This window comes from Trachypithecus francoisi, unplaced genomic scaffold (genome assembly GCF_009764315.1).
Source record: "Trachypithecus francoisi isolate TF-2019V2 unplaced genomic scaffold, Tfra_2.0 Lachesis_group8, whole genome shotgun sequence".
NCBI lineage: Eukaryota > Metazoa > Chordata > Mammalia > Primates > Cercopithecidae > Trachypithecus > Trachypithecus francoisi.
In genome coordinates, this window is record NW_022681473.1 from 10,561,990 (window position 1) to 10,623,421 (window position 61,432).

Here is a 61,432-nt window from a genome sequence, read left to right on the forward strand (position 1 = left end):
CTGGAACCACAAGCACCCCACCATATCCGGCTAATTTATTTGTTTATTTTTGGTAGACATGGGATCTCCCTATGTTGCCCAGACTGTTTTCTTTGTTTGTTTGAGACAGAATTTCTCTCTTATTGCCCAGGCTGAATGCAATAGTGTGATATCAGCTTACTGTAACCACTGCCTCCCGGGTTCAGGAGATTCTCCTGCCTCAGCCTCTGGAGTAGCTGGGATTACAGGTGCCTGCCACCACGATTGGCTAATTTTTTGTATTTTTAGTACAGACGAGATTTCACCATGTTGGCCAGGCTGGTCTGCAACTCCTGACCTCAGGTGATCCACCTGCCTCGGCCTCCCAAAGTGTTGGGATTACAGGTATGAGCCACCGCTCCTGGTCTCCAGACTGGTCTTGGTCTCCTGGTCTCCAGACTGGGCTCAAGAGATCCTCCCAGTTAGACTGCTGTGCTGTTGCCTGAAATACCAATAATGAAGTAGCTGACAAGGTCTTAAGCTTTCAGTTGAGGACCTAATATTCAACTTTATAAGACCCTATCAAGTGGGGTTGGCTATTTTCTTTTTACAAATGAAGATGTCAAATCATTACCCCATTTTACACGCACGCAAAATAAGGTATGGAAATTCAAATGATGCCCAGGGATGTAATATTTCAACTTGTCCCTTCTGAGTTGCTTAAATACTGATCCTGCACATAGATGATAGAAGGCTGAACTGTGTCCCAGTACAGTCACAGTGAACGATATTTCCTCAGCTGTTTATCCCACAGGACTGCGAGTCTCTGGAGGATAGGAATGTGTCTTATGCAGCATTACGGCCTATCATGGTACCTGGCATGTAACAAATGCCCTATTTTTGGAAAGCTTTGGAACCTGAGTCATGGTGGATGTCATTGCAGGACACAATTTTGCTATTTTTATGTTTCATAAACCACTTGAGTATCTTGAATATTTATGACTTTGTTTAGCTTTTCCAGAATGAATATGCTGATTACTAATTTTGATCACTCACCACACAATCATCATTCACAAACACACAGCTCACTTAGCCTAGAACAACTCTGTGGGTCTTTAAATCATTTTGCAGATGATGAAATGGGTTCAGAGAGGTTAAGTAACTCACGCAAGGTCGCATAGCTAGTGAACATCAGAGCCAAAACTCAGAGTCAGGTGAGTCTGACCCCAAAGCCAGGGGTCTTAACCACTGAAATATGTCTACATGTCACCTACTTCTGGAAAACCTCAAGGAAAGAACCTCTGATCATAGCACATGACTCAATTCAGAGTGAGATGGCTGAAGGCAGGCTGTAATCAGCATCGTCAATATTTGGCACTTTCAGTGTCCACTGTTTTTATGACCCTGGATATTTGAGAAGGAAATAACAAAACATGTTTCTCATTTACAGTGGTTGCTTTCTAAGTTGGGACTAATCCTTAAGTCCACCTATAATTTGTACTGTTTTATTCCAAATGTCAAAAGCTGCTACAAGATATGGGGAAGGCTGATGTGCTAACATTGACCTTGATACCTTGATGATGTAATATTGAGACATATATCAGTATTTGCTGTTCACTTCCTGAGAAGTTGGATTTCAGTGAGTGTCTGGGAAGCCCTTAAAGTAAACTAGAGTATTTTGTTCAATAGTAAAAGTTACGTATTTAATATTAAAGGAACCAGAAAGTGAGTGAGCAGTGTTAGATGTAACATATATCTTCTTCATCCATTAAGTCAATGGATATTTCAGTCTCTATTATCTGCCAGCAGTATTTAGGGACTGGGGATATACTAGTGAACAAAATAGACAAAAATTCCTACCTGTTTGGAACTTACATTCTAGTGGGAAGAGACAAACACAATGAAAGGTAAAACATAAGTCAGATAGTAGTATGAAGTCTTTTTTTTTTTTGAGATGGAGTCTTACTCTTTCTCCCAGGCTGTAGTGCAGTGGTGCTATCTCCACTCAATGCAACCTCTCCTGCCTCAGCCTCCTGAGTAGCTGGGATTACAGGCGTCTGCCACCATGCCTAGCTAATTTTTTGTATTTTTAGAAGAGATGAGGTTTCACAATGTTAGCGTGGCTGGTCTCAAACTCCTGACCTCAGGTAATCCACCCGCCTTGGCCTCCCAAAGTGCTGGGATTACAGGCGTGAGCCACCGCGCCTGGCCAAGTAGTATGAAGTCTTTTGGAGAAAAGTAATTCAGGGAAAAGGAGCAGAGAATGGTGGGATGTGTGTGCAATTTTTTTTTTTTTTTTTTTAAGATGGAGTTTTGCTCTTGTTGCCCAGGCTGGAGTGCAATGGTACCGTCTCGGCTCACTGCAACCTCCACCTCCTGGGTTCAAGCAATTCTCCTGCTCAGCCTCTGGAGTAACTGGGATTACAGGCATGCGCCACTCCGCCTGGCTAATTTTGTATTTTTAGTAGAGATGCGGTTTCTCCATGTTGGTCAGGCTAGTCTCGAACGCCCACGACCTCAAGTGATCCACCCGCCTCGGCCTTCCAAAATGCTGGGATTAGAGGCCTGTGTGTGCAATTTTAAATTCTCACACGGTGTGCTGCAATTGTGACAAGACATTGATTTTTGGCCCCTCCTTTCTTTCTGGGCATGTCACATCCTGTAGGTCCTGCCTTCTGCACATCCAGTGTGAAACTTCAGTAAACACTTGCCCTGATATTCACTTCTTGTCTCTTGCTGGCCCAAGTTGGCCTAGATCTAACTTAGATTACATTTAAAGCATGGAAGAGGGTATATTCAACAATGTTGAGAGTTTGGGGAGAATTAGAAGTGGCAGGAGAAAGGATATCAAACAGGACCTCTTTAGGTAGAATCATCTTGACCTCTTCACCTTTGGCCTAATCACTCTGCAAACAGAAAGTAGCTCAATGGGCTTGGCAGGGTCTAGAAGTAGCAGGAAGGAGGTTCTGGGTAGGTTACAATGATTAAGGCAGAGACAGAAATAAGAAAGTGGAATAATTTGTTGGCTGTATGAAGCAATGGTGATGTTAAGAGGTGGCGGTTGGGGGTCGGGGTTGAGGGATAGATGCTTTAGCTTTCTGTAAGCTCCACCAGCAATTTATCTCCAAGACAACCACTTTTACTTCCAACAAATCCAGAGACCAATATTCTTCAATTGTGGCAAACGACATTTTCTCAATTACATGTTAAGTGTGAATAACAGTATTTTCAGAGTATCTTCTTTTGTATCAATCTACCCACACAGTTTAAGGAAAAGTGTGCTTGGAAAGGCAGTTTCAAAACAAGCTCCTGTAACCTGAGGTTTACAAAAGATGGTCATGGCTTAGGCTGGATAAAGCCAGTAGAAGAGGTCTCACCAGACTTTATTTTTTTAAGACAGTCTCGTTCTGTCACCCAGGTTGGAGTGCAGTGGCGCGATCTCGGCGCACAGCAACCTCCGCCTCCTGGGTTCAAGTGGTTCTTGATCCTCGTGCCTTAGCCTTAGTAGCCGGGATTACAAGCTTGCACCACCAAGCCTAGCTGATTTTTGTATACTTTGTAGAGACGAGGTTTCACCACGAACTAGCCCAGGTTGGTCTCGAACTCCAGAGCCCAAGCAATCCTCCCACCTCGACCTCCCAAAGTGCGGGGATTACAGGCGTGAGGCACCGCGCCCGACCGGACTTCTCACATTAACTATCAGAGCGGTGATGGTGCGCATCTGCCATGGCCAGGGAGAGGAACATAGGGAGATGACAATAAAGGTGGTAATGAAGTCACGGCCACCTGCTCTTATGAAGTCAAAATCATTAAAGACCCAGTGACGTTCATGCCATCCAGGATTGAGACCTCTATTCTGCCCATCTGTGGTCACGGGCCTAGTTAAACACCGAAGCCGTCACCCACACTGGGGGTTCCAGGAAAAAGCCTCGGCCTGGGGCCTGGTCTGCACGCTAGGCGCGGGCTGCGGCTCGCCGGAGGAGTCGAGCCAGCCCGCCCCTTCTCGCATGGCCTGCTGGGAGTTGTAGTTCAGTCGTCGGAGAACCGCGCCAAGTCCCGCCCCAGATGAGTGCGCAGTATGGGGACCGCCGGCCAGGACCCAGTGAGCGCCGGACTACGATTCCCAAAGGAGCGTAGCAGCCGACGCCCCGCCAAAAGGTAGCCGGCGGCTCGCTTCGCGCACACACGCGGCGGGCGGTGGCGGGATTCTGCCGCGTGCGCTTTCCCGCCCCGGCTCGCCTAGCCTCGTCCTGCGTTCGTCACGCCTCTGGCTGTCCGTTGGGCCACGCCGACCGCCCTACGCTCGCTCCGTCGCGGCTCCGCGCGCCCCACCTTCTCGCTAGTTTTTTCTAGAGCACAGGCTCCGCCCGTTTCCCGCTTCCAGGGCCCGGTTCTTTCCCGCCCCCACCGGTCTTTCTCCTCTGCACCCCTACTGCTTCTGCTTTGAAGGCGGAGGCTCCATGTTGTCCCCTCAGCGAGTGGCAGCAGCTGCCTCGAGAGGAGCAGGTGAGGCGCCGATTTTCCCCGGATCGCCCGGCGGTCACCCCCTCCGCCCTCCCAGCTGTAGCTCTGAGAAGAACCCCCGCCCGCGCCGCCGCCCTTCCTCGTCCCGGGGCTCGGACCGCGCGTCCCTCGCCGGGGTCCCTTGGCTTCCCAATTTGTTGCCGGGGGCTCCTCTTCGGGCCCGGCTGGTCAAGCGAGGGCGGCGCCTTCCTTAGCTTTCGGCTGGGGGCGGCCGCCGTCAGGGCTCGGGCCGGGGCGCCTCCTGAGGCTTTTCCAGCTCCTCTGGGCTGCAGCTGCCCCTGGGCGGCCCGAGGGCCGGTGGTCCCCGTGGGCGGTGTCCGGAGCTTTCGGCTCCGCAGAGCCCCGCCCTGGGCAGAGCTGGGCGCCCCGGGGCGCTGCCCCTCCGTGCCTGGGCACTCAGCGCCCTCTCGGGTCGGGAAGTCGGGGCCCGGATGGAGCAGGAAGGTGGATGCTGGTTTATTTGGCCTTTCTGGAAGTGCAGGAAGGCTGCGAAGTGTCTTGGAAGCTTTATGTTTAGCCTAACGAGCTTGAGGCACTCACCACAAGTATTAGGAAAGTTGGTTTTCAACCCACACTTAACGCTGTAAAGAATTGGCCTAAATTGGTTTTTAGTAAGTTAGTGCATTTGGCACGGTACGTTGTTCTTTTTCTTTCCTGAATACATGAAATGTAGTGAAAGTATTAAGTAAAAACCAAATAAGGAGTCACCGTGTATTCATGGATCTGATTTAGTCTGTCATTTTACTTGGCTTTATTCTAGTGTAATGTGTGTGCTGTTGAAATGACCGTTTCACTTGCGAAATCGAAGGGCAAAAAGGAAAAGAACAGTGAAGAATTTTTAAATAAGTCTCAGTTCTCAAATTCAAATACGAGGCAATGCAACGTTTTGTGAAAGTCTTAGAATTACGGACCAAAAATGTACGATTTCACATGTTGGCTTACTTTTGGAGATTTAAGAAGCATAACCTACGGAGTACTAATCCCTGTAAAGAATTTAGCATTGCAACATAGGTACTGAAATTCAAATTAGTGCTTTTTTTTTTCCCGGTTCCCACAGAGATTAGCTTGTACTCCAGAAATTCCTGTTGCCACTTTAACACCTGGGAACAATTTGTTGAGAAGGATCTCAGTATTGCAGTAGTCCAGCACATTATTTTATTTTATTATTGTTTTTTGAGACAGAGTTTCGCTCTTGTCACCCAGGCTGGAGTGCAATGGCGCGATCTCGGCCGACTGCAGCCTCTACTTCCTGGGTTCAAGCAATTCTCCTGCCTCAGCCTCCTGAGTAGCTGGGATTACAGGCGTCCTCCACCGTGCTCGGCTATGTTTTTTTTTTTTTTTTTGAGACGGAGTTTCGTTTTTGCTACCTAGGCTAGAGTGCAGTGGCACAGTCTTGGCTCACTGCACCCTTCGCCTCCTGGGTTCAAGCGATTCTCCTGCGTCAGCCTCCGCAGTAGTGGGATTATAGACATCCGGCACCAGGCCCGGCTAATTTTTTGTATTTTTAATAGAGACGGGGTTTCACCATGTTGGCCAGGCTGGTCTTGAACTCCTGACCTCAGGTGATCCACCCGCCTCGGCCTCCCAAAGTGCTGGGATTACAGGCGTGAGCCACTGTGCCCAGCCCATTATTTCGTTAGCTACAGTTTACTACCTCATTGTAGTAGAATTCATGAAAGAGGATAGATGTGGTGATGTGTACTAGCTTAATTTTCTTTTTCTTTTTCTTTTTTTTGGTTAGACGGAGTTTTGCTCTTTTGCCTAGGCTGGAGTGCAATGGCGCGATCTCTGCCCACTGTAACCTCCGCCTCCCAGGTTCAAGCGATTCTCCTGCCTCAGCCTCCCAGGTAGCTGGGATTACAGGCGCCCACCATCGTGCCCGGGTAATTTTTGTATTTTTAGTGGGGTGGGGGGGGGTTTCACCATGTTGGCCAGGCTGGTCTTGAACTCCTGACCTCAGGTGATCCGTCCAGCTCGGCCTCCCAAAGTGCTGGGATTGCAGGTATGAGCCACCGCGCCTGGCCCAGTTGCGTGGTATTTCGACTGTTAGAACACGTTAGATATATTTCACAGTTGAATTATGTTAACAGATTAGAAGATAGGCTTTCCTGGTATAGTAGGTGCTAATTAGGAAATCCTTACTTGGGCGGGAGCTGTGGCTTACTCCTGTAATCCCAGCATTTTGGGAGCTGAGGCAGGTGAATAACCTGAGGTCAGGAGTTCAAGACCAGCCTGGCCAACATGATGAGACCGGCCCTCCTCCCCCCTCCCCCCAGCGAAAAAGTTGAAAAAGAGTTAGCCAAGGTGGTGTTGCAGGCCTGTAGTTCTGGCTACTCAGGAGGCTGAGGTGAGAGGATGGAGTGAGCCTAGGAAGTTGGCTGCAGTGAGCTTTCTTTTTTGTTTTTTGTTTTGTTTTTTTTGCGGTGAGCCTTGTTCTTGCCACTGCTCTCCAGCCTAGGCAACAGACTGAGACCTTGTCTCAAAAAAAAAAAAAAAAGGAACACAGCTAATTAAAACCTTTGGTGGCATTCTTATGCTTAGGAAAGAGATACAAAATCGTTGTTGAGCTCATTCTATTAGAAAGATTGTTTTTCCTCCACTTGTTGTATAGCCTGGCATCATTTTCAGATTCAGCCCTCTCCTTGGATTTTCTGAATCTTCAGTACCGTTTAGTTATAGATAATTTTTGTAAATGTATGAAGCATTACACAATCCTTAGTCAACAAAAAAAAATATGGTTTTGTTCAGCCTTCGGTGCTAAGGCGAAAAGATTTTCTACAACAGACAAATATAAAATTTGCCCAGTATTCTGGTTAATTGGATTTAAATAGTACTTTCACCGAAACAGCCTTAAGCATATTGCAGTGTATCTACTGGTGCAATCACTGCCTTAAGACAAAACGGTGTGTAGAAGCTCCCACCCCTCCACCACCCAGAAGGAGCCACACCCAGCAGTTCTGGAGTTGGCTAAGGTGTTAGTATACTTATCTTGCCTGTGATGATGTTTTCTCTGGCTTTGTCTGTTGGTTAGAAACCTTAAAGACTGGCAGCAAGAACAAGGCATGAAAATGGTATGCCTCTGTTTTGGGTGTGTTGCTTTTGCCCTTTAGAGAATATGATATTTTATAAGGAGACTAGAAAAATCAGATCATAACTTTACCCTGAGTCATACATGAATCTATTCAGCAAAGTGTTTCTGTGACTGGTTACTTTGTTTTCAGAACTCTTTGAATGGTAAGGATGAGTGCCAAGACTGGCTCTACTCAGTGGTTCTTAACCTACGGTAATATTGCCTCTTCCTGCCCCTGGAGCATTTGGCAATGGCTGGAGACATTTTTTGGGTGTTAGAACCTGTTGTGGGGAATGTTACTGATATCTAGTAGGTAGAGTCAAGGTATGCTGCTCAATAGCCTGTAGTGCGTAGGATAGCCCCCCACAACAGTTGTGCAGCCCCGGAGTCAATATGTCGGTAGTGCCGAGGTTGAGAAACCCTAGTCTACACTGTCAGTTTTTTGTTTGTTTGTTTTTTTTTTTTGAGACAGAGTCTCGCTCTGTCACTCAGGCTGGAGTGCAATGGTACGATCTCGGCTCACTGCAACCTCCGTCTCCCAAGTTCAAGCGATTCTCCTGTTTCAACCTCCCGAGTAGCTGGGACTACAGTCATGCACCACCACTCCTGGCCAATTTTTTTGTATTTTTAGTAGAGACAGGGTCCACCATATTGGTCAGGCTGGTCTCAAACTCCTGGCCGCAAATGATCCATCTGCCTTGGCCTCCAAAGTGGTGGGTTTACAGGCGTGAGACACTGCACCCAGCCCACTTCTCAGGAATCCTAAACTCTTGGGAGGCTGAGGTGGGAGAATCACTTGAACCTGGGAGATGGAGGTTGCAGTGAGCAGGGATGATGCCACTGCTCACCAGCCTGGGCAACAGAGCAAGAATCTGTCTCCAAAAAAAAAAAAAAAAAACAAAAAACTTTCTAATTATTATACAAAGATTTTCAACATTTTCTACATACTTGAATTGATGACTGATAGAATATTATCATGAACTATTTACAGCAATGGAGTAGTGCCCATTATCTGAGGGGAATACATTGTAAGGCCCCCAGTGGATGCCTGAAACTGCTGATGGCACTGAGCCCTGTATATACTATGTTGATGGATGAGAAGGCTACTAAGTAACTAATGGGCATGGTAGTGTATAAAGTGTGGACATTTTGGAAAAAGGAATGATTCATGTCCCAGGCAGGATAGCACAAGATTTCATCATGGTACTTAGAACTGCATTGCAATCTTAAGACTTATAAATTGTTTATTTCTGGAATTTTAAACATAGGTTGTAAAGTCACATAAATACATATGAATGACAGATGTGACTCTGATCCAGCTGCAGCTTTGTGTCTGTGCAAAAATACCGCATGTTATCCATATTCATGCAATGTAATATAGCATTAACTGTTGTTGCAGTGTGCAGAATTAGACCTTGGAAAATAATTGCTTTTCTAAAGGGACAAGGCATGTAAGGTTGCCACTTACAGCTATTTTTAGTACCCTCCCGGCAGACTAGATCTCCAGAGTTTAAGATTTCTGACAAGTGGACTGGGCACGGTGGCTCACATCTATAATCCCAGCACTTTGAGAGTCTGAGGTGGGCAGATTACCTGATCCCACAGTGCATGATCCATCCCCTTCAGCCTCCCAAAGTGCTGGGATTACAGGCATGAGCCACCGCACCCGGCTAGCACTTGACTCATTTTACTGATGAAACTGAAAACTAGACATGTCCAGGATCACACAGGTTGTTAGTGGTAGAGCTAGAACAGGAACTTTTGTTTTGAGTCCTAAATTCATTTATTTCCACAGGTTAATTCTGAGAGTAAGCAGGTGAATCTATCCCTTAGGCAGTTGTACATTTAGACTAAATGCAGGTTAGAGATCTGTGAAGTTGTATCATCCAAATAAAGGGTAGGCCGGGCACAGTGGCTCACGCCTGTAATCCAGCACTTTGGGAGGCTGAGGCGGGTGGATCACCTGAGGTCAGGAGTTCGAGGCCAGCCTGGCCAAGGTGGTGAAACGCCACCTCTACTAAAAATAAATCAGGTATGGTGGCGGGTGCCTGTAATCCCAGCTACTCAGGAGGCTGAGGCAGGAGAATCGCTTGAACCCAGGAGGCAGAGGTTGCAGTGAGATGATATTGGGAGGCTGAGGTGGGAGGATTGCCTGAGCCCCGTAGGACCAGGCTGCAGTGAACCATGATTGCACCACTACTCCTTTAGCCTGTGCAACAGAGTGAGACCCAGCCTTAAAAAAGGTGTAATATATAAGCAGTTCCGTTTAACTTGCATTATTGGTGGTGTGTACAGCTCAAAATAATTCTTCCTTTTTTTTTTTTTTTGAGACGGAGTCTTACTCTGTTGCCCAGGCTGGAGTGCAGTGGCCGGATCTCAGCTCACTGCAAGCTCCGCCTCCCGGGTTCACGCTATTCTCCTGCCTCAGCCTCCGGAGTAGCTGGGACTACAGGTGTCCGCCACCTCGCCCGGCTAGTTTTTTTGTATTTTTTAGTAGAGACGGGGTTTCACCATGTTAGCCAGGATGGGCTCGATCTCCTGACCTCGTGATCTGCCCATCTCGGCCTCCCAAAGTGCTGGGATTACAGGCTTGAGCCACCGCGCCCGGCGATTCTTCCTTATATAGGCCCAAATCCAAGGAGCACTGTCAGTGAACAACATCTTTTTTTTTTTTTTTTTTTTTGAGACAGGGTCTTGCTCTGTTCCCCTGATTGGAGTGCAGTGGTTGACTCACTGCAACCTCTGCCTCCCAGATTCAAGTGATACCAAGTAGCTGGGATTACAGGCGCTTTACCCCATGCCTGGTTATTTTTTGTATTTTTAGTAGAGATGGAGTTTCTCCCTGTTGCCCAGGCTGGCCTCGAACTCCTGTTCTCAGGTGATCCGCCTGTCTTGGCCTCCCAAAAGTGCTAGGATTATAGGCGGGACTTCCCATGCCTGGCCAACAAGATCTTTTTAATCTGGTGGATGTTGATAATCATGCTTTTATTACTGGTTTGAAGAGAAATGCAGAATCACCCCAGCGTTTCCAACTGAACAGAGCCTGGTTCCCTTCCTTTATTCTTGGGTACTGTACTACAGGGAGAGGAAGAGATGAGTGAGGGCTTTTCCCCCACCAGCTGTCCTCAGTAGTCTTCAGCTTCTCTTGAAGTGCAGTTCACCGTACACAACTGTATACATTCTTCTTTTTTTTTTTTTTGAGATGGAGTCTCAGTCTTTCACCCAGACTGGAGTACAATGGTATAATCTCGGCTCACCGCAACCTCCGCCTCCTGGGGTTCAAGCGATTTTCTTGCCTCAGCCTTCTGAGTAGCTGGGATTACAGGCATGTGCCACCACACCCAGCTAATTTTGTATTTTTAGTAGAGACGGGGTTTCTCCATGTTGGTCAGGGTGGTCTCGAGCTCCTGACCTCAGGTGATCTGCCCGCCTCAGCCTTCCAGTGTTGGGATTTACAGGCGTGAGCCACCGTGCCCGGCCTCAACTGTATACATTCTTATCATTGGATTATCCCATCTTGTAACCACATAATTTTTACCTTCCGTGTCTACTGCTCTACCAATGCCACTTGCATACTTTGGGTTGTAACCTTCAACTGCATCATGGTACATGTCATTCATTCATTTTACAGTAGTTTGTTGGCCGGGAGCAGTGGCTCACGCCTGTAATCCCAGCACTTGTGGGAGGCTGAGGCAGGCGGATCGCAAGGTCAGGAGTTTTAGACCAGCCTGGCCAATATGGCGAAACCCTGTCTCTACTAAAAATACAAAAATTAGCCGAGCGTGGAGGCGCATGCCTGTGGTCCTAGCTGCTCAGGAGGCTGAGGCAGAGGAGTCGCTTGAACCCGGGAGGCGGAGGTTGTGGTAACCTGAGATTGCACCACTGCACTCCGGCCTGGGCAACAGCGAGACTCCGTTTCAAAAAAAAAAAAAATACAATAGTTTATTGTATGTGCTGTGTGTCATTACATTCACATTGCTCAGTACACTTTTTTTTTTTTTTTTTGAGACAGTTTCGCTCTGTCGCCCAGGCTGGAGTGCAGTGGCACAATCTTGGCTCACAGCAACCTCTGCCTCCTGGGTTCAAGCTATTCTCCTGCCTCAGCCTCCCGAGTAGCTGGGATTACAGGTGCCTACCACCACGCCCAGCTAATTTTTTATATTTTTGGTAGAGACAGGGTTTCACCGTGTTGTCCAGGGTGGTCTTGAACTCCTGACCTCAAGTGACCCGCCTGCCTCGGCCTCCCAAAGTGCTGGGATTACAGGTGTGAGCCACCGTGGCTGGCCTTGCTCAGTAAACTTTTAGTAGTGACATAGATAAAGCAAAACTGGTATGATGAACTTAATTGTAAAGTCCTAGAAGACTGTTGTGTCGGCTACTAGGCTTGGCTGTATTTGGCAGAGCCTCCAAATAAGTGATTTAAGCAAGGTAGGCATTTATTTTTCTTTCACATAGAAGTGAACCAGTATGGCAGTTCTGCTACTTGAAATCTGACCTCTCTTGTTTCTCCAGCATTCCTAGGGTGTTGCCCTCGTATGCCTGGCGCAAGGTGATTCACTCCCACTTTTACATCCAGCCAGCAAGCGGGGAAAACGCCTGATCTGGAAGTTGTGTGCGTCTGTCATTTCCAATCACTTCCCATTGGTCAGAATTTAGTCACCTGGTCATATCCTAGCTATAAATTTGGGTTGGAAATATCTTTCTTCTGGGTAGTTGTATGCCCAGCTAAAAATCTATTATATAGCAGGAGGGAGAAATTAATATTGGGGGAACAACCAGACATCTCTGTCACAATTGAGACTTTGTTTTGTCTTTCTTTGAGTGCTACACAGTACTTAACACTGTGGCTTTATCCCTGAAGTCTGAGTAAATTCTTCTCATTAGTTCTTTTGTATGAAAGACTGAAGGTCTTTGGATCTTGGATTTACCTGCTGCTGGGACAATAACCCCAAGAGATTATTCCCAGAAATGTTTCCTTTGTAATCCAGGCAATAACAGGATAGAAAAGTATTAGTATACATTGATTACAATGATAGCATGACATTTAACCTATATTTATAACTTGTTTCCTAATAGTCTGCAAAAACTTAAAAAGGAGGAAGAAGCCAGGCACAGTGGCTATCATTGACATCCACGGTGGCCTATCATCCCAGCATTCTGGGAGGCTGAGGTGAGAGGATCACTAGTGCCCAGGAGTTTGAGACTAATGTGGGCCACATGAGACCCCCGTCTCTACAAAAAAATTTAAAAAATTAGCCAGTGATGGTGGCATACACCTATAGTCCCAGCTACTTTGGTGGCTGAGGTGGGAGAATCGCTTGAACCCAGGAGTTTGAGACTGCAGTAGGGCAGGATTGTACCACTGCATTCCAGCCTGGGTGCCGGAGCAAGATATTGTCTCAAAAAAAAAAAAAAAAGTGCGAAGAACCCTTTTGTTGCTATCTGATACTATAAATGTAAAAAGTGAGCAGCAATTCCAGTGGCTTAAAGGGGAGAGAGTCTTGCAGTCAAACTGTTTTGTCTTCTTTGCCTGCCATGATCATGTAGCCCTCAGTGCTGGTTAGACAAAGTCATTTTGGAACCATCTTTGTGATTTTGGCCATGTCTGCCTGTCAGTACTAAGCTTTACTTAATATGTCTCCTTAGGTCTACTTTAAATTCACTTCTTGGCTGGGTAAGGTGTCACTGTGATTTTGGCCATGTCTGCCTGTCAGTACTAAGCTTTACTTAATATGTCTCCTCAAATCTACTTTAGATTGGCTTTTTGACTGAGTATGGTGTAGCTGTAATCCCAGCACTTTGGGAGGTTGAGACAGGTGGATCATTTGAGCTCAGAAGTTCAAGATGGTCCTGGGCAACATGGTGAAACCCCATCTCTCCAAAAATAACAAAAATTAGCTGGGTATGGTGATGATTGCCTGTAGTCCCAGCTACTTGGGAGGCTGAGGTGGGAGGATGACTTGAACCGGAGACGCGGAGGGTGCAATGAGCCGAGATCATGCCACTGCGCTCCATCCTGGGTGATAGAGCCAGACCTTGTCTTAAATAAATAAACAGACTTGTTAAATTTAGCATCCTTCTAAAGAATAATTTATTAAAATACAGATTTGTTGTTTTAAAGTATACATTAAAATGCATAATTATTAAAATTACTATGTCCTTTTAACTACCTAAAAACATCTTTAATACCAGTGACACATACTCACACTTAGGGAAATAGTTCTTTATTCATTCCTTAAGCCCCACTGGTAGTTTTTTGTAAACTTCCTGTAAGTCTACAGCTACTAAGTGGCTCTGAATTTCTTTCTTTCTTTCTTTTTTTTTTTTTTTTGAAATGGAGTCTCGCTCTGAAATCTAGGCTGGAGTGCAGTGGCATGATCTTGGCTCACTGCAACCTCCAGCATGCAGGTTCAGGCAGTTCTCCTGCTTCAGCCTCTGGAGTAGCTGGGATTACAGGCACCCACCACCACGCCTGGCTAATTTTTAGTAGAGACAGAGTTTCACCATTGTTGGACCAGATTGGTCTTGAATTCTTGACCTCAGGTGACCTACCCGCCTTGGCCCCCAAAGTGCTGGGATTACAGGCGTGAGCCACCACGCATGGCCTGAATGAATTTCTTTTTTGCTTTCTTTTCTTTTCTTTTCTTTTCTTTTTTTTTTTTGAGACGGAGTCTCACTCTCCCAGGCTGGAGTGCAGTGGTGCAATCTCGGCTCACCACAACCTCCACCTCCTGGGTTCAAAGGATTCTCCTGCCTCAGCCTCCTAAGTAGCTGGGATTACAAGCGTGCACCACCACGCCTGGCTAATTTTGTATTTTTAGTAGAGACGAGGTTTCTCCATGTTGGTCAGGCTGGTCTGGAACTCACGACCTCAGGTGATCTGCCCGCCTCAGCCTCCCAAAGTGCTGGGATTGCACAGGTGAGCCACCACGTCTGGCCCCTTGCCTTCCTTTCCCTTCCCTTCCCTGTCCTCTCCTCTTCCCTTCGCTCTTCCCTTCTCAAGACAGTCTCTCGCTATATTGGCCAAGTTGGTCTTGAACTTCTGGCCTCAAGCAGTCCTCCCATCTCAGGTTCTCTAAGTGCTAGGATTACAGGCGTGGACGCTGTGGCTGACCTGAATTTCAAATTAATTATCTTTGTGCTTTCGTAGGGAAACTCTGGTAAGGAAAGTATAATACTAGTTAGTGCTTATTTTTGAACTACAGAATTAATTACTTCTAAAACTTTTTGAGTTATTACTAGTGATATGCAAAACACAACCACCTAAAGATCTTTTTGAGCTTATTTCTAGGAACTGTTGGGCAATATGCTGAACCTTCATAAGCCTTCATTTCCTTCTTTTTTTTTTTGTTTTTGAGACCTCTCTGTCACCTAGGCTGGAGTGCAGTGGCGCGATCACGGCTCACTGCAGCTTCTGCCTCCCAGTTCAAGCAATTCTCCTCCCTCAGCCTCTTGAGTAGCTGGGACCACAGACGTGTGTCACCATGCCTGGCTAATTTTTATTTTTTAATTTTTTTTGTATTTTTAGTAGAGACAGGGCTTTACGATGTTGGCCAGGCTGGTTTTGAACTCCAGACCTCAAGTGATCAGCCTGCCTTGGCCTCCCAAAGTGCTGGGATTGTAAGTGTGAGCCACTGAGCCTGGCCATTTCCTTCTTTTTAAAATGGAGCAATATTATTTACATCAGAGTTGTTCTGAGGATTAAATATATAGAAAGCTTAGCAGTGGTAAACACACTATTATTGATAGACATTGTTTTATTTCCACTTTTGGACTGTTTTGAGTAAACCTGATAGGAACTTTCTGTTTTTGAGATAGAGTCTTGCAATATTGTCCAGGTTGGTCTTGAACTCCTGGGCCCAAGTAATCCTCCTGCCTCAGCTCTCCAAGTAGCTGGGATTACACATGCGATCCACCACGCCCAGCTCAACATTCTTGTATATGTGTTTTTTGGTGGACGTAGGCATTCATTTCTCTTAGGTGTATAACTTGGTGTATTCCTTGGAGTAGAATTGCTGGATCACAGATACATTTAATTTTTGTGGATACTGCCAAACAGTTTTTTGAAGTGGCCTTAGTATTTTGTGCTCCTATCAGAATGTGTGAGAATTCCAGTTGCTTCATACCCTGTCCCACAGTTGATATTGTCAGTCTTTTAAATTTTAGCCATTCTGATGGGCAGGTAGTGGTATCTTATTGTGGTTTTAATTTACATTTCCCTGTTAAGTTATGATATGGAAGTACCTTTTAATAGGATTTGTATATCTTTTCCTTGCAAAGTGCCTGTTATTTTTTCTTATGGATTGCTATGTTGATGCTGGATGTGGGTCCTTTGGAAATAGATATTATGAATATTCTTCCCTAGCCTGTGACTTGCATTTTTACTTATTGAAGTCTTTAAATGAACACAATTTTTAATTTTAATGAAGTCTGTGTTGTCATTTTCTTTTATGGCTAGTACTTTTTTTCTTTGAGACAGGGTGTTATCTGTTGAGTGCATTGGTATGATCTCAGCTCACTGCAACCTCTGCGTCCCAGGTTCAAGTTATTTTCATGCCTCTGCCTCCCGAGTAGCTAGGACTTACAGGTGTGTGCCACCACACCTGGGTGATTTTTGTATTTGTTGGTAGAGATGGGGGTTTCGTCATGTTGGCCAGGCTGATCTTGAACTCCTGACCTCAAGTGATCCACCCACCTCGACTTCCCAAAGTGCTGAGATTACAGGGGCGAACCACCGTGCCCTGCCCTTTTATGGTTAGTACTTTTGTGTCTGTTTTTTATTTCTTTTCGTTTTGTCACCCAGGTTGGAGTACAGTGGTGTGATCATAGCTCATTGCAACCTCAAACCCCTGGGCTCAAGCAGTCTTCCTGCCTCAGCCTCTGAATAGCTAGGACTACAGGTGTACACCACACCTGGCTAATTTTTTAAATTTCATAGCGCTGGGTTTCACTGTTTCCCAGGCTAGTCTCAAACTCCTGGCCTCAAGTAATCTTTCTGCTTTGGTTTCCCAAAGTGCTGTGATTATAGGCATGAGCCACTGAGCCTGACCCTGTCCCCTGTTTAAGAAGTTTTTGTTTTCCCCATATTCAAAAACATGTTTTAAATATTTGACACTAATTTTTTTTTCTCTACATGAACATAGGTGATGCCATGGAGAGCAGCAAGCCTGGTCCAGTGCAGGTTGTTTTGGTTCAGAAAGATCAACATTCCTTTGAGCTAGATGAGAAAGCCTTGGCCAGCATCCTCTTGCAGGACCACATCCGAGATCTTGATGTGGTGGTGGTTTCAGTGGCTGGTGCCTTCCGAAAGGGCAAGTCCTTCATTCTGGATTTTATGCTACGATACTTATATTCTCAGGTAAGATAGAATTATTTTATTTCAAGTAAAAAGTGAGACTTTTAATGTCCAGAAAAGCAAAATAAGCTCATAGATTATCCTTGGTGCAGAAAATTTTTAATTTAAGATTTAATGGAGATTTCTTACTTCTGTAGAAGGAAAGTGGCCATTCAAATTGGTTGGGTGACCCAGAAGAACCGTTAACAGGATTTTCATGGAGAGGGGGATCTGATCCGGAAACCACTGGGATTCAGATCTGGAGTGAAGTTTTCACTGTGGAGAAGCCAGGTGGGAAGAAGGTAAGGATGAAAATGACCTTACAGATTAACAACAGCAGCAACAACAAAATATGAACTTCAGCATGTACTGTGTTAACCCAGTTAAAACCTTTTATCAAAGAATTTAAAATGGGTAAAGTAAGAAAAGTTAAAAAGTCCCTGTTTTGTCCTGAAATTTTAGTCTATTGTGGATAAATAGGATTTTCTGACACAGATATGAGAAGTTGTAGCTCTGATATCTAGCTGTAGTCTCCTTGGTCTGCTGATTGCTTTATTTTAATTTTCTTTTCTGGAAAAACATTTTTACTAAAAGCTTTACAGACTTTCTCCTTTGCACCTAGCAGTACTTTATGTAGTATTGCTTAGGGCCATGTAGCATTTTAAGATGCAATTTAAAAATATTAATCTGTTGTTGACTCTGTTAATTCCTATTTCAACATGTGCTTCCTTGAATAATTCAGGATACAACTTATTGTGTATGACAACTTTCCTTCACACACTATTTTTGTGGGTGTGTGTATATCTGACTTGGGGAGAATTTAAAAAACACATAGTGGCCGGGCGCGGTGGCTCAAGCCTGTAATCCCAGCACTTTGGGAGGCCGAGACGGGCGGATCACGAGGTCAGGAGATCGAGACCATCCTGGCTAACATGGTGAAACCCCGTCTCTACTAAAAATACAAAAAACTAGCCGGGCGACATGGCGGGCGCCTGTAGTCCCAGCTGCTTGGGAGGCTGAGGCAGGAGAATGGCGTAAACCAGGAGGCGGAGCTTGCAGTGAGCTGAGACCCGGCCACTGCACTCCAGCCTGGGCGGCAGAGCGAGACTCCGTCTCAAAAAAAAAAAAAAAAAAAAAAACACATAGCATTTTAATTTGTTTGAAACAGACCTTCTGCCTGTTACATTTTGTGCTCTTAACCAATTAAAGAAGCCAATGGCGGCCGGGTGCGGTGGCTCACATGCCTGTAATCCCAGCACTTTGGGAGGCCAAGGTGGGCAGATCACAAGGTTAGGAGTTTGAGACCAGCCTGGCCATCATAGTGAAACCCTGTCTCTACTAAAAATACAAAAAATTAGCTGGGTGGGTGGGCGCCTTTTCAATAAAAGGAAGGAAGATGTGAAAACAACTTTTTATTAAAGCGAATGATTTAAAATTAATACATATTGATTGTTTTTAAGATTCTTAAATAAAATGCATGAATATAGTTTAAAAGGTCAAATACTACTGTAAGGCTTCTAACAGAAAGCAACTGTCATGTGTGTTATTCTCCTCTCTGCCCAGTTTTCACTTCTCAGAGGCTGATGCTCTTATGTGTTACCACGTCTGTTCTTTATTTCCTTACTCCTGTATGGGTGGCACAGACCTGGCCGTTGTTGTTCTGGGAGTTGAGCAGGGAAATGGCATTGGGGATCTCACTGTTCAGAAGGTGGGCATTCACTACCCCCCAGCTGTCAGTAGGGCTTCTTACCCACAGTCTCATCCATGCCTTATAAGCTATGGGCATAGAGCCTCTCCACAGATTTCTTTGTAAGGATCGGGAGGGGTAAGTCATGTGTTTCTTTTTTTTCTTATTTTTTTTTTTTTTGAGACGGAGTCTCGCTCTGTCGCCCAGGCTGGAGTACAGTGGCCCGATCTCAGCTCACTGCAAGCTCCGCCTCCCGGGTTTATGCCATTCTCCTGCCTCAGCCTCCCGAGTAGCTGGGACTACAGGCGCCCGCTACCTCGCCTGGCTAGCTTTTTGTATTTTTTAGTAGAGACGGGGGTTTCACCGTGTTAGCCAGGATGGTCTCGATCTCCTGACCTCGTGATCCGCCCGTCTCAGCCTCCCAAAGTGCTGGGATTACAGGCTTGAGCCACCGCGCCCGGCCAGTCATGTGTTTCTTATACAGACTTTCATCCATCACTTCTGTTTTTAGCCCAGTCCTATAAACATGCCCTCATGCCTGTTTGTGCTTTTTTTTTTTTTTTTGAGACGTAGTCCCACTCTGTTGCTCAGGCTGGAGTGCAGTGGCACCATATTGGTCACTACAATCGCTGCCTCCCAGGTTCAAGCAATTCTCCTGCCTCAGCCTCCTGAGTAGCTGGGACTACAGGCGCACACCATCATGCCTGGCTAATTTTTGTATTTTTAGTAGAGACAGAGTTTCACAATGTTGGCCAGGCTGGTCTGGAACTCCTGACCTTGTGATCTGCCTGTGTCGGCCTACCAAAGTGCTGGGATTATAGGGGTGAGCCACCACGCCAGGTCACCTTTGATATTTTGAAGCGCTGGTCTGTTGGTAGTGAATTCTTTTAGCTTTCGTACATCTGAAAAATCTTTATTTTGCCTTTGTTTTGGAAAACATTTACTCTTAGTGTAGAGTTCTAGGCCAAAGTATTTATCTCAGTACTTCAAAGGTATTCCCCCTTTGCCTTTTCGCTAACATTGTTTCTTTTCTTTTTTGTGTTTTGAGAGGGAATCTTGCTCTGTTGCCCAGGCTAGAGTGCAGTGGTGGGATCTTGGCTCACTGCAACTTCCGCCTCCCAGATTCAAGCAATTCTTCTGTCTCAGCCTTCCGAGTAGCTGGGACTACAGGCGTGCACCACCACGCCTGGCTAATTTTTGTATTTTTAGTAGAGATAGGGTTTCACCATATTGGTCAGGCTGATCTTGAACTCCTGACCCCAGGTTATTTACCTGCCTGTGCTTCCCAAAGTGCTGGGATTACAAGCATGAGCCACTGTACCCAGCCTGCTGACATTGTTTCTGACAAGAAATACAGTTATTCTTATTTTTGTTCTTTTGTACCTAATATGACTTTTTTGTCTGGTTGCTTTTTTTCTTTAAATTAAAAAAAGTTTTTTTTCCTTGGGTACATAGGTATATATATTTATGGGGTATGTCTGGTTGCTTTTAAGATTTTATCACTGTTTTTGAGCAAATTATGATGTGTTTTGATGTAGTTCATGTTTTTTGTATATGGGTTTTATTGAGCTGCTTGAATCTGCAGATTTATAATTTTTATCAAATTTGGACATTTTAAGGTTATTACGTCTTCAAATTTTTTTGGTCTCTTATTCCCTTTGGAGACTGCTATTACATGTGCCTCTTGCTGCTTGAAGTTGTTCCACAGCTGACTGACGCTTTGTTCATTTAAATTCTTCAGGCTGGGCGTGGTGGCTCACGCCTGTAATCCCAGCACTTTGGGAGGCCGAGGAGGGCAGATCACAAGGTCAGGAGATTGAGACCATCCTGGCTAACACGGTGAAACCCCGTCTCTACTAAAAGTTCAAAAAATTAGCTGGGCAGGGTGGCGGGCGCCTGTAGTCCCAGCTACTCGGGAGGCTGAAGCAGGAGAATGGCATGAACCCAAGAGGCAGAGCTTGCAGTGAGCTGAGATCACGCCACTGAACTCCAGCCTGGGCAACAGTGCAAGACTCTGTCTCAAAAAAAAAAAAAAATAAATAAAATAAAATTCTTTGGCCAGGCGCGGTGGCACACATCTATAATCCCACACTTTGGGAGACCGAGGTGGGTGGATCACCTGAGGTCAGAGGTTTGACACCAGCCTGACCAACTGAAAACCCGTCTCTACTAAATACAAAAAATTAGCTGGGTATGGTGGGTCATGCCTGTAATCCCAGCTACTTGGGAGGCTGAGGCAGGAGAATCGCTTGAACCCTGGAGGTGGAGGTTGCAGTGAGCCAAGATCACGCCATTGTACTCCCACCCGGGCAACAAGAGCTAAACTCCATGTGAAAAAAAAAAAAAGGCCAGGCACGGTGGCTCATGCCTGTATTCCCAGCACTTTGGGAAGCTGAGGTGGGCAGATCACCTCAGGTCAGGAGTTTGAGACCAGCCTGGCCAACATAGTGAAACCCTGTCTCTACTAAAAATACAAACATTAGCTGGGCGTGGTGGTGCCCACCTGTAATCACAGCTACTTGGGAGGCTAAGGCAGGAGAATTGCTGGAACCTGGGTGGCGGAGATTGCAGTGAGCCAAGATTGTGGCACTGCACACTTAGCCTGGGCAACAGAGCGAGACTCCATCCCAAAAAAAAAAAAAAGAAAGAAAACAGAGTTTTCTTGTTTTTTTTTGTTTTGAGATGGAGTCTCGCTCTGTTGCCCAGGCTGGGAGTGCAATGGCGTGATCTCGGCTCACTGCAACCTCTGCCTGCCAGGTTCTCATGTCTCAGCTTCCCGAGTAGCTGGGATTACAGGTGTGCACCACCCTGCCCGGCTAATATTTGTATTTTTAGTGGAGATGGCATTTTACCAAGTTAACCAGGCTGGTCTCAAACTCCTGACCTCAGGTGATCCTTCCCCCTTGGCCTCCCAAAGTGTTGGGATTACAGGCATGAGCCACCGTGCCTGGCCTTTTTCTCTGTTTTCTTGTGGAGCATTTCTAGGTCTTCAAGTTCACTAATCTTTTAGAACCTGCTATTAATCAGGTCCAGTGTATTTTTCATTTCAGACATTGTAATTTTCATCTCTAGCAGTTAAATTTAGGACTTTTTAGTATTTTTTTTTCGTTTACATGATTCAGTTTCTGCATCCACTTTTAGTATCTTTTATGTCACCACTTTTTGAATATATGAAGTAAAGTTATACAGAGTACTGTTTTTTTTTTTTTTTTTTTTTTTTGAGACAGAGTCTTGCTCTCTAACCCAGGCTGGAGTGCAGTAGTGCCATCTCGGCTCGCTGCAACCTCTGCCTTCCGGGTTCAAGCGATTCTCCTGCCTCAGCCTCCCGAGTAGCTGGGAGTACAGGCATGTGCCATCATACCCGGCTATTTTTTGTATTTTTAGTAGAGATGGGTTTCACCATGTTAGCCAGGCTAGTCTTGAACTCCTGGCCATAGGCAATCCACCTACCTCAGCCTCCCAAAGTGCTGGGATTACAGGTGTGAGCCACCATGCCCAGTCCTGAATATTGTTTTAAAGTTGTTTTTGGCCAGGCCAGCTACAAAAATTAGCTGGGCGTGGTGGTGGGCTTCTGTAGTCCCAGCTACTCGAGAGGCTGAGGAAAGAGAATTGCTTGAACCCGGGAGGCAGAGGTTGTGGTGAGCTGATAATCGCTCCACTGCACTTCAGTCTGGGCGACAGAGCAAGACTGTCTCAAAAAAAAAAAGTTGTTTTCTGTTAATTTTAATATCTGTGTTCTGAGTCAGTTTTGATTGATTTTTCCCTTCATTTGGGTTATATTTTTCTGCTTCTTGTATGTCTGCAAGTTTTTGATAGGATGTAGGCTTGTGGATTTTCCCTTGTTGGGTGCTGGTTATTTTTGCATTCCTATAAAATATCTAGCTGTATTCTGAGAGGTAGTTAAGTAATTTGGAAACTTGTTTTTTTCTGTTCTTGCTGTTTAGATTTGTTAAATGGAACCAGAGAGTGTTGGTAGTTATTCCTCATTACTGAGGCAAGACTCTGAGTACTTTTCCTAATTCCGCTTGAATTATGAGGTTTTTGTAGTCTGGCTGGAGGGAACAGGCATTATTCCTGAACTTGTGTGAGCACTGGAGATGGTTCACTCTCAGTCTTCAGTGGCTCCCTGTTCAGCCTCAGGCAGTTTTCCTTATACACATGCACTGATCAGTAGTTAGCTGAACACTTGTTGGGGAACCCTGTGCAGATCCCTGGGGTTCTTTATCTCTGTAACTTTTTCCTCTTAGGTACTTTGTGAATTCTAGTAGCTTTGGTCTCCCTGACTCTCCTGCTTTGTCTCTTCAACTCAGGGTTGTCTGGTTCTGCTTCGGTTCCCCCTCCCTGTGCCTTGACCAGTGAGCTGGGGCAATCCTGGACCTTACCTCATCTGTTTCTCTTCCTTCGGGGATCATTATTCTTCACTACTTAATGTCCAGTGCCTGGTAGATTGTTGTTTCATAAGTTTTGTCTGTTCCGTTTTGTCTTCAGGTGGGAGGGTACATTCTGTCTCTCTTACTCCGTTTTGACTGGAAGTGGAAGGTCCAACCTTTTCATTTTAGAGATGCTGTGCTAAAAAGACCCAGTGAAGTTGAGCTAGTTACTGTTAGTATTGGCATTCTAAGGTTCTATGACTTTAAATTCAGTGTTAGTTTTTTGTCTCATGCCTTCTTTCTACATTTTTTGTAACGTGTGGTAGATGTTAATAATTTTTTTTTTGGAGACAGGGTCTTGCTCTGTCACCCAGGCTGGAGTGCAGTGGTGGGATCTCTGTTCACTGCAACCTCCACCTCCCAGGTTCAAGTGATTCTCATGCCTCAGTCTCCTGAGTTGTTGGGACTACAGGTGCGCTCCACCACACCTGGCTGATTTTTGTATTTTTGTAGAGATGGGGTCTCACCATGTTGGCTAGGCTGGTCTCGAACTCCTGACCTCAGGCAATATGCCTGCTTTGGCCTCCCAAAATGCTGAGATAACAGGTGTGAGCCACGGTGCCCAGCCTTATAATTTGTTTTTTTTTTTTTTTGAGACGGAGTCTCGCTCTGTCGCCCAGGCTGGAGTGCAGTGGCGGGATCTCAGCTCACTGCAAGCTCCGCCTCCCGGGTTTACACCATTCTCCTGCCTCAGCCTCCCGAGTAGCTGGGACTACAGGCGCCCGCCACCTCGCCCGGCTAGTTTTTTGTATTTTTTAGTAGAGGCGGGGTTTCACCGTGTTAGCCAGGATGGTCTCGATCTCCTGACCTCGTGATCCGCCCGTCTCGGCCTCCCAAAGTGCTGGGATTACAGGCTTGAGCCACCGCGCCCGGCCCAGATTTCCTAAACTATTAAGAAGAATTGCCGGGCGCGGTGGCTCAAGCCTGTAATCCCAGCACTTTAGGAGGCCGAGACGGGCGGATCACGAGGTCACGAGATCGAGACCATCCTGGCTAACACGGTGAAACCCCGTCTCTACTAAAAAATACAAAAAACTAGCCGGGCGAGGTGGCGGGCGCCTGTAGTCCCAGCTACTCGGGAGGCTGAGGCAGGAGAATGGCGTAAACCCGGGAGGCGGAGCTTGCAGTGAGCTGAGATCCCGTCACTGCACTCCAGCCTGGGCGACAGAGCGAGACTCCGTCTCAAAAAAAAAAAAAATAGTTTAGGAAATCTGTGTAATATTAGTAGTGAGGAAGCTTTGTTTTTAGTTACATGACTTTTATAGCTCTTACATTTTTTTATCCTGTTGAATTATCACTTTTGTAAAGCTCCATGCTTTTCATTGTCATCTGGGTTTCCTGCCTTAAAAAAATTAGTGGCTGGGCACAGTGGCTCATGCCTGTAATCCCAGCACTTAGGGAGGCCGAGGCATGCCGATCATGAGGTCAGGAGTTGGAGACCAGCCTGGCCAACTTGGTGAAACCCCATCTCTACTAAAAATACAAAAATTTAGCCGGGTGTGGTGGTGTGCGCCTGTAATCCCAGCTACTCAGGAGGCTGAGGCAGGAGAATCTCTTGAACCTGGGAGATGGAGGTTGCAGTGAGCCAAGGTCGCGCCATTGCACTCCAGCCTAGGTGACAAGAGTAAAACCCTGTCTCAAAAAAACCCCCCCCAAAAAAATAGACTGGGTGCAGTGGCTCACGCCTGTAATCCGAGCACTTTGGGAGGCCGAGGCGGGCGGATCATCTGAGGTCAGGAGTTTGAGACAAGCCTGACCAACATGGTGAAACCCTGTCTCTACTAAAAATACAAAAATTAGCCGGGCATGGTGGCTCATGGCTGTAATCCCAGCTACTCGGGAGGCTGAGGCGGGAGAATCGCTTGAACCTGGGAGGTGGAGGTTGCAGTGAGCCAAGATCCTGCTGTTGCACTCCAGCTTGGGCGACAGAGTGAAACTCTGTCTCAAAAAAAAAAAATTGTATATTTATTTTGTTTGTTTTAGGTTTTCAGGAAAATTAATTGGAAAATGCCCAGTTCCCACACCCTCCTTCAGTTTGCTCTGTTGATTATATCTTATAATAATGTGGTACATTTGTTACAATTAATATTTGAACCAATATATTGTCATTAGCTAAAGCTCATACATAGTTTACTTTAGGGCTCACTTATTGTGTTGTACACTGGATTTTGACAAGTGTATAGTGATATGTGTCCACTATTACTGTATCATACAGAACAGTCATACTGCTCTAAACATTCTCTGTGCTGTACCTGTCTGTTCCTCTCTTCTTACCTCCCCACAAACTCCTCCACTGATCTTTTTACTATCTCCATAGTTTTACCTCTACCGGAATGTCGTATAGTTAGAATCATACAACATACAGCCTTTTCAGATTGGCCTCTTTCACTTAGCAATGTGATTTTAAGATTTCTGCAACTCTTTTGTATCTTGATAGTTCTTTTTATTGCTGAATAGTATTCTGCATTATGAATGCACCAGTTTGTTCATCCATTTGCCTGTTGAAGGGACATCTTGGTTGCTTTCAAATTTTGACAATTAAAAATAAAGCTCCTGGCCGGGCGCAGTGGCTCAAGCCTGTAATCCCAGCACTTTGGGAGGCCGAGACGGGTGGATCACGAGGTCAGGAGATCAAGACCATCCTGGCTAACACGGTGAAACCCCGCCTCTACTAAAAAATACAAAAATCTAGCCGGGCGAGGTGGCGGGCGCCTGTAGTCCCAGCTACTCGGGAGGCTGAGGCAGGAGAATGGCGTAAACCCGGGAGGCGGAGCTTGCAGTGAGCTGAGATCCGGCCACTGCGCTCCAGCCTGTGCAGCCTGGGCAACAGAGCGAGACTCCGTCTCAAAAAAAAAAAACACAAAAAAACAACAACAACAACAAAAAAATAAAGCTCCTGTAAATACTCGTGTGTTGGTTTTTATTGAGACAAAAGTTTTCAGCTCCTTTGAGTATATACCAAAGAGTTTTTTTTTTTTTTTTTTTTTGAGACAAAATCTCGCTCTGTCACCCAGGCTGGAGTGCAGCAGTATGGTCTTGGCTCACTGCAACCTCTGCCTCCTGGCTTCAAGCGATTCTCCTGCCTCAGCCTCCTGAGTAGCTGGGACTACAGGTGTGCACCACCACGCCCGTATAATTTTTTTTTTTTCATTTTGTATTTTTAGTAGAGACAGGGTTTTGCCATGTTAGCCAGGCTGATCTCGAACTCTGGACCTCAGGTGATCCACCTGCCTTGGCCTCCCAAAGTACTGGGATTACAGGTGTGAGCCACTGTGCCTGTCCTGATTTTTGTATTTTTGGTAGAGACAGGATTTCACTGTGTTGGCCAGGCTGGTCTGGAACTCCTGGCCTCAAGTGATCCACCAGACTTGGCCTCCCTCCCAAAGGGCTGGGATTACAGGCATGAGCCATTGCACCCGACCTAATTTTTTAAATTTTGTGTAGAGACAGGGTCTCACTATGTTGCCCAGGCTAGTATTGAACTCCTGGGCTCAAGTGATGCTGCCGCCATGGCCTCCTACGTGTTGTTATTATAGGTGCGAGCCACTGCAGCTGGCCAAGGTGAGTATTTTTTAGTTTCTTTTTCAACAACAAAAATCATCCAAATGCCTGGCTGGGTAATGAGCTAATTGCTTTCAACTTTTGACTGTTTCAATTGGTGGGGCAATTTTTGCCTTCCATATTGCTCTGTATTCCTCTGGATAATCTTCAGGAGAGTGCTGTAGTCAAAGCAAAGTACCTAAATAGTTTTTTTTTTTTTTTGAGACGGAGTCTCGCCCTGTGCCCAGGCTGGAGTGCAGTGGCCAGATCTCAGCTCACTGCAAGCTCCGCCTCCCGGGTTTATGCCATCTCCTGCCTCAGCCTCCCAAGTAGCTGGGACTACAGGCGCCCGCCACCTCGCCCGGCTAGTTTTTTTTTTTTTTTTTTTGTATTTTTAGTAGAGACAGGGTTTTGCCATGTTAGCCAGGCTGATCTCGAACTCTGGACCTCAGGTGATCCACCTGCCTTGGCCTCCCAAAGTACTGGGATTACAGGTGTGAGCCACTGTGCCTGTCCTGATTTTTGTATTTTTGGTAGAGACAGGATTTCACTGTGTTGGCCAGGCTGGTCTGGAACTCCTGGCCTCAAGTGATCCACCAGACTTGGCCTCCCTCCCAAAGGGCTGGGATTACAGGCATGAGCCATTGCACCCGACCTAATTTTTTAAATTTTGTGTAGAGACAGGGTCTCACTATGTTGCCCAGGCTAGTATTGAACTCCTGGCTCAAGTGATGCTGCCGCCATGGCCTCCTACGTGTTGTTATTATAGGTGCGAGCCACTGCAGCTGGCCAAGGTGAGTATTTTTTAGTTTCTTTTTCAACAACAAAAATCATCCAAATGCCTGGCTGGGTAATGAGCTAATTGCTTTCAACTTTTGACTGTTTCAATTGGTGGGGCAATTTTTGCCTTCCATATTGCTCTGTATTCCTCTGGATAATCTTCAGGAGAGTGCTGTAGTCAAAGCAAAGTACCTAAATAGTTTTTTTTTTTTTTGAGACGGAGTCTCGCCCTGTGCCCAGGCTGGAGTGCAGTGGCCAGATCTCAGCTCACTGCAAGCTCCGCCTCCCGGGTTTATGCCATTCTCCTGCCTCAGCCTCCCAAGTAGCTGGGACTACAGGCGCCCGCCACCTCGCCCGGCTAGTTTTTTTTTTTTTTTTTTTTTGTATTTTTAGTAGAGAGGGGGTTTCACCATGTTAGCCAGGAGGGTCTCGATCTCCTGACCTCGTGATCCGCCCGTCTCGGCCTCCCAAAGTGCTGGGATTACAGGCTTGAGCCACCGCGCCCGGCCGTACCTAAATAGTTGTACAGAACCTACAAGCGGGTGCTTAAGGGTCACGTAAATATTACCTGTACTTTTCCATTTCTCCTTTACATTTTCCTCCTTCTTAGTTTAATCTCTTTTGTTTGTATTTTCCTTTTTTTTAGGTTGCAGTTGTTCTGATGGATACCCAGGGGGCATTTGACAGCCAGTCAACTGTGAAAGACTGTGCTACCATCTTCGCTCTAAGCACTATGACTAGTTCTGTTCAGGTAAAAACCACTTGACTCAGAGAAAAGCTTGCAAAGGAAATAAGATAAAGGGAGGAAATACAGTTTTGATTATTCTGTTAACAGAATTTCTGTGATGATATGTAAATATTTTTAAACTGTAGATTCAGTTAAACTCTTAAAAGTTTGAGAAGAAGCCAAAGAATTTTTCCTCTTTGGTCATAATTATATATAATGTGTTCCAAGAAAAGTCCAAAAAATGGAAATTTATATCTATTACATCATATAGGAAGTATAGATTTGATAAGAACTTAGGAAAACTATATTTTAAACTGTAAAGGAAGAATTTTTGATTTCAACCTTATGTGCATAGTTTTCCAAAAGACAGATCATATTACTGTTTGAACAGGCCTCATGTTCTTATATGCAAGTCTTTTAATTGTTCAAAGCTTCTGTCAGCCCTTTAGGCTTATTTGGGATTTGTTTGAAGTAAGCCAGAATACTATCAATCTGGATTTTTGTTTTCTAGATTTATAATTTATCCCAGAACATTCAAGAAGATGATCTTCAACAGCTGCAGGTATATGTTTCTCATAACAATTTTAACAACATATTATTTAAAAGTTTAAAGATTAAGAAAAATTTTACGACTGAGTAGTTTTTAGCAAAAGATTGAAATGTAGAGGAAGGTTTTTGGTTCATAGTAATTCTATACTATGTATATCCATTGGTGGGGTGGAGCAGGGGCAGTTCGGGAAGGCCTTAATGATTTGAGCAGAGAATGAAAGAAAGTGGGCAAGTGAGTCCTTCAGATCCATTTGGGTGGAAAACTGTTACAGCAGAGGAGCAGCTGCTGGAAGACAGACCCTGCGGGGAGTGTGCTTGGCAAGATCAAGGAATGGCAAGGAGGCCCGTGGGTAGGATTGGAGAGTGTGACAGGAAGGGGCTAAGTGATGAAGTCAGAGAGGCAGTGAGGTCCCACTCATGCCGGGTCTTTTCTCTGGGGAAGGTGGGAGCCATGGGAGGGTCATCAGCAATGATGTTATCTGACATGTTGTAAAGGGATCATTCTGGCTGCGATGTTCAGAGTAGATTTTTTTTTTGAGACGAAGTCTTGCTCTTGTCCCCAGGCTGGAGTGCAATGGTGCAGTCTTGGCTCACTGCAAGCTGGGGTTACAGACAGGTGTGTGCCACCACAGTCAGGCTGGTCTCAAACTGTTGACCTCGTGATCCGCCAGCCTCGGTCTCCCAAAGTGCTGGGATTACAGGCGTGAGCCACCGCGCCTGGCCTATTTTTTTCTCCTTTTTTATAGCAGCAGTTCTTATCTGTTTTTCCCACAAAATGCTCTTTCATGAGTATTTGAAATTGCATCCAGGGTTGGATGCAATTCCTGGTATATTGCTCTAATGCTACTTCTCCCACTGACATTCAAGAAAGCATCAGAATGTGAGTGAGTAAGGGTGTCATTATTATAGGGATTACCTTGAATTAGTTCTATTTTATATTTATTTAAAAAAACAAGGAAATTTCCTCCTAAACCTCGGTCCTTAATGTTGCTTATGGCAATTGCCTGTACTTCATAATTGGTAGTTCTATACCAGTGCCATGGCTCAGTGGTTGAGAGCTGTTGCTCTGTAAAACTTCCATCACAACTTGAGTTGGTCACCCTTTCACCTGAAATTTATTCCTTTCTAAGCTCCTTCCTTTCAACCATTTTTCGAATGCTTACCTTGTATGAGGTAGAGGGCCAAGTGCTATAGATGCAAGGTCAAATTCACGGGTACCAGGTGCTAGGACTTTAGCATGTTTTTCTTAAAGACACAATTCAACCCATAAGAGGTAGTAAGTAGATTATGATGCAGTTATGTAATTCACCTTGTTTCACATGACAAGGCTGTTGGTGGACTCAACAACTGTGTAATATAAATGTTACAGAGGAGAAAATAATATGTTTATGTGCCTGGAAATCCATAAGAATCAACTAGAAAATTATTTGGAGCTTAAAAAATAATTAAGGTCTCCATCACAAAATACAGATACAAAATCATTAGGTTTTCCTCTCTACTAACAATAACCAATTAAAAAATATAATGGAAAAAATTGACTATAGCAACAAAATAATGAAAACAGAATAAACTTAAAATTAAGATCTATATGGCGCACTTGAGAATTGTATGAGGCATATAAAATATTTAACATGCAGAAATATGCCTTGTTTCTTCTATATGGGGATGATAATAGCCAACATATATTTATTGCTTTTACTCTGTACTATTACAGACACTGCAGTGTGTTATAAACATCTCATTTTAGACTGAGAATTATAAAATTGTCAGTTCTTCCCCACTAAACAAAATCATAAAGGCGTTATTTTGGGAACTTGACAGAATTGTTGTGAAATTCATTTGGAAAGTTGAATTGTATAACAGCCAAGAAAATTACAGGGGAAATATGAGATAATTGACTTAGTACATATTATAAATCTGTAATTACAAGAACATGGCATTGGTTCAGGAAAAAATAGATCAATGCACTATACTTATGATATGCTACATTTTCATGTATTTTATTCTACTTAAGAATATATACACATATACCATAAAGGATAGATCAGTCAATAAATGGTATTAGGACAGTTGGCTATGTATTTAGATAAATTAGAAATTATATTCCTCTTTGGAATGCTGAGGCAGGCTGATCACCTGAGTTTGGGTGTTGGAGACCAGCTTGGCCAACATGGTGAAACCCTGTCTCTACTAAAAGTACCAAAAAAAAAAAAAAAAAAATTAGCTGGGCGTGGTGGTGCAAGCCTGTAATCCCAGCTACTTGGGAGGCTGAGGCCTGAGAATCACTTGAACCTGGGAGGCAAATGTTGAAGTGAGCCGAGAGTACGCCACTGCACTCCAGTCTGGGTGACAGAGTGAGACTCTGTCTCAAAAAAAAAAAAAAAAAAAAAAGAAAAGAAAATTATATTTCTACCTTGTACTATATACAAAAATTCCAGATAGACCAGATAGATTAAATATTTTGATTTAAAGAAAGAAGTCACAGCAGGGTGTGGTGGCTCATGCCTGTAATCCCAGCACTTTGGGAGGCTGAGGCGGGTTAATCATGAGGTCAGGAGTTCGAGACCAGCCTGGCAAACATGGAGAAATCCCATCTCTACTAAAAATACAAAAATTAGCTGGGTGTTGATGTTCATGAAGAACCTTCTGATTAAACACATTAATATTTCTTCAGTGAAATACATGACCAATAAAATGGGGGTAAATAAGCCTATAAAAAACTTCGTGTCAGTTGAAGGCAGGTTTTTCTTCCAAATAAGTTTCCCACCTAACTTGGATTTTTAGTACTTTTTTTTTTTTTGAGATGGAATCTCCCTCAGTTGCCCAGGCTGGAGTGCAGTGGTACAATCTTGGCTCACTGTAACCTCTGCCTCCCAAGTTCAAGCGCTTCTGCTGCCTTAGCCTCCCGAGTAGCTGGGACTGCAGGTGTGTGCCACCACGCCTGGCTAATTTTTTTGTACTTTTAGTAGAGACAGGGTTTCACTATGTTGGTCAGACTGACCTTGAACCCCTAACCTGAAATGATCCACCTGCCTTATCCTCTCAAAGTACCAGGATTACAGGTGTGAGCCACATGCCTGGCCTTTTTATTTTTTTGCTTTTTTTTTTAGAGACAGCATCTCACTCTGCTGCCTAGGCTGGAGTGCAGTGGTGTGATCTTGGCTCACTGCAGCCTCCACCTCCTGGGCTCAAGCGATTCTCCTTCCTCAGCCTCCTGAGAAGCTGGGATTACAGGCATGTCCCACCATGCCCAGTTAATTTTTGTATTTTTAGTAGGGTTTCGCCATGTTGGCGAGGCTAGTCTCGAACTCCTGACCTCGAGTAATCCGCCCGCCTTGGCCTCCCGAAGTGCTGGGATTACAGGCGTGAATCACAGCGGCCAGACCTGCCGAGAGGCTTTTCTCAAATATCTAACTGGTGGTCCTTGACTACCTATTTAAGAGAGAGCCACTAACAATCCAACTGGGAGCTTCGATAAGAGGATAGGCCTTAGGTACTGGTTTGGATCACAATGAGGTAGGTGGTTGAGCAAGGTTATCTAGCTATTTTGTTGCCAACTCCTAAATATCTGTTTTTTGCAGATATTTATTCTTGGGTTGTCAGTTTCCCTGGAGAAAATTTCTTTAAATTCCTCCCTTGGTGGGTAGAAGCTTGTTGTGGCAACCAGTAGGGTGAGAGGGCTAAGGAGTCCCACTGCTCACTATGTGGACTTTGATTTAAGTACCTGTTTCCAGGAAGGTAGGAGAGTTACTCCTAACCTCAGCTGAGTATGGTATTTAAGTCTAGATTTTTTTGTTGTTGTTGATTTATCTTCTCCAAATAGTACACTTCCCATCTTCTATGGAGGCAGGAAAAATATGGGGGTTAGAGAGGGGTATCTGGGAATGTAGATACTTTCTCCTAAGACTCACATATTTCCTAGTTTTCAGCCGCGCTCCTACACCTCCTCCTGTAAGGTAACTGCATGCTTATAATTTCTGGGCATTTCAGGGATTCTACTGAGATAATTTGCTTCTTCCTTGTTGGCCCCTGTCTCTTCCAGATTTCTTAGCAGAACAGAGAAAGCCAAAACTTGAGACAGTTCTCATTTGTCTATTTTCCATCCAGAATGTTTTTGACAGGTCTTTTCGGCTGACTGCTTTGTCCTATTTATTTACTTTTTTTTTTTTTTTTTTGAGACGGAGTCTCGCTCTGTCACCCAAGCTGGAGTGCAGTGGCCGGATCTCAGCTTACTGCAAGCTCTGCCTCCCAGGTTTATGCCATTCTCCTGCCTCAGCCTCCCGAGTAGCTGGGACTACAGGCGCCCGCCACCTCGCCCGGCTAGTTTTTTTTGTATTTTTTAGTAGAGACGGGGTTTCACTGTGTTAGCCAGGATGGTCTCGATCTCCTGACCTCGTGATCCACCCGTCTCGGCCTCCCAAAGTGCTGGGATTACAGGCTTGAGCCACCGCGCCCGGCCATTGACTTTTAAACTTTGTTTTGTTATGATTTTAGTGAGGCTTCTTGAAGAAATAGAGGTAAATATACATGTAAACCTTAACCTTAAAGAATTTAGTCATTTGAATGGTATAAATATTAGACCTAATACTTTTCTTGCTGCTGGAAATCCAGTAGTGCACAAAACAGAGAAATATTCCTGCCCTCATGGAGTTTAAATGCTAGTAGAAAGACAGATGCAAATCAAGACAAGAAGAGGTATAGTACATTAGATAATGATAAATGTTAAGAAAAAAATTTTTAAGGCCGGGCGTGGTGGCTCACGCCTGTAATCCCAGCACTTTGAGAGGCCAAGGCGGGTGGATCACCTGGGGTCAGGAGTTCGAGACCAGCCTGACAAGCATGGAGAAACCCCTTCTCCACTAAAAATACAAAATTAGCTGGGCGTGGTGGCACATGCCTGTAATCCCAGCTGCTCAGGAGGCTGAGTCAGGAGAATAGCTTGAACCCGGGAGGCGGAAGTTGGCGGTGAGCCACGCGCCATCACCCTCCAGCCTGGGCAACAAGAGCACAGACCACAACTCTGTCTCAAAAAAAAAAAAAAAATGTTTTTTAAAGACACGAAGTAGGAAATATTATTGGCAAACTTGTAATCTTTTTAGGTAGATGGCCATGGAAGGCGTCACTGAGAAGGAGCCATTTGAAAGACCTTAAGAAGTGAGGGAGCAGATCATGAGGATATTTGGGAGAAGAACTTACAGTTAGTGGGAGGAGCCAGTATGAAGGTCCTAAGGCAGCAGTGTGCCCTGTATGTTTGAAGAACAGGAAGGAGGGCCAGTGTGGCAGCATCACACTGTAAGGACTGGCTTTAATACTGAATGAAGTTGCAGGGTTTTGATCAAAGCCATGATATGATCTGACTAACCATATTATAACAGAGTCAATGTGGTTGCTGTATTGAGAATAGCCCATAGGGAGTCACGAGCTGAGGCAGTTAGGAGGCTATTGCAGTATTCCAAGCCACATGGAAATAGTGAGTGGCTGGATTCTGGATTTGCTGATGAATTGGGATGTGGGATGTGAGCAGGGAATAACCAAGATGATTTTAAGGTTCATGACTCCTGTGGGCTTTTGAAACTGTAGAACCCTGGTATCAATATAAATATAATGAATACTTTACTAAAAAAAGCCATAGAACTATTTTACATAATTTTGCTTTACAAACCATAATGCTTCTTTTTTAAAGCTCTTCACAGAATACGGTCGTCTGGCAATGGATGAAATTTTCCAAAAGCCTTTCCAGGTTAGAATATTTATTTTAAATATAATTCATATATTTGTTTTTGTTCATAGATCAGCAAACTACAGCTCATAGGCCAAATCTAGCCTGCCACCTGTTTTTATGACTGTGAGCTAAGAATGGTTTTTACATTTTTAAATGGTTGAAAAAAATGAGCAATACTATTTTATGACATGGAAATTATCTGAAATTCAAATGTCAGTGTCTATAGATAAAATTTTAGTGGAACACAGCCATGCTCATTTGTCTTTGTACTGTCTGTGACTGCTTTCCTGCTACAATGGCAGAGTTGAGTAATTACTTAAAAAATAAACTCTCTGGGTTGGGCATTTTGGCTTACGCCTGTAATCCCAGCACTTTGAGAGGCCAAGGCAGGCAGATCACCTAAGGTCAAGAGTTTGAGACCAACTTGGCCAACATGGAATCTGTCTCTACTAAAAATACAAAAATTAGCTGGCGTGGTGGCGGGTGCCTGTAATCTCAGCTACTCAGGAGGCTAAGGCAGGAGAGTTGCTTGAGCCTGGTAGGCCCAACCTCTTAAAAAAAAAAAGAAAGAAAAAAAAGTAAATCCTTCAGTACATATCTTTACCCCCTTTTTAGAAGCTGGCATTATGCAAAGACGTATTGCAGTTGTTCTCTTGAAAATGTGTTTATGCGTGTTAAAATATGTTCTGCTCGTTCCTTAAATAGACACTGATGTTTTTGGTTAGAGATTGGAGTTTCCCTTATGAATACAGCTACGGACTCCAAGGAGGAATGGCATTTTTGGATAAGCGTTTACAGGTAAGTGGGACTATAATCTTCTGAGGAATTATCTCAAAGTGGTGATAGCTTTCTCATTTGCCTTTGGCTATTGTGTTTAAAGCAATTATTGAAAATGATATTCAATACATTAACTATATATGAATCTTAATGCAAGCTAATATTTATTCCTGATAAGATTAAAGAACCTGTATATACAATGCACAGGAACTGTAGAAGAAAACTCTGGGCCAGTGCCCAAGCTTTGATTATAATTTCCGTTTTACATTTTAAACCAAGTTCTATATGTGTCTTTAGAAGTCACACTCAGAATCTTAGTTATGTTATTCTTATTTAAAATTTTTACTTATTTTGGGATAAACAGGCCTAAGCTGTTCCCCCAAACCAAAACACAGGAATCCTTTGTCTGTCACTACTAATTGGTTAGATCCTCCTTCATCCACACAAACTATCCCTTATGTAATACTCTTTTTAAAGAAATTCTTCCGCACCTGATTTGTTAGCTATAGGAGTCAAGCCATGGGTAATCAGATTTGTGTGTTTATTGTTTCTTAGGGTTCTGAGTTTTCTCATTTGGCCACTATGATCCATCAGAGTGGAGGAGTCTTCTTACCTTTATCCTTATACTAGTTGTCCCTAGTAAAGAAAACCAAAGGACTTTTGGTTGGTAAATTGTTGGTCTTCATTGGCAGGTGAAGGAACATCAACATGAAGAAATTCAGAATGTTCGAAATCACATTCACTCATGTTTCTCGGATGTCACCTGCTTTCTCTTACCACATCCAGGACTCCAGGTGGCCACAAGCCCTGACTTTGACGGGAAATTAAAAGGTGTGTTCCAAGTGTTACTTTAAATATGTGATTTGATCTTTGGAATTAAAAATAATGAATCACTTACAAATCAAGTGAATGCTTAAGAAAAATGGTGTGCTGTCTTAGAGTAGTATTTAAAGTCTAGTTCAGATTTTGCTCCTGACTTAATGCACCCATCAGAATTAGTTTGCCTTGACTTCTCCACCTGTAATGGTGGTGTTCATATCCATTAGTAGTCTTTCTAAGAGACTCGTTATGGTTCTTAGTTTATAAGAGATACAAATACTAAATAAAGGAAGACTAAACATTAGTCAGCTAATATTAAGTAAAATTAACTTCCCAAGGGAAGGCAGCATGATGCATGGCAGAGCCATTATTTTCATCTTATTTGTGATTATAGCAAAACCTGATGCTGGGTCATGTGCTAATGTCAGGAAGTGCTAACTAAGTGGTAGGTGAGAGGAATTGTAGTTGGGACTCTTGGGCTCCATTATCTTATTTTTGTTCCTTTTTCATTAAGGCCTTGAGTCATTAAATGGCTGGCCCTTGATTTACACATGTGTTAAACTGAGCACTTGTTAAGCTTATCCGAGTCTCTCAGATTGCTGGTAATGTTTGCAACACTATGCTAGGTAGTTTGATACTCATGCTCCCAGTAATTCCATGAAGTTGATGTAATTTCCTTTATCTTATACATGAGGAAAATGGCAAAAATAGTTAAGGAAAAGGAGGAAAGTTAAGTAACTTGCTCAAATTGCTCTGCTAGTAAGTAAGTGGTGAGGCGCAGATCTGCATCCAAGTTCTTGTTGCTCCAAACCCATACTGGGCTAAAATAGGGGTTCTTCTGTTATATGGAGGAAATCATTTAGAGGATATGTACTGTTTAGTTACTACTAAAAGGTTTTGAAGTGAATGGTTTTCATAGCCTTATATTAAATATAAAGTGCATCATTTTCAACCTATTTGATTTAGTTGATCCAAGAAAATGAATGTTCAGCTCAAGATTTTCATTCCAGCTGGTCTTAATATTGCAAAGAAACTGAGTTAAAGAGACTTAACCTTTACCTTTTATTTGTCACTTCTCTGATATTTTTACATGGTTGGCAGCTTTCCTGAGGAGGAGACTTCCCTGGCCTGTTTCATGGCAATTGAAAGATCTAAGATTATTGCTTTGGGAGAGAAATCTGCTTGGCAAGCACTGGACCTAGAATCTTTTACCTGAAAAGCAGTTTCAAGGGAGTTTTCAGAGCTGAGTAGGGAGAGAAAGTTGAGTGTGTGTGTGTGTATCTAGGTAATATATTGTTTAGGATTATAATGTTCCATTATTAGTTGTACTTTTACCAACCTGAACTCGAATTTGTTCATCACTGATGGGAATGTGTCCAGTGGAATTCTTAAATGGAGGTGTTAGGAGAGGGTGAATTAGAGTGACTCCTAGTGATTATCCAGTATAAACACACACAAATGGCATTCTTCCATAGTTTCAGTTTTAATATTCCAATGCATTGCTTTAAAGTTTGTTTTCATTTTTATCATGTTATTCAGGGAGTAGGCAGAGTTTTTTATAAGTTCAGTAATCCTGGCTTTTTTAGCATCACTATGCCTGGCTAATTTTTTTATTTTTTGTAGAGATAGGGTCTCCCTATGTTGCCCAGGCTGGTCTCGAACTCCTGACCTCAAGTGATCCTCCCACCTCCCACTTCAACTTCTTAAAGTGTTGGGATTACTGGCATGAGCCACTGGCATACGCCCAGCCAGTACTTTTTTAAATGGAAAGATTTGAAAAATAAAAATTTGCTTCTTTGCCCAACTTTAAAATGTTAAAAATATGTTAAAAGCCTGCCCTCTGTGTTTATTTAAGGAACTACAATTATTATGAGGATTGTTCATGAAGAATTCTTACTAGCTCTGCAAAGGTTTATGTACATTTTAGATTTGGAATTTTAGGGAACCTCTTAACCGAGATATTGAAAGGTTTTGAGTGAAGAGTAAATTGGATGCTAAATTGCAAGTAGCAGGTGATTTGTATTTGGCAAGTGCTAGCTTGAGAACCACACACATTTTATTGTAGGAGACCTGTTAGTAGGACTAATGTAGTTTTCAGAATTAAAAGATAGACATTATATTTTCTCTAGTATATATTTGTGCAGTTCCATGGTTGAGATTCTGCAGTCCTGTTCCATGTAACTTGGAAAATAGACAACATTAGCCTGAGGTTGTTAGGGCTAATCCATAAAAAGAACTTAAAATGTAATTTTTGTAGAACACTTAAATTTCGTAAGAACTACATTCTGAAACTATTTCTGCAAATGTTCCCCCAGATACTTTAGGAATTATTCCAGTGGTTTTATTTTAGTTTTAAAGATCAACCGCTTATTTAGAGGTAGATGCCTGCCAAACATGATCTTAGTTTTGGTATAACTGATACTGAGCTGCTGTTTCTTGCAGTAATTAGCTAGCATAGCTGCTTAGTTTTTGTTGTTGTTGTTTTTTGTTTGTTTGTTTGTTTTTTGAGACAGAGTCTTGTCTGCACTCTGTTGCCCAGGCTGGAGTGCAATGGTGCAATCTCAGCTCACTGCCACCTCCGCCTCCCGGGCTTAAGCGATTCTTGTGCCACATTCTCCCGAGTAACTGGGATTGCAGGAGTGCACTGCCACACCTGGATAATTTTTGTATTTTTAGTAGAAACGGGATTTCACCATGTTGGCCAGGCTGGTCTTGAACTCCTGGCCTCAAGCAATCTGCCCCCCACTTGGCCTCTCAAGGTGCTGGGATTACAGGTGCGAGCCACCATGCTAGGCCTAGAATAGCTGCTCTTTGAGAATACTTTTCATCAGATGCAGGATGACTGTGTTGTCATCAGAAAGAAAATTGTCATCTTGCTATTTACTGTCACAGGGAGACCTAATACAGTAACTACTGAGTTGTGTAGTTAGAAATTACACAGGAGGGTTTATAGGGCACAGTCTTCTTTGACACCATTGAAGATTGAGATTGTTTCTGTTATGAGACAGTTCTTGTCTATTCTGATTTTAAAACTGTTATTTTGGTGTAGGCTTCATAGAAACATGAGTGGCATATAGGGTCTGTACAGCTTGTTAAAGTGGCAAGTGTAGCATCTGGATCCTGCTACTACTTCTTGTGTGAGGTATTTTTGAAACACTCAGTCTTTCAGTGTGATGGAAATTGAAACCATACAAAAAGGTTTTTTGAATATATAATACATTCACATGTTTAAAATGTTATAAAGGATTAAAAAGTACTCAGTGAAAAGTCTCTCTTCCATTTTTGTAGGCTTTCAGAGTTTCTTTAGTATATGAAAGCAAATGTGAATGTGTACAGAAATGGCCTATTATGTATACTTTTATACTTTTTCACTACAAGGTTATAAAGTACTTTTCCCATGCTTTTCTTGAAATTTTAGTTTCATTTTTCATGTTATAGTCTGTTGGTGGAGTATTGAAGAGTTCTTATTTGATATGGGCTCCTACATGCTTTTTTTTCAGTGTATAGCTGGGAACCCAAGAAGATGTTAGAAGATGATGTAAATCAGCTTTTCTGTATTTTAATTCTCCTATGTCTTTGTAGTTGGACCAGCCAATAATTCTTACCTTGAGGAAAGAGCTCTATTTAATGGCTCTCCTGATCCCTCTGTGGGAACCTTGTAGAAACTGCAGAGAATCTGTCACCTTTCTTGAGTTAGTGGTCTTTTCATTTTGGGGTGGTTCCAAGGGTCTCTGAGGAGATAATAGAAAATAAATATAATGAGGGACAGGGTACTTCTTCTTCTTTTAACATTAAAAATATTAACAAGAATAAATCAAATAGATGACCAGTGATTTCTAATTGATTTAAAGGAGTAGTGTGAGGGCGTGGCAAAGGCCTGAGACAACTTGAGAGGTTGAAAATTGACTTGTTGAAGACCTTGTTATTGAAATTCTTTTTTTTTTTTTTTTTTTTTTCTGAGATGGAGTTTCACTCTGTTGCCCAGGCTGGAGTGCAGTGGTACGATCTTGGCTCACTGCAACCTCTGCCTCCCGGGTTCAAGCTATTCTCTGCCTCAGCCTCCCAAGTAGCTGGGATTACAGGCACCTGCCACCACCTCCGGTTAATTTTTGTATTTTTAGTAGAGACGGGGTTTCACCATCTTGGCCAGACTGGTCTTGAACTCCTGATCCACCTGCCTTGACCTCCCAAAGTGCTGGGATTACAGGCATGAGTCACTGTGCACGGCCATCAAATTATTAAAAAGTGAAATTTCTTGAAAGGCTAGGGAGTAGACCAGATATCCCAGAGTGAAAACCAAGGTAAGGATATTCTGCATATATAGTATTCTATTTTGAACTAGAGAAGATTTTCTACTACAGTGGGGAAGGAAAAAAATGAAGGTACATTGGGACAGAGATCTATCAGCAACTTGATCATAGCCAGAAAGTGTCAAAACATAGTCTCAGACCCTTCTTCTCTCCCACGTTTTTTTTTTTTCTTGAGATGGAGTTTCACTCTTGTTGCCCAGGCTGGAGTGCAATGGTGCAATCTCGGCCCACTGCAACCTCCTCCTCCTGGGTTCAAGTGATTCTCCTGTCTCACCCTCCTGAGTAGCTGGGATTACAGACACCCACCACCATGCCCGGTTAGTTTTTCTATTTTTAGTAGAGACGGGGTTTCACTATGTTGGTCAGGCTGGTCTCCTGACCTTAGGCGATCCACCTGCCTTGGCCTTCCAAAGTGCTGGGATTATTGCGGGAGCCACCAGGCCGGCTTCTCTCCCACTTTCAACAACCAATGTTAAAAGCACTAGACTGGGCCGGGCGCGGTGGCTCAAGCCTGTAATCCCAGCACTTTGGGAGGCCGAGACGGGCGGATCACGAGGTCAGGAGATCGAGACCATCCTGGCTAATACGGTGAAACCCCGTCTCTACTAAAAAATACCAAAAACTAGCCGGGCGACGAGGCGGGCGCCTGTAGTCCCAGCTACTCGGGAGGCTGAGACAGGAGAATGGCGTGAACCCGGGAGGCGGAGCTTGCAGTGAGCTGAGAGCCGGCCACTGCACTCCAGCCTGGGTGGCAGAGCAAGACTCCGTCTCAAAAAAAAAAAAAAAAAAAAAAAAAAAAAAAGCACTAGACTGGGAAGATTGCATTTTATGTTCACTTTGGTTGAATAAGGCTGTTTGGCTTATTTTTTCCTTCTTTGTGGTCCTGTGAACAGATATTGCTGGTGAATTCAAAGAGCAGTTACAGGTACTGATACCATATGTATTAAACCCATCTAAGTTAATGGAAAAGGAGATCAATGGCTCAAAGGTCACCTGTCGGGGACTATTGGAGTATTTTAAGGTAAATATGGATTTTAATTATTAAAATTTTTGATTTTTGGTAAAGCTGATCTAACTTGTAAATCAACTTGAATTTAAATATTTTGAAACTTAAAATTTTCTGGGGGAGATGGTGAAAGGCATTTTCAGAGACCTTGGTGTCCTTCCAGGAGTGGGCCATTGGGTGGCAGTATTGGTCTAAGAACCAAATGGATGTTCTTTGCACTCTCTTAGAGGAGCAATTAGCTGTGACTAAAGGAAGATTGTTCCTCAAGGAAGATGGTGTGAACAGGAGGTGGTTAGGAAGTTGCTGTGAGTAGGAGGAGACGGCACCTAGATGTGACACGACTACCTCAAGGCGGATGGTCACTCTGCCCACAGGTAGTGGTGAGGCCAGCGTGCATGGGGAGCTGGATGGGAATCCTAGCCTCTGTAGGTTTGTGCTGCTTGAGAACATTTTTAGTTAACTAAAAATGCTAACATGCACTCAAAGGTGTGTGGTGTGTTTTTGCTAATTCCTGGTTGTTGATCTAAGTGTTTAGGAAAATGCAGTTGTATGGTCACTTTCTAAAAATTAATTATGAGTAAGATACGACTGAATAACATTTTATAGCAGTTTTTATGTTTATATTTTAAGGCATATATTAAAATTTATCAAGGAGAAGATCTGCCTCACCCCAAGTCCATGCTTCAGGTAAACAATGATTTGACATCCTAAATGCTACCCTTCAATTACCTGAGCTGACCTGTATACAATCAGCAGAGTTCTTCAGGAAGAGAGTGTGCTTTTTCTCCTTTTTCATTATGTTGAGGTCTGTTAATTTTTTTTTAGCACATTTTGCAGTAGTGTGGCCTCCTAGTTCACTTTGCAGTAATGTGACCTTCTGGTTCACTTGTTTGTATTCATGGTTGTACAGTTGAAATGGCTTCTCCTCACTGGGCCTAGTCTTTTCACCAAACACATTTCGGGAAGCACAGTTTATTATACTTGGGTGAAACATACCCACCATGCTAGACAAGCAGTTTCCTGTCATCTGTTGTTTATTTTTTAAATTTTTATATAATTTATAATTTTTTGAGACAGAGTCTCACTCTTGAGAAGGCTGGAGTGCAGTGGCATGATCTTGGCTCACCGCAACCTCTGCCTCCTGGGTTCAAGTGATTCTCATGCCTCAGCCTCCCGAGTAGCTGGGATTATAGGCATATACCACCATGCCTGGCTAATTTTTGTGTTTTTAATAGAGATCGGTTTAGCCATGTTGCCCAGGCTGGTCTCGAACTCCTGGACTCAAGCAATCCGACCGTCTTGGCCTCCGGAAGTGCTGGGATTATAGGGGTGAGCCGCTGTGCCTGGCCATAATTTTTTTAATTAAAAAAAAAAAAAAATAGGGATGTGGTCTTGCTGTGTTGCTCAGGCTGGTCTTAAACTTGGCTCAAGCGATGTGCCTGCCTCAGCCTCCCAAAGTGCTAAGATTATAGGTGTAAGCCACCATGCCTGACCTATTGTTTACTTTAGCGGAACATGTCCTGACATACCTGTTTACTATTCACTAATCAGGTTTTTAATTTGCAACTAGAATATCATTTGGTTAAAACATAATTTTTACTTTCATGTGCTGAACATAAGGGGATTTATTGCCAAGTGTTGATTTCTTTTGTAGCAGAAAATTTTCATAAAGGAGCTAGAGCCTGGGATTGACATTGCAAATAATTTTTTCCTTTTTTTTTTTTTGAGACGGAGTCTCGCTCTTGCTCAGGCTGGAGTGCAGTGGTGCGAGCTGGGCTCACTGCAAGCTCCGCCTCCTGGGTTCATGCCATTCTCCTGCCTCAGCCTCCCAAGTAGCTGGGACTACAGGCGCCCGCCACCATGCCTGGCTAATTTTTTTTGTATTTTTAGTAGAGACGGGGTTTCACAGTGTTAGCCAGGATGATCTCTATCTCCTGACCTTGTGATCCACCCACCTCAGCCTCCCAAAGTGCTGGGATTACAGGCATGAGCCATCGCGCCCGGCACCTCCCCCCTCCTTTTTTTTTTTCTTTTTTAAAATAGAAACAGGATCTAGCTGTGTTGAGCAGGCTGGTGTTGAATTCTTGGGCTCAAGTGATCCTCCCACCTCAGCCTCTCAAAGTGCTGGGATTGCAAGCATGAGCCCTCCCAGCTTTTTCCTTTTTTTTTTTTTTCCTTTTGAGACAGAGTCTTGCTGTATCGCTCAGGCTGGAGTGCGGTGGCGTTATCTCGGCTTACTGCAACCTCTACCTCCTGGGTTCAAGCAGTTCTCCTGCCTCAGCCTCCTGAGTAGCTGGGACTGTAGGCGTGCACCACCATGCTCAGCTAATTTTTTTGTATTTTTAGTAGAGATGGGGTTTCACCATGTTGGCCAGGCTGGTCTTGAACTCCTGACCTTGTGATCTGCCAGCCTTGGCCTCCCAGAGTGCCAAAGTGCTGGGATTACAGGCATGAGCCACCGCACCCAACCTTTCCTTCTTTTTTTTTTTTTTTTTTGACTCACATCTATTTTTTTCAAGTTGAAGCAATGGAGCCAGGTGTGGTGGCTTACGCCTGTAATCCCAGCACTTTGAGAGGCTGAGGTGGGTGGATCACTTGAGCCTGGGTGTTCAAGATCAGCTTGGGCAATATAGGGACACTCTAGCTGTGCAAAACAAAAACTTCAAAAGTTAGCCAAGCGTGGTGGCACGCACTGGCGGGAGGATGGCTTGCATTCAGGAGATGAAGGTTGCCGTGTGCTGAGATCACCAGTGAACTCCAGCCTGGGTGACAGAGTGAGACTCTGTCTCAAAAAAATAAAATTTAAACAATTAAAAAATAAATTAATGCAATGGAAATAGTATTTTCTTTGAATTTTGGATATTTAATTTTTGCTAAAGATTCTTATGTATAAGAATACATATTTCTATGTGTATGAACTTTTACCTTTTTTTGGGTAGAAAATTTGGCAGAGAAAGTGTATTTTATGTCATCAGTTGAACTATATGGAAATCTAGAAAAATAGGAAGAATGGGGATTAGAGAAGATTTTTTATTAGGTTATTTGTGGAGGAATGTTAAAAGAGGAAGGATTTATAGTTCATGTTTTTCTCTCTTAAAAGGCCACTGCTGAAGCCAACAACTTAGCAGCTGCAGCCTCTGCCAAGGATATTTACTATAACAGCATGGAAGAGGTACGTGGGACATGCGCCTTATTCTGAAATATCTGTAACCTGTCTAGGCATTGTTGTGGACTTCAAAAGCCCAACTTGATCCTACTTAATGTATCTTTAAGTGATGAGGCAACAAAGTTATATTCAGGTTGTCCTGGTAACGGGGGCCTTCTAATTATGACCATTTCTTTTTTTGTTTGTTTGTTTTTGTTTTGTTTTGTTTGAATAGCAAATAGTTTATTGGTAAGTATGTGGTTTCAGTGGGAGTAATAAATTCACACGAACAGGAGATAATAATCAAGTCAAAAGAATAAATGCTTCCTAATCATCAGAAAATCTGTGGCCATTAAGGCTGGCACATAAAAATCCAAAATCACTCAGAGGCCAAATAAGAAGATTCGTGCTCTTATTAGTTCACATGGAGTAGGTCCATAGTACCTGGAATCTATAGAATTCTGTAGATTATCACCTTCTGACCAGACATGACCCACTGGGGCATAACTGTGGCTTTTAAGGAAATCTGATGGACTAGAGGTGAGGATTTTTTCTCCTTCCAAACCAGTTACTCTTTTACAAATATTTGATTTTGGATCACTTGGGCTTTTTGCAGTCACTTCTTTGGATACTATAAAAATGTCGACTAAAATTTTCTTCAAAGACAATATCTGAATTTTGAATTGTAGGCTCCACTGATGGTCCAGAACACATGACACCACCACCAACGTATTCAAAAGCACAGTGAGCTATACAGCCATACTGAATAGTATAGCCAGCAAGTCGAAAGGTTTCCCCAGAACACCATGAAGCATAGTTCTGTGTAGACTCTGCCACCATTGGTCATAGGTCTGTTCTATAATTCATTCAATTTTTAGGGAAGTCGCAGGGCTTACAGAAAAAAAAAAAGCATGTCTCAAAGCGTATGTGGGTGATCCATGATTTCAGGAATCCTTGGGTCCCAAAGAACCCTGAAGACCCTCAACCAGGACACCGGTGGGCCTTTCTCACCTGTGCCCCCCAGAAGTCGACCGTTTGATTTTGTTTTTTTGAGACGGAGTCTCACTCTGTCACCCAGGCTGAAGTGCAGTGATACGATCTCGGCTCACTGCAGCCTCCGCCTCCCGGGTTCAGACGGTTCTCCTGCCTCAGCCTTCTGAGTAGCTGGGATTACAGGTGCCTGCCATCATGCCCGGCTAATGCTTTTTGTATTTTTAGTAAAGACGGAGTTTCACCATGTTGGCCAGACTGATTTCGAACTCCTGACTTCAAGTGATCTGCCTGCCCCGGCCTCTCAAAGTGATGGGATTACAGGCGTGAGCCACCGTGCCCGGCCCAGTGTCACTGCTCTTTCCAATTAACATTATCACCCTGGTTTTTTAAGTGTATTTTTCAGAGGAAGTGAAACTAGACTTTATTGGTCTTAGTCATCTTTTAAAAGTTAACTTATTAATATATTGTTAACATCTTAAAACATTCTAATCCTTTCATTATTTTTTCGTGTTTTATTTGGCAGTTGTTTCTGAAGAGATCTTTTAACATATTGTGTCTTTGTTCTTTTCAGGTTTGTGGGGGAGAGAAACCTTATTTGTCTCCAGACATTCTAGAGGAGAAGCACTGTGAATTCAAACAACTTGCTCTGGACCATTTTAAGAAGACCAAGAAGATGGGTGGGAAGGATTTCAGCTTTCGTTACCAGCAGGAGCTGGAGGAGGAAATCAAGGAATTATATGAGAACTTCTGCAAGCACAATGGTAGCAAGAACGTCTTCAGCACCTTCCGAACCCCTGCAGTGCTGTTCACGGGCATTGTAGCTTTGTACATAGCCTCAGGCCTCACTGGCTTCATAGGTCTTGAGGTTGTAGCCCAGTTGTTCAACTGTATGGTTGGACTACTGTTAATAGCGCTCCTCACCTGGGGCTACATCAGGTATTCTGGTCAATATCGTGAGCTGGGCGGAGCTATTGATTTTGGTGCCGCATATGTGTTGGAGCAGGTAAGTAGTGCTGCTGAAGAGCCTGAGGGTTGATAATGGGCAGATATTTGTGCTTCTGTTGTGAAATATCTTAGTTTGGAAGAATTTCATAGCAAAGACATGAGACAATGGCCACTCCCTTGGCCTTTGTTTTCTGATAGACTTTATGTTTTATTATCCTTTAGGATATTAATATTTATTCTTAATATTTTGTTTCCATGCCTAAAAAGGCGCCCCCCCACCTTCTTTTTTTTTTTTCTGAGACAAAGTCTCGCTCTGTTCTCTTGCCCAGGCTGGAGTCCAGTGGCATGATCTTGGCTCACTGCAACGTCAGCCTCCCAGGTTCAAGCGATTCTCTTGCCTCAGCCTCCCAAGTAGCTGAGACTACAGGTGTGTGCCACCACGGCCCGCTAGTTTTTGTATTTTTAATAGAGACAGGGTTTCACCATGTTGACCAGGCTGGTCTCGAACTCCTGACCTCATGATCCGCCTGCCTCGGCCTCCCAAAGTGCTGGGATTACAGGTGTGAGCCACCGCGCCCGGCCCAGAAACAGCCCTTTAATGCAAAAACATTGCATCTTAGACATACTGATTGTGTTTCCCTTTGGCAACGTTTTTTTTTTTTTTTCCCTGAGACAGAGTTTTACACTTTTGCCCAGGCTGGAGTGAAATGGTGTGATCATGGCTCACTGCAACCTCTGCCCACTGGGTTCAAGAGATTCTCTTGCCTCAGCCTCCAAAGAGTAACTGGGATTATAGGTGCCCGACACCACACCCAGCTAATTTTTATATGTATTTTTTAGTAGAGATAGCATTTTGCCGTGTTGGCTAGGCTGGTATTGAACTCCTGACCTCAGGTGATCCACCCTCCTCGGCCTCCCAAAGTGCTAGGATTATAGGCATGAGCTATCGCACCTGGCCAGCAACTTTTAATTACATACTCTTCAGACATAATTTTTATGTGATTCTCCCTTCTCACCTGCCCCCAGATTAATTTCAGTGAAAATCAAGAGCTTTGAAAAAATTATGAACTTAACGAAAAATGTTCGGTTTTGAGTCCTACTGGATTAGGAAAGGGATGGTATCTCTTTTACCAGTGACTTGCTTATTTACTTATTGGGTTGCTTATTTATTTATTTATAAAATTTTTTTTAGAGACGAGGTCTTGCTCTGTCACCAGGCTGGTATCTTAGCTCACTGTAACTTAAAACTCCTGGGCTCAAGTGATCCTCCTGCCTCAAGTGAGCCTCCCAAGCAGCTGGTGTTACAGGCGAGTGCCACCACACCCGACTAACCCAGTAGCTCTTGGACATTGACATGGTCACAAGTTTTGTACATCTTTGAGATGATACATTTGTTTTTCTGAGTAACATGAACAGATTAGTTGGGTTAGCCACAGGAGCTGCCTATCCTACCCCAGCCACAGAGCAGATGTTCCCCTGGCTCTCTTGGGAGTTAGTTCCTGCCACAGCTTTCCTGTGTCCCTGCATTTTCATTACAGTGCTTTCTGTAACATGCTGATGATGGAGACAGGTTTTTGAAAGTTTAAGGACTTACTTTTTTGTTGCTGTGTTGTATTTTATTAACTTACATGTTGAATAAATGGACTTTTGCAGGCTTCTTCTCATATCGGTAATTCCACTCAGGCCACCATGAGGGATGCAGTTGTTGGAAAACCACCCTTGGTTAAAAAAGCTCAATAGCATCTTAACATGAAGATCAAACAAAAAAACAACCAACCCCTACTGATTTCTGAGTTTCTGCCACGGCCACAGGTTCATATCTAGAGGAATGGCAGATCTGAGACCATCCAGGAAGAGCTAAAACATGGCCCTGTAATAAATGAGCAGACCTCTCCTGTGGTTTCTGATTATTAAACACACTTCCATTTCTCTTGGAAGCATTTCTTTTCCTTGCTGTTATAGATGCAAGCCTGTGTCTATTTTCATATTACTCTGCTTTGTGCACTTTATGGAGGAGGAAACTAGAAGAAAAATGGAAATGCAGCTTTTAAGTTGTTTATGTGCCACTTAGTGCCTTTTAAGATTGATTCCCTGATTTTGCAGACATGATGGGGAGGGGTTGGAGGATAACCTCATGAAAGATGCCATTTTTGGGGTGAAACTTGTCATTTATTTTATACTTTACTCTTTTGAGAAGGATTCCTTTTTTCTTTTTTTTCTTGAGTTGGAGTCTCACTCTTTCACCAGGCTTGAGTGCAGTGGTGCAGTCTTGGCTCACTGCAACCTCCACCTGCCGGATTCAAGCAATTCTCCTGCCTCAGCCTCCCAAGTAGCTGGGACTACAGGTGTATGCCTCTACGCCCAGCTAATTTTTTTGTATTTTTAGTAGAGACGGGGTTTCACCATGTTGGCCAGGGTGGTCTCCATCTCTTGACCTTGTGATCCGCCCGCCTTGGCCTCCCAAAGTGCTGGAATTACAGGCGTGAGCCACCGTGCCCAGCCAAGAAGGATTCCTTTTTTAAAAGTTTACAAAACTTGGAGAAACTTCAGAACTAAAGACTAACTGAAAATGATGTCATTACACTTTAAAAAAATTTACAATAGGGAATCCTGTTGCCTATTGTGGAAAAATCATGTCATATTTAAATATACCATACTCTGAAATGCGAGGTTTTTACCCAGTAGACTGACAGTTTTGTTGCAATTTGCTCTATTTTTATTTTGGTCCCTATAGCTTCTTTCTAGAAAAAGAGGCAAATGTGCCTTGAAAAGCTGGGGTGGCTCATAATAAAAGGAATGAGATAGATACTTTAAGAAAAAAGCTAAGTTTAAATGAACCATGTGACCTCTGATAAGTCACTTGAACTTGTGCCTTGGTCAGGTTCACTGTAGGTTTACATATGTATATATGTTATACACAAGTCTTGTAATTGTCATTTGAGGGGATTTGTTTTTGAGAGTTTTGCATAAGAACAGAACTTTATTAAAGATTAGAGGGAAGCTATTACCAAATATTACTGCCTTTAATGGATGTCTAATTTCATAATTCATGTGGCTTAGCAATTAATAAATAACCTGATTTAAGGTCTTTACTCAGAATGTTAATTTGCATTCTCTGCCCTGTCTGATGTTCTTAATGAAGCTAGAATTAACCCATTTTATTTAGTGAATTATCTATTTAATTTTACTTTGGCTAGTCTGGTAGCTTTAAGATAGCGTTGGCTTAGCAAAGAGCAAAGTCCTACCCAAATATAAACAATATCTAGAAGTATCTAAGAGTTCTTTTTTTCTGTTTACCTTGATTAGGAGATAAAGTTTTATCTATTAGTTGCTTTTCCTTTTGGAATTATTGTGGATTTTAAAACTTAAAACTTGCCTGCAAGTATTTATATAAACATTCAGGTATATAAGCCTTAATTTCTGAGATAATTTAATTTTTGTTATGGGAGGGAGGTAAGAGTGTAAATTTTATATACATGAAGGTAAGATCTGAGTGTAAACTTTATATACATTAAGTATGAATGGAAGGTAGAAAAAAAGAAAGTCCCTTTTCGCATGTAATTTCTTTATCAAATAATTTTGACATTTTACCACTGAAGTATTTCTATAAGTCCTAAATTCCCAGCATACTATGTCTCATATTTACATGCCATCTTGCAAATAGTTCTTGCTATTTTATTCACTTGCTGTTACACTTTAGAAAAATTCCAGCTTGTTTACTTGCATTTATCAGTGATGCCAAGCTTTGACTGTTAACTTGAAAGCTTGCTTCTGAAATGTTGTTGCATTTTCAGGTGACCTCTTATCTCTCTGAAAGTTCATACCTATTAGCAGACTCTGTAAATATTGAGATACTTAGCTTGTAATACATTCTATAAGTAAATTTATAGATTTCCGAATAACTGTCAAAAAATTTAATGGTAAGAAGGGGTGATGTGTCGAAAACTCTAGTATTAGGTCACTTTTAAAAAAGTGATAATGTGTGATTTAATGAAATCTTAAGATCAGTTACTATTTAAATTCACCATTTCTGTTTTGGTCTTACAAAGAAACCTTGGTTTAATTATCCAGATGAAGTCCCCCTCACCTTTTTTTTTTTTTTTCTTCTGCTTCTGGAAATTGTTTATAAAGTTTTCTCAGTGAGGGTTCTTTGTGTTTTTAATAGAGACGGGGTTTCACCGTGGTCTCGATCTCCTGACCTTGTGATCCGCCCGCCTTGGCCTCCCAAAGTGCTGGGATTACAGGCGTGAGCCACCGCACCCGGCCTCTCAGTGAGGGTTCTTAAGAGTTTTCTTTGGCCTCTTTTCTCTCAACAGTAAATTGATGATTTTATATCAGCTTTTTCAAAGAAAGATGCATTATCAATGCTGGCTATAGATCATCCTGGGGAGATTTATAACCAGGTTACAAATAATGTCTTTTACTTCTTTCACCTTTTACTTGTGGTTCAGATGCTCAGACTGTGTTTGTTTCGTGTCTGTTGCTCTGCCACTTTCCATGCAGGCATTTTTAATTTTACACAATCGTAACAATATATGGAACTCATTTCTATGAATATATAAAAGGAGGCTTCCGAAATTTTCTATTAAAATATTTCAGGATAAATTAAATGTTGATAATTTGAAAAAATAATTTCAATGAGCTGCTTATAGTACAAATGGTAGAATCAGAGTTTTCATTCTTTCACTGAGAAATCTTTCTGTAAGATTGGCTCGTAGATAAAATGAAACTACTGTGTACGATAAAACACTTTCAGAGTCATGCTTTATTTTATTTTATCTTATTTCATGCTCTGTCGCCCAGGTTGGAATGCAGTGGTGCAGTCTCGCCTCACTGCAACCTCCACCTCCCGGGTTCAAGTGATTCTCCTGTCTCAGCTTCCTGAGTAACTGGGACCACAGATGTACGCCACCACGCCTGGCTAATTTTTGTATTTTTACTAGAGATGGGGTTTTGCCATGTTGATCAGGCCGGTCTCAAACTCCTGACCTCAGGTGATCCACCCCACTCAGCCTCCCAAAGTGTTGAGATTACAGGCGTGAGCCACCCTGCCCAGCTGAGTCATGCCGTATTTTGATAGTATACCAAGAAATGTTCTGTGGAAGTTTATGTTTTAACACGTCTTTTATATTTGGTAAAATTGCCTGTGTTTCGCTTTATTTATTTTACTTTTTTTTTGAGATGGACACTTGTACTGTCGCCCAGGCTGAAGTGCAGTGGTGTGGTCTTGTCTCACTACAACCTCCGCCTCCTGGGTTCAAGTGATTCTTCTGCCTCAGCCTCCCAAGTAGCTGGGGTTACAGGCATGTGCCACCACATCCGGCTTATTTTCGTATTTTTAGTAGAGACAGGGCTTCACCATGTTGACCAGGCTGGTCTCAACTCCTCGGGTAATCTGCCTGTCTTGGCCTTCCAAAGTGCTGGGATTACAGGCGTGAGCCACTGGAACCTGGGCTTGTTTTGCTTTATTTTTTCTCTTACATGAAGTAAAGCGCTTTGGTCAAACAGACATAATTATACTGCCTTGTACTGGTGATCAGTTTCATTAGTGGATCACACACAGTGTTCTACTTGGCTTGTAAAATGGTGCCTTGGATAGGGTGAGTTTGGATAAGTATGTATGAGTTATAGCAAAATTAAGTAGGTTGAGTCAAGTCCATGCAAAAGCAATAAAACCGTTTTAATTTTTTTCCTAGGTTCTTTTAAAAAATGATGTAACTTACATGGAAGTCTTCATAGAACTTTTTTCTTTCCTAGAACTATTGAAATGTAATTTAGGATGATTTGATGTTCCATCTCAAGTTGTCAGCATGGCTGTGTCATTCTGGCTTACACATTTTTGATCTAACAATTCTAGTCAAGGGGTAAGGGAATAATGAAGACAAGCTTCAGTTATGAAAGTACAAACTATTTGTGTGATTAATTTTTAAAAATGACAAGCCCATTGTAAAAGAATATTTGCAGTCAAATCATTTTTCTTATGTTGTAAGTCCTGTTGTAGCTATGTTTTGGGTAGTGGTTCTCATCTACCTTGGAGTGCATAAGACTTACCTAGCAGGCTTGTTTAAAAAGTTCAGATCCCCAGCTTCGTACTCAGGGATTGCCTCAGGTGGTATGGGCTGTGGTCCTGGAGTCATCACTTTTATAAATAGTGGTTCAGAGCCCACAGAGAGAGACTGCTTCATCGAATGGGAAGTACCAAGGAGAAAGTACAATTCTGTATTGTCTGGAGGCAAGTGGACACTTTGTACCTGAAGTTTAGAATAGGTGGTCTCTTGCCAGTACAATTCAGAGGATTAAGCTCCTTAAAGCTGTTTTTCTCCATTGTCATAGTGCCTTCTCTGAAAAACGAATGTACAATTATCCTATTTTCTAACAGATATAACTAGGATTTTTTTAAAAGCAATTTTTCATAGTTTTTCTTTTAAAAAGTAAAATTCAGCACTGTGACTCCAACCCCCAAATCTTTCACATACAGGTGAAACATTAAGCCACAAATAAAAATAATGAACAAGAAGGAAGACAAGATCCTAATTTCTGTCATTAGCGACCTAAGTACCCCATATCAGAAGCTTTGCAAAACAGATCTAGGGACAGAAGCGTTTTTTGAAAGACATTTTTCTTTGGGGAGGAATTTTGTGTGCCAGGACTAAAGTTTAAATATAGTGTTTTTATGAGCAAGGGAAGGTAGCATTGATTCCCAAAGCTTTCTAATTAGATACATGCTGTCATGGATGTAAGCCTTAAAGGAGTTAATACTAATCTTGTACATAAATTTTCCTCAGGTTTCTTTTTTATTTTAAAAAATGATTCGTTAAAAGTACTTTCTGCTAGACCCTTGCCTTTGAGTGGCTTTGAAATTTAATATAATTTTTAAAAAGTGCAATGAGATGAGATTATGCTATTAGTATATTAAAAGCATGTTTCTGTTTTACTCCAATTTGTAAGATCATTTAATGGAATAAAGATCACAACACCATGCTATCTGTGTTTTCTTTCTCTTTTTTTTTTTTAATATAGGAGGTTCTGTGAAATAGAGTTTGGCTTGGCAAAGTGAATAAGACTTCTGACGGGATAGTGGCAATGTGGTTTGAGTAAGCTTTCTCTGTCCTACAAAATGATACTGAACTAGTATCTTACTAGCATAGTCCTGGAGAAGGCTCTATTGTTGGCGGGGTTGCTTAAAAGTGAGCACAAGGGCCAGGTGTGGTGGCTAACTCCTATAATCATAGCACTTTGGGAGGCTGAGGTGGGAGAAATGCTTGAGCCTAGGAAATTGAAACCAACTTGGGCAATATATGGAGACACTTTCCACCTCTGTCCCTACAAAATAGATTAGCCAGGCATAGTGGCGCCCACCTGTAGTCCTAGCTTCTCTGGAGGCTGAGGCAGGATGATCACTTGAGCCCAAGAGTTTGAGACCAACTTGGGCAACATATGGAGACACCTTCCACCCCTGTCTCTGAAGGAAAAAAAAAAAAAAAGCCAGACACGATGGTGCGCACCTGTAGTCATAGCTACTCTGGAGGCTGAGGCAGGATAATCACTTGAGCCCAGGAGTTCGAGGCTGAACTGCAGCCTGGGCAACAGCAAGACCCTGTCTCTCAAAAAATAAGTGCAAATTTTATTTACAGTAACATGGACTTGTGAAGACCTCTGAATTTGTAGCACTTTCATTTAGTTGCCCCATCTGGAGCCAGCTGATGAAATAGTTTCTCTTTGGGGGTGGGGCCAGGGAACGTAAATCTGCTGAAAGCTTTCTCTTTCACTGATGACCTTGGACACAGTGGGGAGATTGAATTGAATTTCTCAAATATGACAAATAGCTAGACGTACCCCATTTAGCCCTACAGTAAAAAGATTTCTTCCCTAGTTGGAAACGGTGGGATCAGCAGCCTTTCTCCATCCAACCACCCCATCCATCCCTGGTTACCGTATGTCAGGTGCTGCCCTTGAGTTCATCACAGTTTAGCAGGGAAGGGGCAAACTCAGGCTGATGATGTGAAGAGTATGATGAAAACAAAGATTCAGGACTTGGGTGCCACCATCAGGGTAGACGCTCTCATCAGCATAAACTAGGGAGAAGGAAAGACCAGGGGGAGGAATGCAGTCCTGTATGGATGGGGAGCAGTTAAGCAAGCTGGCTTGTCTTTGGCGCATTGACATCCTTGCTTTTGATTATTGTATATCACTTTGCAAAAGACAAGTCCAACTCTAATTAGCTTAATCAAAGAAGGAAAAAATTGTTAACTGGGAAAAAGTTTCTTGTAATTGAACATACGGGGTAAAACTGACATCAGGCACTGGAGGAACTCAAATGTCAACAAGGCTCTTATTTCAGTGTTCAGTGACCTATTTTTTTCTTTTTATTATTATACTTTAAGTTCTAGGGTACATGTGCACAAAGTGCAGGTTTGTTACATATGTATACATGTGCCATGTTTGTGTGCTGCACCCATTAACTCGTCATTTACATTAGGTATATCTCCTAATGCTATCCCTCCCCGCCCCACCAATAGGCCCCGGTGTGTGATGTTCCCCTTCCTGTGTCCAAGTGATCTCATTGTTCAATTCCCACCTATGAGTGAGAACATGCGGTGTTTGGTTTTCTGTTCTTGCCATAGTTTGCTGAGAATGATGGTTTCCAGCTGCATCCATGTCCCTACAAAAGACACGAACTTTCATCCTTTTTTATGGCTGCATAGTATTCCATGGTGTATATGTGCCATGTTTTCTTAATCCAGTCTGTCATCAGTGACCTATTTATCTGCTGTTGCAGATAGGTTTCCTCCATGCTCCAGGGGAGGACAGGCACCAATGGTTCCAGTCTTATGTCATCCCACTTTAATGTACCCTGAGGAAAGAGGCTTTTTTTTTTTTTTTGAGCTACCTATGAAAAAATATGTGTGTATATCTCCATCCTGGAGAAGGCTTCTGATTTGTTTGGCTTGAGCCATGCTCCTTCCATGGTCAACACTGTAGCCTGGGGGCTGAGGCATCATAACCAGCCAGACCTAGGTTGCAGGTGTCTATTGTCAGAGTGATGACCACGTACTATGACTGACAGCTCCACCAGAACCACACGGAATCACCAAATGAGACTGCTGGGCAGACCAAAACAAATAATCCACTACAGATAACCAATTCCAGTTAACAATGGCCATTGAACAATGAGAGACACAAAACCTGGACATTTCCCAGGTTAAAGGTTCTGGAATTTTTTTTTTTTTTTCTGAGACGGAGTCTTGCTCTGTTGCCTAGGCTGGAGTGCAGTGGTGCAATCTCGGCTCATTGCAGCCTCCGCCTCCCGGGTCAAGTGATTCTCCTGCCTCAGCCTCCTGAGTAGCTGGGATTACAGGCGCCCACTGCCACGCCCAGCTAGTTTATTTTACTTTTAGTAGAGATGGGGTTTCACCGTGTTGGCCAGTCTGGTCTCAAGCTCCTGACCTCATGTGATCCACCCGCCTCAGCCTCCCAAAGTGCTGGGATTACAGGCGTGAGCCACTGTGCCCGGCCTCTGGAATGTTTTTTAAGGAGAAGGTAGAGATGGTTATGCTGCACATTTAGGCAGTGGAAGCTCTTCAGGGCATTTCAATAGGGATTTGTTCTCTTTCCTCTTCAGTGGGACTTGGGTTTCAAAGGGGATTCAGAAGGAGGTTATACTTTACTTCCGATTTCTTTCATAAAAGCCTAATTTTTCTGGTCGGAGCAAACTATCAAAATTGGCATAGCCACATGTTTTACACCTGTGAAAACCCTGCCTTCACCTGGCTGGTGGAGCACTTGAGACACACTCCCATTTTGAACATTGTCATGTGAAATTTGTGGATTCTGTTCTTTGTTATGAAATGTGTGGATTCTGTTCCTTGTGTGCAAAGAAGCATTGCAAACAGCTTCCCTTTAAATGCAGTTTCCCTAAAAGAAAAAAAAAATGCAGTTTCCTTGATCACTTTCTCTCATCACCCTTGCACCCTTTCTTTCTCCTGCCCTGGCCTTCCTGTGTGTCACCCCACTTGCTCAGATTCTGCATTGGGCCTATCAGGCCTGCACAGCAAATTAGCCTGTGCCATTTTCTCCCATCTGCTTAGCTATTCCTCCTCAGAGAGTCAGCAAAACAATGGATTCTGGAGGATCCATCTCTCCTCCTTAGAAGGCAGAGAATGGAGAGATTACAAATACTTAAAAACTGGCCAGGCGTGGTGACTCATGCCTGTAATCACAGCACTTTGGGAGGCTGAGGCGGGTGGATCACCTGAGGTCAGGAGTTTGAGACCAGCCTGGCCAACGTGATAAAACCTTGTCTCTACTAAAAATGCAAAAATTAGTCAGGTGTGGTAGCACGGGCCTGTAATCCCAGCTACTTAGGAGACTGAGGCAGGAGAATCGCTTGAACCCAGGAGGCGGAGTTTGCAGTAAGCGGAGATCGTGCCACTGCACTCCAACACTTTAGCCTGGGAGACAAAGCAAGACTCTGTCTCAAAATAAATAAATAAATAAATAAACAAATAAATAAATAATAGATTCCTCCTTGTCACAAGAGGAATGGGGCTTCATAGCCATGCTATGCAGAAAAGCCTGGAAGCTTTGGAGTTGGACACTAGTTGGATCCTGGCATCACAGTCCACCTGTTCGCCTGCTCTCTGTGGGGGGTAAGGACTATCTTGTTGGTGATGGCTTGGCATCATGGGGTAGTTTCTTAGTAAGTCCCGGGGCTTTTCTTAGAGAGCTCCTATTTTGAGAATTGTGTGAGAAGTGAAAATACATAGCCCTCAGTACTGCTCCCCCTTCCCAGTATGATTTTTTGTTTTGTTTTGTTTTGTTTTGCTTTTTTTCTGGCACAGTGACAGGAAAAGAAAAGATAAGGGAGGTGACATCTGGGTGCTTCTGGAAGCAGAGGGTGAGGAAAGGCAGAAGTTAGCTTGGCTGCCTCAAAACCGAACCTGTCCATCCTGGATTTGGATGACCTTACAGTTAGTCCCTGGCACAGCATGCTCTGTAATGTGTTTGATGAGTGATAAGGCACATAAAACTCTGGTATTTATATTGCCTCTGACTCTCCTTGTCAGAAAGCTAGTGAAGATCATGTGATGCTGATGGGCACTTACCTATTCTCATGTTAATAACAGCCACCATGTGTTGTGCGAGGATTTACCATGTGCCAGACGTCGGGCTCAGCACTTTATTTTTATTTTATATATTTTTTGGGACGAAGTCTCCCTCTGTCGCCCAGGCTGGAGTGCAGTGGCACAGTCTCGGCTCACTGCAAGCTCCGCCTCCTGGGTTCACGCCATTCTCCTACCTCAGCCCCCCGAGTAGCTGGGACTACAGGTGCCCGCCACCTCGCCCGGCTAATTTTTTGTATTTTTAGTAGAGACAGGGTTTCACCGTGTTAGCCAGGACAGTCTCGATCTCCTGACAACGTGATCTGAGGGCTCAGCAGTTTATAAGCATCATTTCATTTGTTGCTCTCTCTTTGGGGAATGTATTTTTTTTTAAATTTTTTTATTTTGAGACAAAGTCTCACTCTGTTGCCTAGGCTGAAGTGCAGTGGCATACCTCGGCTCACTGCAACCTCCATCTCCCAGGTTCAAGCGATTCTCCTGCCTCAGCCTCCCGAGTAGCTGGGACTACAGGTGTGTGCCACCACACCCGGCTAATTTCTTATTTTTGGTAGACATGGGGTTTCACCATGTTGGCCAGGATGGTCGCAATCTCTGGACCTCATGATCCGCCCGCCTCAGCCTCCCAAAGTGCTGGGATTACAGGCGTGAGCCACCGCGCCCGGCTGGGAAATGTATTCTTATACAATATCACCAAGGCCCCATTTTACAGACAAACAGGTTCAGGGAAGGAACCATGGCCTGGGCCCTACAACTATTATAATAAGTAAAAGGGTCAGGATTTTGTCCAGGCATCCTAACTGCAAGACTCAGTACTGGCACTGGAGTGGTAGGAATACAGAGATGAACAAGAGCTGGTTCTACTAGTGTGAAGTCATATCCCAGTGCAGAGAAAGAGCCTGTGTTGGTCATTCATTCTTCATTCATGCATTCATTCATGGAATGCCTATAGTGTGCTAGGTTTTTTTTTTTTTGAGATGGAGTCTCGCTGTATGGCCCAGGCTGGAGTGCAGTGGTGCAATCTCAGCTCACTGCGACCTCTGCCTCCCAAGTTCAAATGATTCTCCTGCCTCAGCTTCCTGAGTAGCGGGGATGAGATTACAGGCACCCAGCACCACGTGTGGCTAATTTTTGTATTTTTAGTAGAGACATGGTTTCACTATGTTGGCCAGGCTGCTCTCGAACTCCGGAGCTCAAGTGATCTGCCTGCCTCGGCTTCCCAAAGTGTTGGGATTCCGGGTGTGAGCTACGATGCCCAGCCGATGTGCTAGGTTTTGTGCAAGGATTTGGGGATATGTGATGGCATTAAGACCCAATAGTTAAAAGCACTTTCTGCTAGATCCTTGCCTTTGAATGGCTTTACATTTAATACGGTTTTGTGAGTCCCACCTCCATCCTCTTAGGGTCTCAGCTGGGCCTAAGGACTAAACTGACACAAGATAGATCAACAGGGCCAGGTGTGGTGGTTCACACCTGGAATCCCAGCACTTTGGGAGGCTGGGGTGGGATGATTACTTGACCCCAGAGTTGCAGACCAGGCTGGGTTACATAGTAAAACTCTATTTCTTAAATAAAAAAAGACATTAGCCAGGTGTGCAGTGGGCATCTGTCATCCTAGCTACTCGGGAGGAGGTCAAGGCCATAGTGTTGAGCTATGATCTCACCACTGACTTCCCCCTGGGTGACAGAGCGAGACACTGTGTTATTGCACTGGTACAAATAAATACCTGAGACGGCCGGGTGGGGTGGCTCAAGCCTGTAATCCCAGCACTTTGGGAGGCCGAGACGGGTGGATCACGAGGTCAGGAGATCGAGACCATCCTGGCTAACATGGTGAAACCCCGTCTCTACTAAAAAATACAAAAAACTAGCCGGGCGAGGTGGCAGGCGCCTGTAGTCCCAGCTACTCGGGAGGCTGAGGCAGGAGAATGGCGTGAACCCGGGAGGCGGAGCTTGCAGTGAGCTGAGATCCGGCCACTGCACTCCAGCCCGGGCAACCGAGTGAGACTCCGTCTCAAAAAATAAATAAATTAATTAAATAAATAAATACCTGAGACTGGGTAGTTTAAAATGAAAAGAGGTTTAGTTGGTTGCAGTGGTTTATGCCTGTAATTCCAGCACTTTGGGAGGCCAAAGTGGGCAGATCACCTGACTTCAGGAGTTCAAGATCAGCCTGGTCAACATGGCGAAACCCTGTCTCTACTAAAGATAGAAAAATTAGCTGGGCATGGTGGCACATGCCTATAGTCCCAGCTACTTGGGAAGCTGAGGCAGGAGAATTGCTTGAACCCGGGAGGCAGATGTTGCAATTAGCTGAGATTGTGCCACTGCACTCCAGCCTGGGTGACCGAGGGAAACTCCTTCTCAAAAAAGAAAATAAAAGAAAAAAAAAAGAGGTTTAATTGGCTCATGGTTCTGCAGGCTGTACAGGAAGCATGGGGGAGGCTTCAGGAGATTTCAATCATGGCAGAAGGAAAAGGGGGAATGAGGACCTCACATGGCTGGAGCAAGAGAAAGGGAGAAAGGGGAGAGGTGCTATATGCTTTTCAACAACCAGATATCCCGAGCATTCACTCACTGTCAGAGAGCTGCACCAAGGGGGAAATTCACTCCTCTGATCCGGTCACCTCCCACTAGGCCCCACCTCCAACTTTGGGGATTACAATTCGACAGCAGATTTGGGTGGGGACACAGATCCAAACCATATCACTCTGTCTCAAAAAAATAAAAAAAGATTAACAGGAGAAAAACATACACATTTCTTTAATACTAGTTTTACTGGCGCAGGTGAGGCAGAAATTTAAAAATAATAATAATAATAAGTACTGCATTCATTCACTCCAAGAAAAGTAAAAGCCAAAGCCCAGAATGTGGCAAGGCAATGGTTAAAAAGAAAAGAAGAGCAAGTTTTCCTCTGCCTAGCAAGCTCACTTCAAGGACAGTTATAAGATAATGCTGTTTGAGAAGTCAAAACCAAAGAAATAGGCTCCAGATGCCCCACCTCCGGAGCAAAGGTGAAAGGGGAAAAAAACAGGACAAATGTCTGTATTTAGCCAGTTCTTGTTTTTTCTTTCAACGCAGCTACAAGGCCACCAGCTATGCAAGGCCACAAGTTATGCCAGGTCATCAGTTATGCTATAGATTATGTGACCTGTCATTATATGGTTAACTGCTTTTGTTTTGCTTCTGCAAGTTTGCTTATAAAAATCCTGCTTGGTCTTTGTTCAAGGCTCAGTTTTTTGGATGTGAATCCACTGAGCCGGTGCGCACCTTAAAATAAATATCCTCCTGTATTCACCCATACTGGTCTCTGTAGTCCTCTGCGTCCTGCAACACAGGAGCCCTCATAAGGAAATGAAGACCCAAAGAAGCAGCTGGTGTCAGTTACTTCTGTACCTAATTGGACAAAGAATAGTAAGTGCAATGAAGCGACTAAGAGCGAAGCCGGTAGCTCACTCCTGTAATCTCAGCACTTTGGGAGGCCGAGGAGGGAGGATCACTTGAGTCCAGGAGTTTGAGACCTTGTCTCTATTTAAATAAAAATTAAAATTAAAAAGAAGCAACTAAATTATGTGGGGGAGGCTTACCAGATAAGAGTTATTTTCCTGGAGAACATTATGTTCAGTGAAATAAGCCAGGCACAGAAAGACAAATACTTCATGATCTTACTTATATATGGAATCTAAAAAAATGGAACTCACAAGTAGGGAGTAGAATGGTAGTTATGGCTGTTGGGGGGAATAGAGGGATGTGGAGAAGATGTTGGCCAAAGGATACAAAATTTCTGTTAGGAGGAATAGAGTATTAGTTCACCAGATCTATTGCACGACATGGTGATTATAGTAAATAACAATGTAATATCTTCTTGAAAATTACAGAGAGGTTTTGTGTTCTCACCACAAAAGAAGTATGTGAGGTACTGCATGTTAATTAGCTCAATTTAGTTATTCCACAATGTATACATTATTTCAAAACAACATGTTGTACATGACAAAT

The 61,432-nt window shown here is 43.5% G+C and overlaps 1 protein-coding gene and 1 pseudogene across 2 annotated transcripts; one reads left to right on the plus strand and one right to left on the minus strand.

Annotated features, from left to right (window-relative positions):
• The first annotated feature begins 3,519 nt into the window (after nt 1-3,519).
• On the plus strand, nt 3,520-48,253 carry ATL3 (atlastin GTPase 3). Of its 2 annotated transcripts, none has more exons than XM_033206768.1 (13): nt 3,520-4,116; nt 16,696-16,910; nt 17,045-17,188; nt 27,970-28,074; nt 28,562-28,612; nt 34,283-34,339; nt 35,027-35,119; nt 35,791-35,929; nt 41,121-41,248; nt 41,864-41,920; nt 44,334-44,405; nt 45,943-46,374; nt 47,970-48,253. In XM_033206768.1, the coding sequence occupies exons 2-13, from the start codon at nt 16,704-16,706 to the stop codon at nt 48,054-48,056; spliced, it is 1,572 nt and encodes a 523-aa protein (XP_033062659.1). In that variant the 5' UTR covers nt 3,520-4,116; nt 16,696-16,703; the 3' UTR covers nt 48,057-48,253. The 2 variants fall into 2 exon arrangements, with proteins under 2 accessions (XP_033062659.1, XP_033062658.1); XM_033206767.1 differs by having other exon boundaries at nt 4,022-4,464.
• On the minus strand, nt 44,706-45,429 carry LOC117081120 (annotated as a pseudogene).
• Nucleotides 48,254-61,432: the final 13,179 nt, after the last annotated feature.

Bases quoted from the DNA above. Each gene is read 5' to 3' on its own strand.
- ATL3 (XM_033206767.1), top strand. From the start codon at position 4,419: ATGTTGTCCCCTCAGCGAGTGGCAGCAGCTGCCTCGAGAGGAGCAG. The intron at 4,465-16,695 runs GTGAGGCGCCGA...ACATGAACATAG, and splicing joins AGCTGCCTCGAGAGGAGCAG to GTGATGCCATGGAGAGCAGC. The intron at 17,189-27,969 runs GTAAGGATGAAA...CCTTTTTTTTAG, and splicing joins AGAAGCCAGGTGGGAAGAAG to GTTGCAGTTGTTCTGATGGA.